Here is a 72,089-nt window from a genome sequence, read left to right as displayed (position 1 = left end):
TCATTGTGATATGATAGTAGTAAGAACATGATAAAGTGCAGATGTGCTCATTTGCAATTGGTCTTGAATTTTTCTGTGATTTAGCTTTTTGTTCCCCAGATCTTCAATTTAGGATTTCAGCAGCTATCTGGTTGCTAGGTGTCAATTTACCCTAGCAATTGGGCAGTGGCTCAAATGAGAGACTGAATTATAATAAGAAGGAGAACTCAATCAGATAAGTAACAAAGAATATAAGTAACAATGCATTTGTAGCCTCAAAGATACAGCAAATAGATGTTTGCCTGCTGTTTGAGAAACTTATTCCAAAACACGCTCCTCACACTCCTCATAAGGTACTGGAACTATCATGGCAATTCTGTGCAGGTTGCAGCAATAGGAACAGCAGACTGTGCCTAAAGAATCACATGCAGATGTCATATAAATGCTGAGCACCAGAAATGATGCAATATCAACTCATTACAAATTAAAAATGCATCAGACGCAACTGAGGTGGACCAAGATCTGCATGGAATTGTGGGTAAAACACTGCATTGTGGGTAAATCTAATGCATGGCAAACTATGTCTGAAATTTCACTTTGTTCACTCCAGTTGTTTGTAAATAAGTCCTACATATGTTTTGTAATTCATCATATGGACTGTACAAAGCTTTAGCGATTAGAAGCATAACCCAGATCTGCATGCAGCATTATACAATAGTATAAACACAAAAGAGGACCAGCGCTAAAAAACAGCTTGAGGGTAGACAAAAAGAACAGATTGACTACGATAGTGTATTATTTTTAGCCCTTGGTTAGATTGCATTAAGGTGACCAGACACTCTATAAGGAGAGTGTTCCTTCTCCTTCACCTTTATGGTTGTTACCATCACCTTTAACCCAAACAGTGCAGGCATGTTCCAAATGGTGTTAAGGGAATTTATAGGTGGGTAATTACAGACGTTTAGTATTTGTATAAACCTTCAAATATAGTGTTGCTTTCCACAGAGGAGTCTGTTTGTTCCCTCCGGAGTTTCAGTAATTCTATAGGAATGCGCTTAAAATAGTGTAAAATCTTCTTTAATAATAAAACTTTTAAAAGAAATGCACTCACATTTTCACAATGTATTAGAGTTTAAAACAAAGTCCCCGTGGTGTCTGGACAATTCACAATGCGGTCTGATGTTTTTTCGCCGGCGTTTTTCCACAGCGTGTAGTCCTTAGGCGCACACGGGTGACATCACAGCCTGGTGCGTTTCATCTTGCGACTTCCTCAAAGGATCACAGTTATGGTCCTTGTGCCTCTAGTAAGATGGCAGCCTCGTCCTGCTGTTTCCTGCTTGTGCCTCACATGTTGTCCCTGAGTCCAGGCAGCGTTGCAACCCTGTGTAGCAGAGCTGGCAACTTTTCATCTTGTTTGTTATATGGCATTAAGTTTTGTTCTTATTGGTTCAGTGAAGTGACTAACAGTATTGTTTCACAGAATGGATATTTTATCTGTTTTGTGAAACTGAGCTTTCATTTTGTTGATAGAATGAATCCTGTACTATAAAATCTTGCTTTCTGTCATTAAAATCTAGCTTGGCATGTACTAGTTAGATACACCATTATATATTTTTTACCTAATTCATTCTGTAAGTAACTTTACACATATGTGTGTCTGTTACATGGATGGTAAACATTTGTGAGACAGACTGCTTGTTAAAATGTACAGAATGGAGTTTGTAATATAATGACATCCTTTTGTGCACTAACCAGATTTTGTTCTCATTATTTAAGTGAAATAAGTCTTTCGTATATTATATTTTGTATATATAAAGCTGAACTTTAACTAAAAAATAGGATATATTGGTTCTTTATGGATCTATGTCACATTTGGGGGACTCCCTAAAGCAGTGGAATTTTACATAAATGTCACCCACTTCACATAACAACCTGATCACTCCACTCTTTTTCTCAGGATTTCTCACAATGACTCATTGCTGGTGAATCACCAATGGTAAAACATATACTTTGATTGAGGCAAAATGAAGATGAGGAGCTACTGGGGCATCTTGGAGGTACAGATCTTTACTGATAAGGGCGTACAATGAGTAGCATAACTAAAGCATGCCACCCCCAGCCAAAAAAAATCTTTGTAGGGGACAAGACCATGTATTTCCTCCAGCCCGTAACCCCACACCTGCACATTTGCACCGATAGAATAATTTCTGCTTCACTTTTTTTAGTTAAGCTTTAGTTCTCTTCTAAGTATAAGCTACACATGTGCAGGACCAGAACTAGGGGTAGGCAGAAGAGGCAGCTGCCTACAGCACAATTATTGGGAGGCACTGGGCAGCTACCTCTAAAATTGCCTTCTGCCTACCCCTAGCCGGGTTCGTACCCCTTACTCCCGTTCCTTCCCTCTGTCAGCCTCCCCTCCATTGCTCTCCCCTCCTTCCTGTTACCCTCCCCTCCATTGTGTTCTCCTCACTCCCACCCCTCCCCTCCGTCTCTTTCATCAATCAAAAACCTGGTGACACCCCCTTGTTGATGCTGGCAGACAGGGTCCATCTCAATGATAAAGGTTTACAGTAATGTAACTAAATATTACTGGGCCCCACAGCAAATTATTTTTCAGGCCCCCAAAATATCTAGTGGTTGACCTGTTTTACCAATATTTATTGAAACTGTATATGACTTAGGGCCTCATGGGGCCCCTATTCCTCCTGGTCCCCCCTGCCACCCCCTTAAGGGTCTGCTTCCTCTGTAGTTATGCCCCTGGGTGGTTCCTTGTCAGCTTACACGGACTCGTTGTGGCGGTTTATTGATCCTTGCCTGTTATTCAGTTATTATATCAAGGAGATCTCACATGCCCACTTGCCCACCGCAGCGGCCGGCATCAGGGGTGAGATAAAAGAGTTTATACATTTGCTATTTTAATTCAAGTATTATTGGATTTGGCAAGGATGAGTTTAACTATGATACCAATATAAAGTAGACACTCGTATCTCAGTGCCATTTATTTACAAACATTCAGGGTTAAAAGGTATTGCAAGCTGTGGTTTCAAAGTGAAAAGGGGCAGCAAAATACTTTAGCCTTCTCAGCAGTCTGTGCAGTGCCGAATCCAGGCCCGGATTTGTGGAAAGGCCACCTAGGCCCGGGCCTAGGGCGGCAGGATTTTAGGGGGGCGGCATGCTGCCCAACCACGCTCACATTGGTTCAAAAACACTGGGGATGCGCTGGAGATACAATAATTTTTTAAATCTCCCGTGCACCAATCCCCATTGCTCCAGTACAGATGATGAAAATTTGCACGAATAAAGGGGAGGGGACACGGGCGACGAACAGCAGTGGGCCTAGGGGTGCCTGGCCGAATCGCTAAGGGAGAGCACAGCTGGACTGTGTAGAGGATCTGGTACAGTGCTGGCTCCTTCCATTCCCCCCTTTCCTACCCGGCGTCTGATATCAGCACACACATGGGGGCCTACTGATTGCTCCAGTAGGACTACACTTACTCCCCCTTGGTTACTCTGCACACCAGAACCACAGCAAGAGGCACAACTTCTCTCCCTCCCACCAGGAGTGCAATAAATAAAGTTTAAATATAAGTTTATTATTTTATTTCTTTTCAATCATAAGTGCAGGTTACTTTATTATTTTAAAGTTATATTGTCACAGCATTGTGGTTAATTGATCCTTGTCTATTATTCAGTTATTAAGGAGATTTCAGGTGACCACTGCACAGGCAGTCAGGGCCGCCATCAGGAGGGGACAGGGGGGAGTGTTGTACTGGGCCCAGAGGGTAAGGCTGTGCTGCACTTACTTAATTAGCTGGGCCCTCCTGCTTTCATAGAGCTGAAGAGCGGAAGAGAGGGAGGGGAGCACATTCCATTCCCTTATTGGTCACAGAAGTCCCGGTTGAGCTGCTCAAGGATTGGATAGCTGTGGTTTGAACTACCCCTCCAGCTCATCCAATCGCCATGCAGCTTTACCGGGATTTAAAATACTGTGACCAATAAGGGAAGAAAATGCTGTCACTGGAAAATGCAGCCGCCTATGCCCCCCTCATTACTTTTATGGGGGCCCTGATCACCAATGTTTTTTTTATTTTTTATTAATGTGTGGTGGGCCTTGACCACCAATTTTTTTAATAAACATGTGGGGAACCTAACCACCAATGTTTTTTTACTGTGGGATGGGGGGGGAGTAGACCTGTGGGTGGGGCTTGCAGTAGGGTGGGCTCAGCCCAGGGGGCCCAGGGAATTTTGTTGTATGGGGCCCATTGATTTCTGATGGTGGCTTGCATGCAGTGGCCAGCACTGGAGATGAGATAAACAAGTTTATACATTTGTTATTGTAACGCAAGTGTTATTGGATTCTTGACAGTCTTGAAAATATTCGGGATTTGTAAGTCACAAAACCCAGCACCCCTCCGGGTATGGCGTATTGGAACAGTCCGACAGATTTTATACAGTGGACCAGCGCCGCCCTAGAAAGGAGTGAAGAGACAGGTAAAATGGAGAGTGAGGTCAGTGCGGAGCTTTACAAGATGTGGTTAGGCACCTATGCAGTCCCACAGGCGGGTCACTGTTGGGAATATACTGATGACTCCTGGAATCCCGATGGGGAAATGTGCTCTGATAGAGCCCCCTGCTGTAGGCTCCTGGACATGAGCGATGAAGTCCTGCTAATGGTGCTGGAGTTGCTGGATCCTTTTTCCCTGCTTAAACTTGGAGGAGCCTGTAGAACATTGTATAGGATCAGCAACACGGACAGCCTGTGGGCCCGACATTGTAGGGTGGGTGTTGATCATTGCTGCTGGTCTCGCGTATAATACTGTTTTTCTTCAAAGTTCTATTGTTTCTCAATGAGAACACAACTTGCTGCCGTGAGAGCCTGGCCTTACAAATGAGGGGTTTCCTATCTGCTTACTGCTCACCTGCCACCTTTTCTGAGAATTGGATTCACACTGATTTTCTTTCAGATCACACATTTTCAGACCTTAATCTGTCATGGCGATTTTTACTATCATCCACTGGAATTTTCTCTGCCAGAGGAGAACATTCTTTGTCTTTATGTCTATTATGCCTAAATGAGCGATCATAAGAATGTGGTAACACTACCAGAACATTAGAGACACTTCTAATATTTATTTCATCTGGTAACTTAGTGTCTGCTACATAGCTAATTACCACTAATTGTATGCAACAAACAAGTAGAGTTGATTAACTTAAAGGGGTTGTTCACCTTTGTGTTAACATTTAGTATAATGTAGAGTGATATTTTGAGACCATTTGCAACTGATTTCTATTTATTACTTGTGGTTGTTTAGCTTTTAATTCGGCAGAAATCCAGTTTGCAGGTTCAGCAATCTGGTTGCTAGGGTTCAATTTACCCTAGCAACCAGGCATTGATTTGAATGAGACTGGAGGGCTTAATAGCATTTGTTTAAGATTGGGCCAGTGACCCCCTACTTGAAAGCTGGGAAAGTCCGAAGACGGCAATGTAGAGCACTATAAAAGATATAAATAATAAAGGCCCATTGAAAAGTTGCTCAGCATTGGCCATTCTATAACATGCTTAACGGCCAGGTCTTTTACATGTGCAGTCATTGTGAAGTCGTGAAGCATGGGGATTTTATGTTCCCATGCTAAGTGATTTGTTAGACCTATTTCAGTCTTCTGACCAGGTTCATTCCATGTTCTTGGTTTATATGCAGCGGCTTTATCATTTGATGGTGCTTGTATCATGGCAGCTGCATGGTAAGTGATTCAGGATCAACATTTGCAACTGCTATGCCAAATGGATTCCAGACTCTAGTTAAAGGAACAGAAACACTAAAAAAAGTACTGTTTTAAAGGAATGACAATATGATGTACTGTTGCCCTGCATTGGTAAAACTGGTGTATTTGCTTCAGAAAGAAATATGATGGTTTATACAAACAAGCTGCTGCGTAGCCATGGGCTCGACCATTCAAACACAGAATACACCGTAAATAACAAGTTCTAAAGAACACCATTGTATACTATACAGCTTATCTGTTATCTACTGCATATGCTGTGCCTTTTTTTAGCTTTTAAAAGTTGCCCCATAGCTACGCAGCAACCTGTTTATATAAACTATAGTTGTGTTTCTGAAGCAAATACACCAGTGTTACCAGTACAGGGCAACAGAACATATTCATTCCTTTAAAATACTTCCATTTTCTTTTACTGTTTGTCATTTTAAAACTTAAAGAGGAACTCCATAAAAATATAACTTCAGCTTTTTGAAAAGTATACACAATTTCAAGCAACTTTGCAATATACATCAATTAAAAAAATATGCAGAGGATTTGGAACAGCTCCCTCTCCTGCTGATGTCTGACTACTTTTGATGAGCTGGCTAACTACTGTTACTTTGTATCAGCAGCCCTCGGTCTACCTCCCAAATGTCACGTTTTCATCGGCTCAACCCGCAGTCCTGTGTTTGTACTGGAAAGTTCAGATTTTCTCTGCACTGAACAGCTAAATAAAAGATACAATGTTTCCAACTTAATTGGCCTTTGGCAGAGAGCCCAGAACAGCCACAAGGAGCAGATAAGATACTTTTGTAACAATTTTGAGAAGTAATTGTACTAATTTAGATAACTGGTCCCTTGGGAGAAGTTGGACTTACAGCTTAATGGAAAACTGTAATAAAACTGAAATAACTGAAATAAAACCACAGAAATCTGTTCAAACGTTCATAACCTGCCAAATGTTGTAAAATGAACATGGTAATTAGGGGGTGTGGCCAAAAAATGGGCACGGTCAAAGTTTGACCCTCTTTATTTACAAAATGTTAGGAGGTATGCATCTGTCCTTACCCTTCATCCTCCAAACCCCACAATTCCCTGCACACGTGATTTCAAGGAACAGAAAATCACAGTGCAATGCATTTTGGGTTATGTAGTTCCTGCATGCTGTCTGTAAGCTGTGGAGAAGTTATAAATTGTAACATCACTGTTTTAGTCCTTCCTTCCTGGTCAGGATTCCAAATGATGGAGAAAGAAAAGAACTGTTAAACAGTTGGATTTCAGCATAGAAAATGGCATTTATTCATACTTTTTGAAGAAACGGATAACTGTGATGGGTATATTAGGAGTTTCTGTGTTATGTGGGCCTCTATCAAATTTTGGTTTGCAAGAGTTCTCCTTTAATCTGTTTGGTTTGTTGCTGGGAATCTGAGCACGATTAGGTTAATGGGGGTTAACATTTAGTATGTAGCGATTCTGTGACTATTTATAGTTCATCTTTTTTAATTATTTAGCTTTCCAGTTTAAGCAGCCACCTGGTTGCTAGGGTCTGAACTATCCTAACTATAGGGCAGTCATATGAATGTGACTAGAAGATGAATAAGAGAGGCCTGAATACAAAGATAAGTAATTGGGGGGGGGGGGGGGAAATAGCAACAACCATAAAATTAAAGCCACACAGTAAAAAAAAGTTTTTTGGCTGCTGGGGTCAGAGACCCCACAACTTGAAAAATTGATGGCTCGAAAGAATCTGAAAAAGAAGCAAATAATTTAAAAACTATAAAAATTAAGACCAAATGAAAAGTTGCTTAGATCTAAAAGTGAAATTAAAGGTGAACTATCCCTTTAACAAAAATACATGAACAACGTTTGTTGTATCTAAAATGCACTAGATTCTTATTCACAGCTCCCACAGGATTGTACACTGGCACCTTCAATTTTCTTTTTTTTTTTTTTAATCCATTTTTTTTCATAAGTGTTTGCTAAATCATGATAGAACGGTAATATGGCCCTTTCATCACTGTCTTAATTTGTTTTGTTTTTAGCTTGTCTTTGGCTCTGGTTTTAGAAATGGTTGCACTGACTACACCCCAAAGGAAGCATTTAAGCTGTTATACATGTGGGGAAAGTTGTACAAGACCCTGCCTTGCAACAGACAATTGCAGGACTTGCTGTTTTCAGGGTTACCCCTAAAAAGATACTGGATACAGTGGCTCACTTTAGAAGAAATGGTTCCTCTTCCTCCTGTCCAGCTAACTGATCAGGCTATTAAAGCTATATGGGGAATTAATAAAGACCAACTGGATGAAAAACATAAAGGTCAGTGCCATGTATTTATATCTTCTAGTTGCATTACTAATACTTTGGTCTGAGTGCATATAGGAGCCTGCTGAAGCATTTTGGGCTGATCTATGCTCTGTGTAGCTGCATTCAGGCTGAATTTGCGCCTGCCTGTGCAGCTACATGGATCAGTTTCTCTCCATCTGCCTACAAAATGCAGGTGTAGAGCATTGGAGCCAACAGTGTGTGAATTGGGCCTAGCTGGTAGATTTTGACTGATAATAAAACATTTTACCACTATGAGCTTGCAGTGTTCCTCAGTAACACAATATCTTTGTAGTTACAGATGAATCCTTAGAAGATGCAGACAACTGCCTGTATAGATATGACTGGAAGGAACTACATAATATGGCAATGAAGTACCATGGGGATTTTACAAAGCTTCAATCTCATGTTCTTCAAAAAATGAGTATGAAATGTAAGTCAGTTGTATGCAATGTAAGAAAGGATAAGTTGGCCTTTAAAAAGATACTGATACCATAAAATTTACTTTGCATGCTTCTTATAATTTTGCCATAAAGTTTATCCAATGCTTTTACATAACCTATCTGACGCCCTGAGGTCGCCTATGTGGGGGCTCAGTTATAAATGCAGTTATAAAATATGTTTCTAGGTGCAGAATGCTTTCTGATATTCCTAATTTCAGTCCCTGGGTGGCTACCTTTGGAAAGGTTTTTGTTTTTATTTTTTTTTTGTTTTTTTCCTGGCACAACTCCTGTCCTTTTCCTGTCTGGAATTCCTGTTTTATAACTTGACTCTCTGTTTGCTTTTATGCAGTAACGTAACTACCCCGTGGGGCCTGGATGCAGCTGGGCTCCTTCCACCCCCTCTAAAAGCATGCAGGCCCCGCTGCAGTCAGTTGCACCCCCGGTAGTTCCACCACTGCTTTTATGGGAACTAAATTAATCCATTACATGCCAGCAAAATAGATATTCAATTTCTTGGTTCCATTGAAAACTGGGTTTTTACAACTATTCACAGGCAGTAAAATTGTAGTTCACCTTTAAAAGCAAACAAACCGTTACTGGCACAGCTCATAGGTATATACTATAGGCCCATGTGCCCCCTGATAGCAGCCCTGTACAAACCCACAAATAATTATACTGAAAAGGAGGGTTATAACTATAGAGGAAACAGCCTGCAATTGCTGAGGGCCTGGGAACTATAAGCTGGTCCATAGCAGACATCAAGCAGTCATAATAAACAAAATGCCTTGTTTGGGATTGGGCCCAATAACCAGTCATACCACTGATAAAATTCATGTATGTGATGGCTCAAATAATCCAGTAAATAGATGCCAATATAAACAGTTTTGCTATATAGTAGTTCATATTAATAGTTGAGTAGTAGTTGACCTGGTTTTCTCTTCTGGCTTTCCAACTTCAAAATTGGGGTCACTGACCCCACCAGTTAATAAACTATTGCTATGTAATGCTACAGTGTTGCTTTTAATTACCTATCTTTTCTATTGATGTCCTCCTATTCATATTCTAGTCTTCTTTAAACTACTGCCTGGTTGCTAGGGTAACCAGACAAATTAATGAACTTCCAATCTGGAGACTGATGGGGGGGGGGGGAAGCTAAATTAAAACACATACAAAAAACTGCATTTAGTACACATCATACTAAAAGTTAATGTAAAGTTTGACCACTTTTGGACCATTATGTTTCGGTGGAATTTGCTTTAATTTTAATCTCTGTACATCTACCTGTACACAATGCATTGTTCTTGCTTCATACAGAAGTTTCAATGTAAGTTTATGTAAATTGTGTGGATTTATGGCCCAATGATCTTGCTGTGGGTCCTATTAACTAGTCATTAGTAGGTGATATGAATAAAAAATTAGTTTGTTGGAGGAGGTCATTGTAATCTACCTTTTTTTTTTTTTTTTTTTTTTTTTTATTAATTTTGGCAGCCAGTGTACCATGACTTGGAAACCTACCCGCCTGCCTCTCCCTGTCGAGCTGCATTTTTTTTTTCATTACATATTAATGGGAATGTTAAGAAATTCAAGCAGCTTCCAAACATGCGACTGGGTCTGCATTTGGATCAAAAGTTCACAGGGCCGAAGACTGACCCCCCCATCTCCTCCTAGATAGTAGCAGCATTGATGCATCTTGCTAGTGTACCTTAATGAAGGGAGAAGGAAAGGTACCATCAATGGGGTTACAAAGTCACCTGTTCACAAACAAACGTGCCAGTCTGAAGTAATGTTCCCTAGGCACTGAGCCACCGTTTTTCTTCCTCACAGGTGTCCCAAGCACAACTTCTAGTTGCCTTTCATTAGAGTATTTTCTATGTAAATTGCTAGCAATAGCACTTGCCAGTGGAGTGAACAGAAAGCATTGTACCCACTAAATATTAAGAATCAACTTTTAATGTGTCACACACATTTGTTTATCTTTAAATTATTTGCTTAAAAATATTCTCTTATCAGGTCATGAGGATCTGGAGTGGTTATATTGCCAGTTTATGCACTATCGTTTTCAGTGGCTCTTTTCTTATTGGCTATTTGGCCTTTCCAAATCCTGTGCCAAGCAGCTGCAGAGAATCTTTTTATGGTGGAAACGGTTTGACAAAAGAAAAGTGTCTTCTTGGGGTTCTTCAGCCTGTGATGTTGAGTACTTGGCTTCTCTTCATGCGATCACAGATGACTACTGGAATGGAAAGCTGGCATGTGGAGATGAGAATATAGGTGATACCCTGCTTCTTACATAAAGCTTTATTTCTGGGAGTTGTAATTGGTTTAATGAAAACCATGCATATTCTGTGTGTTTACCTCACTATGAGTGACCTATAGTCAATGCTGGGCCAAACAGAATGGGCACCTAAACCAAACCTTCACCCCCAAGCATCCCTACCCTCCCAGCATTGACTGCTGCTTTCCCCTTCTGTTTATGCACCACTGCTGTTGCTCCTGACCACCAATATTATATAAGGACTGGAACTAGGGGATGCAAGGCAGAAGAGGGTATGTCCCCCCCCATGTCCCCCCCCCATGATTGCACAGTAGACATTACCAAACCCTATTTCCAGCCCTGCATAGCTTCTTAAAATTACTCATCAGGTTTTCTAGGTATAAGACTCTTTTGCACATAAAGTGAAAATCCTTGTAAAAACGTTCCTGTTTTTTCTTCCCAAGGTATTCAGACAGTAGAAAACTACTTTTCTATGTGCCGATCTCTACTGGCCTGGATCCTAGGCCGAAAGTGGGGGAGATTTAAACAGAAGAAGGTATGTTAAAGGGCCAATATATAAATGTATTTTTTGTGATGGGCGAATTTGTCCAGTTTCACGACAAAATTTGCGAAACGGGCGAAAAAAAATCCCTGGCGAATTTCATTCATTGATGCCGGCGTCAATTATGGCTAAAAAACAATTCGCCGGTGGTGAAACGTGGAAATTCGCTGCGAATTTGCGCCTGGCAGATTCGCCCATCACTATGTATTTTACTTTAAAACTTGTCCAATTGAAAGATTAAAAGTTATATGAAGCTGCACATTGTTTCAGTATAGACACTACATCCTCGCCTACCAATGCTGGATATTGAACAGCTATTGTCTCTTAAAGAAATTGTTCAGTGTAAAAATAAATAAATAAATATATAAATTTAAAAAGAACTGGGTAAATAGGCTGTGCAAAATGTTTCTTATATAGTTAGACATAAATGTAATGTATAAAGGCTGGAGAGACTGGATGTCTAACATAATAGTCAGAACACTACTTCCTGCTTCGCAGCTCTCTTGGTTACCAGTCAGTAACCAATCAGAAACTTGAGGGGGGCCACATGGGTCATAACTCTTTGCTTTTAAATAAGAGCTGCATGCTAAAAATCAATTGCAAACTCACTTAACAGTTATGTCCCATATGCCCCCCCCCTTAAAGTCGCTGGCTAACTCATAGATAGATAGCTGAAAAGCAGGAAGTTGTTAACCCAATGATTGTTATGATGTATTAAGTCTGATTTTTATTTTTCTGGTTGGATTTTTGAAGGTGGAAAAACACCCATTTTTTTTTTTTCATAGAAAAAAAAACTAGAATTTTTCTAGATTTATTAAACTCTGATAGTAAGTCCTAATAAAAAAGTACTCAACTCAGACCTGCTGAAGTTTATGTAGAAGTCAATGGCAGATGTCCTGTTTATATCCTGATCTGCACTGGGTTTTGTTCAATAATCTGAAGCAACAAATAGGAAAAATTCGTACAATTCGGGGGGGTTTTCCCGCACAAAAGAAATTTTCGCAAAATGTTATTGATAAATAGGGGGTAAAAGTCTGTGAGGATTTGGTCAGAGTAGTTTTCAAAAAAACAGTGTGAACTTTTTTACAAGAGGTATATGCATGAGATGATCTTATTTTGCTAGAAACTGGCCAATTAAAAAACAAATTACGGTTTTAAAGGATACCACTTACAGGAAACCACTTAAATGTGTCGATACCTTAAGGCAGGGGTCCCCAACCTTTTTCTCCTGTAAGCAACAGTCAGATGTAAAAAGAGTTGGGGAGCAACACAAGCATGAAACAAGTTCCTGGGTGGTGCCAAATAAGGGCTGTGATTGGCTATTGATAGCCCCTATGTGGACTGGCAGTACACCTGGTTTTTATACAACCAAAACTTGCCTCCAAGCCAGGAATTCAAAAATAAACCCCTGCTTTGAGGCCACTGAGAGCAACATCCAAGGGGTTGGGGAGCAACATGTTGCTCATGAGCTACTATTTGGGGATCACTGCAAAGTGATACTGACACTAAAAATGTTCTTTTCAAAATATTAATCTACATTAAAAGTTACATATAGGTTGCGTTGATCGTTTCTTGCTGATAGCTCTGCTTTTGTAACTAATAAGTACTTAAAGTTCCTAAACCTGACTGTTTTGCCAATCTCAGTCTGTCAGTTAGAGTTTCTAATGCTAACAGACTACTTCTGTACAAATATGGCAGCCCCCTCCCTCGTAGAGGAACATGGGGGAAGAAAGGTAATGTAAAAGCATCAGGCAAATACTTTTATGGCAAAATTATAAATAGCATTCAAAGATAATGTTATGATGGATATAAAAAAAGGTTATTTACTGGTGTCAGTATCTCTTTAAGGGTAGATTTTGAAACAATTTGTTGGTATTGGCAGATTGCACACCAGTTTATTCCAATCAGTATGTGGCATCTCTTTAAGGGCAGTATTTACCATATAGGTACTTAGTCCTGTGCCATGGGCAACTGCTTTGGGGGCGACCATCTGGTTCCTATAGGGTAAATAAAATGTTTCTAAACTGAGGTGAGCCAATACTCTTTAATAATGTCACTTACTGCATGTGCACAGTGAGGTCCAGAGCCCAGGGTGGCACTGGACCAAAATACAGCTCTGTGGTGATATCAAGACAAAATCTAGTTATGTGAATGTCTATTTAAACAGAGCAGTTTCCAGATTATGACTTTGACATAACATTTTACAGAGCTTTTTTTGAATTTCTTTAGCTCTTCTTAAAGCTGTCAGTCGGCTAGCTGGTATCATTTGCATATATATATTTTTTTTCATGTTTATAAATCTATTGTTTAGTTCTGGTAATACAAAAAGCAGGGCTTGTACCCTGACCATTGTCTAATACCCATGAATATGCTAATATGCTAATCCAATACTGCACCTAAAATTGGGGTGAATGGAGATTGAATGAATCAATGCAGAGCTTTACTCGATTTTGAAATGGTTGGTTTTTCTTTTTTTTAAGGTAATTAAAACAACAAAAATAGTATCTGTAAACTGTTCTTTCTTTCACCAAAAATGAATAGTGGTGGCTGATTTGGTATTTTGGCAGACTTCTGTTTGTGAAAATCGTCAAATTTTAATACCGCTTTTACACCAAACAATTTATTCCTCCTCTTTTGTGAATTACCCCCCCCAAAATGTAGATTAATGTAAGGTTATGGACCTATAACTTCAAAGTATGCAAATCACTTAATGGGGCTACATTAAGCAAATCCTTGTTAACGTACCATGAGGAATTTATGGATAATAAACTTGGCTGTAGCAAGCAATGCCAGTCCGCATATACCAATTCAAGACCTTATCCTTGCCTTAAAATGGAAAAGCTTTGTGGTGTATGAAAATTCTCCCCCTTTACAAAGCACTGGTAAACTTTAAAAGGTATCACTACTGAGATTAAGTGGCCCCTGCTTTGTTTACACCTCAAATTCAGTCTGTAATCCCTCTGCATTGTTCACACATCTAAAACCCTGTTCACACCTGTAGGCCTGTACTGTTCACCTCTCAGACCCAGACTAAGTGCCCACATTGTTCACCTGTTCACACCTAATACAAACTGCTGGAGGTGCACCAACACGGTCACTGTATGTAGTAGTGTTAACTGTTAATCTTAGAATGGTCCTGATAGGTTTCCCTGTCACCTGCTATATTCTGCCTGCCCTGTGCTCAGTCTGTGCCATACTCTGCCTGCCCTATGCTCTCTTTGTGTGTGTGTGCACCATATTCAGGCTGCCATTCTGCTTGTGTGAAATGAGCCTGGCAGGGCTTTGTTCTGGTTAGCATTTGGAAATTGTTGTTAGAACATCTTAGGTGCTCCTATGTTCTGGGGGTGCTCTGTTATCCACAGGGGAAGAGGAGACCTATGGATTCAAGGGTGCTTCCTAATAGAACTTTTTTTTTCACATATTTTTTTTCCACATTTGTGTGATGAAGGCACCAGTGGCGTTGTGTGTGTGTGTTACCACCATTAATGGGGGCATAGTCTTGTGGTTACATGGGTGTGGCTTAAAAACAGGTAGTGGTCAACACTGGCCAGAAAAATTCCAGCCCTCGAAGTTGGGACAGCACTGATCTAGAATATGCAGTTTTTCTCCAAATTTCCCTGTGCTGTATGTGACAGGCCATATTTACATCATGCCCTGCTGCTCCCCTACCTTTCCTGTCCTGTCTCAACCCAACAGTTTTTGTTTCACAGGTACAGTTATAAAACCCATATATTTGCTATGCAAAGCATCCATATGTAATGCTGCAAATTAGTAAATGCCACTATTTTTGGGTGGTGTGAAGAGAAATCATAAGTGCTGATGGTGAGCCAGTTAATTAGGAAAGGAGCTAGAAAAGAGAAACATTATCTGTTTGTCTTGGCAATAAAATGATACTAGAAGTAGCATATTGAATAACCTTTTTACTTCAGTTTTTCTTCTAAACATGTCAACTTTGTTGCAGGTCTATCAAGACACGTTAGATGGTGTGTACAGAATGCTAAAAGCAGAAATGCAGGTTTCTGTTGTTAATCATGAGCAGTTCTGGGCAGCAGCTAAAGTCCAGATGATGAGAATATGCACCCTGGAAGAGACAGCTGGCAACTATGTTAACTGGAAATTGATAGACTCCTTGCCATGTTACAGGTACTTTATTAACACATAACTAAAGCATGAATGTTTTCTGCAGCGCTGTATAATAAATGAGAATATACATTGAACATGTAGATTACTTAACAAAAACGTATAGAAGATGTAAAAACTGCCCTTCCCAAATGATTTTATTATTTTCGTATCATATTTATTATGCTGTGTAAAATGAAATTCCCCCGAAAAAAGTTGTGTAAAATAAATGCCGAATTTATCAAGGTGTCATTTTACGCCATGTGAACACCAGATTTAACTCCTTTATCTTACATTGCTTCAAGCAGAAGTCAGTGGGGGTCATTTATCAACACTGAGCAAATTTGCCCATGGGCAGTAACCCATGGCAACCAATCAGATTGCTGCTTATCACTGATTGTTTGCTATAGGTAACTGCCCATGGGCAAATTTTCCCAATGTTGATAAATGAGCCCCACTATCTTAAGAAATATGTAAAAAAAAAAAAAAAATTACACGGAGATGTGTGGTTTATTATTCCACTTCCACTTTTTTTACACAGTATAAAAATATGCCCCTTAGTGTGATAACTAAAGTTTTGATCCATAAGGTTTGTTTGAAGCCCCAAAATTAAGTTGCCCTGTTATATGAAAAAGACTTGTGTACTGCAGATCAAGCAGCAAATGTCTGATATGGACTAATGCCCTTGACAAATTGTCAAGTCACTGGAGGCAGTGCAGTGAGATGGCAAAGGCTGACTAATTGGCAAATTTATGGTTCCATTGCATAGAGCTGTGATGTTTACCAGTTGGTTTGATATTGTAACGGCACTTACTGTATTCAAAAATGGCCATTTGAGGTTTTTCAACCCTTTTAAGTGACACAGATTGAGAATGCATAAGTACATTGATACTTTGTGTTGTAAATGATAATCTATGCATGAAACTTGCTGCACTTTGCACAGCCAGCACAAAAGGTTTAAATGTGAATTTAACTAACGTGGTTACCATTCAGGAACTGTCATAACATTCTGTAGCTTAAAAAAATATGAACTTCCTATCTTAGGCTATACATGACGTTTGGCGATTCCTTCTATCTGGAACATATTAAAGGATTTTTAACTAGAAAGCAACTTATAAGTAACTGGCTTCTTAAAGAAGAGAACTTTTGGGTTAGGAACCTTCTACCAGAAAGCTTGTTTTACCTACTGGAGTACGACACCAAGATCTATGAAGGTAAATTCAGTTCCCCCAAGTTTTCCAGTTTCTAAATAGGCAAATTCAACTTATTTTAGTTAGTAACGGTTTTTGTTTCTTTCCCCCCAGAGAGACTTCATGGTGATACTATGGTTGCACACCTTACCAGGCTTATCTGGCTGTATCTGCATTCCGGCCATCAGCTATACATTGATGCAATGAAAGGATTTGTCTATGAATGTGCTTATGCCAGTTTTGCATCCCAAATCTATGAGAGTGGAACTATAAGCCCTTTTTATACTTTTAACAACACTTTTTTTGTAGACTTTTAAAAAACATTTTTTACTAGAATTCATGCACTTTTCTGCAGTTTTTAGAATTGCTCCCTGGGATGTTTATTTTTATTTTTTTATAGATGCACTACAGTAACTCTTTGGAGCATTCTGGACTGCTAAACATTATCCTAATATTTAGGGAATTTATTGTATCTGAAATAGATTCACAGAGCATGTAACAGATGTTATCCATTAGGATTAGTGTTATTAAATGTTTGATATTTTAGTATCATGTAAAACACTGCCTGTTCTCAACTTAGAGCATCAGTATTTGTACCATCAACCAAATTCCCCTCTCATAAAATCTGCTGGGGACAGTACAGTGCTTGCTTTAATTATAATAATTTGACAGATAATCCGATATGAATATTGACAGATGTTTAAAAGCAACTGACTTATTGGTTCTTAGGGTGGGGTTTTACTAGAACTGAAGCAAACTCTACACCTTACTCCCTTTATCTTGTAGCAGAGTAAAGGTATGTTGTGCCATGCTGCAGACCTATCTGACCAGTGGCTCTTCACCTGTACTATGGTTGCTAGGAGTTGTAGAGCAGTTGGAAGGTTTAGTCTTGAACACTGCCTACCATATTACATTAGTATTGTGTTCATGTAGCAGAAGCACTTCTCCAGGTTTAGAAACATTAAATCTGTTTGAGTAGAAATAACTTTTTTTTTTAATATATATATTTACCTACCTGTCTTCCAAAAATGAATTTGTATTTTAGCAATATTTTATCTAGCAGTTCATGAACTGCTTTACTGCATTAATATTTGAGTGTGCTAGGCATGCTAACTTGTAAATGAGTTTAAGGCAATAAATGCCTGTTTCTGCAATTGATTGTTTTTTTGTTTTTTTTTTTCATTCTTCTACTGCAATAATTAATAATTATCAAACTGAAACAGGTATAAGGGACCTTTTGCTCTGTGTTGAGTATTATGCCTTAAAGTTGCAACAAGTTATAGCAACAGGGCACCTTGACTGCCCTCCAATGGAAAACTGAAGACCTAAATGGTAGTGATGGGCGGATCTGTACAGTTTCGCTTTGCTGAAAAATGTAGCAATTTGTAAAACGCATTGAAGTCAATGGGTGTCAATTTTGATACGAACGTCAATTTTTATTTGCGTGACTATTTGGTCCAAATGCATTAAAGTCAATGGGCATCCGTATAATGTTGACACGCAAAAAATTATATGTGCTCGCAAATTTTGACGCAGTGGATTTTTAACCAGCGAATTGTCGCAATTAATTTGCTTGTGGTGAAACGTGGAAATTCACTGTGAATTTGTGTCTGGCAAATTTATTAGCCCATCACTAAACAGCAGACCTTAAATGTTTTTTTTGCTGTGTCCTGCTAAGTATAGGTGAAAGGGGCTGTTATGGTGGGTGTACACAGGCAATTAAAAGCTGCTGAGTCTCTCCAACTTATTGCTTTCCTTTTAGAGTAAGGTATAGGGGATCTAACATGTTCACCCTCAAACCAGACTGCTCCCCTCTCCCCCCCACCCAAATGATTCTAAACTAAAAGCATTCTGAACCTTCTACAGCCTCATAACAAAGCATGATCTAATTATTGCTGGAGAAGGATGGACAGCAGTAGGATTTCATTTACAGTAATACATGTAACTTTAGCCAGGTTTTTCCATTTGGCTACTTTGTTATTATGAACATTTGCCCTACTCGATTGCCACCCTTTCTCTATGGTGTGGCGGGGGGGGGGTTATTAGTGCAACTGCATTACAGATTGGCTGTAATCCCAATTATCAATCATTTTGTCCCATACCTATTTCAAGAAGATGGGATAGCATGTATCAGGGCCGGAACTAGGGGTAGGCAGGCCAGGCACGCACCTTCTCTGCCTCTGCTATCCCCCTAGTCCGGTCCCTGTTCTGGCCGGTGTATGCGTGTGCGCGAAAAAAACGGAAGTGCGCATGCGCACTCGTATTTTTTCACGCATGCGCTCTCGGGTATTGGGTGCTTTGCCGGGCCAGGCTGCCTGGGGCGCCTGGCCCGGCACTGGCATGTATTAAAGATATTCCAACTGAACAGTTTGTGCTTGAGTCCCAGTGGTAAATACAGTAGTATCAGTGTGTGAAATCAGCCCAAAAATACTGCTACAGGACCCAGTATTTTTAATATTTCTGGCACTCCACTGCATAATGGTCATCCAAATTTTTTGCCCTGCCTGTGATTGAAAATATAGTTTAAAGTAAAGCTTTAAAAGTAGCACACACAGACAGTAGCAGGGATGTTCTTTAATGTCTGACTTGTACCAAATTATTTTGCTGACGTCACAAGAACTCGGCCTAGAATTCTAAAGAAACTTTCCCCAAATCTGTCACAGGCCAGTATATCCATGGAGTCTCTACATCTCAGTCTTTCAGTGGGCTATTTGCTATAGTTAATGCAGACATAGTTTTTTTTTTTTTTTAAACGGCACTTACAAATGTTATATTTTCACCCAGAAATCTACGGACAACAAAAGACGACATACGTTCTCAGGTTCCCAAGCCTGAACAGAGAAAGCATACAAAAGAGGAGAGCGAAGACAACAATAGACCTTCCACTATTAAAGGAGAAGGAAAGGCAAAAATTATTACCTAGCTCCCTTTAATCTACTCCCCAAGACCTACTAAAACGATATGTTTTGAACTCACATTTCCTATTCCTATAGTGTAGAATACATCTTCCGTTTTGGCTTGCATATTCATTCACGGAGGCGCCATCTTGGTGAAGTAGAGTAGGCTTCCGTTTCTTCATTATGCTTACTGCGCATGCGCGAAGAAAAAAACCTGCTGACCTTTGGAGCGCATCACTACTGATAATTCCTCAATCCTGCCGATACTATTTGGCTGCAGCAGTGGTAGTCAGGAAACAACGTTTTGTTAAAAGCAATCACAGTAACAGTCACGCTCCTCAATGGAGCGCTTTGTGTGCTAGATAATAGTAATCACTGCAGCAGGCACGCTCATCAAGTGTATGTGTGGTGAATTACGGGCTGGCTCTTCTTACGCTTGCAGAGGCTTTACTGTCAGTGATTAGAGCCAGGTGATTTACACTCTATTCGCACCAAGAACATGCTTTAAGACTGCGGTCCTAGCATATCAGCATATGTTTTCACGACTACCACTATGTTAACCAAGCACCATTCATCAGAGGAAGTGGGATCATTGACTGAGGTGAAGTCACGTATCCATAAAACGAATCCTCTGCATTCCTTCCCTGAACTGATGACCCTAAGTCCCTCCTGATCTTATTTTTATGTTATCAATTCCTGGGCATATTTTTTACTATATTTCAATAAACGTTAAGTTTTAGTATGCTCACATAGTGGGAACTTCTGGCACACATTGTGGGGTGGTGCAATTACAAGGGTCATTCTCTCTCTATATTTGTCTTTGATTACCATACAATAATTCATCAGTGCTGTACTACAATTCCTGAATCCAGCATCTAACAGTAATCATATATTACTAGCACACCGCAAGCGCTTGATGCTGCCTCTTAGGTGTCCAAAGTATAATAAAAAAAAGTTGGTGTGTGACTCCCAACTCCCAGATGCTTCCATTCTGATTGGTTGGGGGGCGTGGCCATAAGGGTCAATGATGACATGCGCGCATAGTTATTTGAATGCGCATAACTAATGAATTCTACCCAATGCGCCTCAAGGCTGCCTCGGGCAGCAGGCAGGAAGAGCTGGAGAAAATAGTGACGTCACCCAAGTCACACACTGCAGTGCTGAGAGATCGTAGCTGCTTCAACATGAGACCACAGAGAAACCACAAGAAACGGTCAGTGATTTCTATCTACACCAGACTTTCTTTAGCAGGCTATTTCTTTTTTGCCTTTCCTTCTCCGCAGTAAGTGAATATAGTTTCAGATTTGTCAGAAAGGGAACTGAATATATATTTATATAAATACATAGATACTACCCGATTCTTTATACACTGTATTTGTACATAGTTATAATATCCTTCTATAAGAAACTCTTCTCCAATGTAAACACTTCCATCTTGCCAAGACTTATAACTAAGATGATATTTCCTGTATTAGCCTAGTTGCTATGCTATTCTCTGTTTCACTAATGTCTCTTGAGCACTGGAGACTGAAACTGATCTGCATAAAATTCTAGACAAACCCTTGCCAGTGCTTTAGAAAGGGGAATTTGCCCTGTCCTCCCATAAATCTATACCCCTTTAATTCACTACAATACCTTGCTGACCCTTAGGTTAATGAGGTAATGGAATGAGTTAATAAAAAAAAAAACTAGGACACTTAAATGTTTACATTTTCTTGCATTTTTGGTATAAATTATATGCTGTAGTGCTCTTATAGTTTATTGGGTTCCATTTAAGAACAACTTTAATTATATATAATAAAAGAAATGTATTTCATTTCTAATTTGAGAAAAATATAGATTAAGTTTGTTTAAGAATTACTTTTGGGGAATGTACAGTTGTGTTCAGAATAATAGCAGTCTAATATCCCTAACCAATTCAAGCACTGTTTTTGGTAAAAAAAAAAAATTAAATTTCTGCATAGCAAAAAATTAACTAGTATGTTTAGTAGTTATAGAAAACCAACAGTCATTACATGCATGCTTCTGATTGTGTGTAATCATTAATTCAGGCTTGTTCAAAATAATAGCAGTGTAGAGTTCAAATAGTGAGGTCATTAGTTCTGTGGAAAAAAAAACAGTTGTCCCATACAGCCCTTGTTGAAGGAAGGCAGCAAATGTTGTCCATGCTGGTTACAGTGCATTTCTCTCTGAAAATCCGATTAAAATGGGTGGTTCCAGACATTGTTCAGAAGAACAGCATACCTTGATTGGAAAGGGGAAAACAAGAAAATTATAGACTTTTCCGCTAAAATGATCTCCAATGCTTTAAAAATGGGAACCAAAACCTGAAAGCCGTGGAATAAACTGAAAAACTTCCATTCGAATCAATAGAATAGCCAAAATGTCAAATGATCAGCTCCAGGAAGATCAAAGAAGGTTTAAAGTTAGCTGTGAGTACTGTTACAATTAGAAGACATCTATGTGAAGCCAAGCTATCGGCAAAAAGCCCCTGCAGAGTTTTGTTAAAAAAAAACAAAAACTTGCTGAAGAGGTTTGTGAACTGATGAGATTTTTCTTTTTGGGTCTAGGGGCCACAGACAGTTTGTCAGACGACCCCCAAACACTGAATTCAAGCCACAGTACACTGTGAAAGACAGTGAAGCATGGTGGCGCAAGCATTATGATATGTGGATGTTTCTCATACTATGCTGTTGTGCCTATTTATCGCATGCCAGGGATCATGGATCGGTTTGGGTGATGCAAAGGAAAGCAAAATCTTTAAACATTTTTCAGTTTATACAGTGAATGTCTGTCTGAGTTTGTAAAGAAAAATGCAGACACTGCTATTTTTTTGGAAAGCCTAGCATTTCCTTTTCACTTTCTGTAACAGCAATAACACGTGATCACCTTTTCTTCATGTTTTGATTTTGAATAGAATGTGCAGTGTTCTCAATGCATTTGTGTCTATGGAAATAAGCTATTCTAAGGATTTTGAGCGTTATTTACTTTTTTAAACACACTATTATTCTGAACACAACTGATGTTCAGAAGTCAGAGAAACACTCGTCTGTCTTTCTGTCATCTTCAGGCCTGCAAGAACTTTCATGAATGGAGATGTTCTACCAGCTGCTGGGTAAGATACTGTATTTCCCCTGCACTCTCACTTTAGCAGTTAAGTTATTTAACATTAATCTGTAATGTTAAATCTCAGTCATTATTTTTCTTATATAAAAGTGCTGGTTGTGGGAGGGCTAGTGTAACTGGTCAGGGCTGGTCCTATCAAATGTGGGGCCCAATTGGGACCATGTTGGCGGGGCCCCTAGACAAAGTGTTGCTGGCTACCGACACACCAAGTATTTAGGAAAATAAGGGCATACAGGCACAAAATAGAAAGGAAAGGGGCAGACAAGGTAACATAATAGGGGCACACAGGGTAAGAGAGAGAGGGAGGAAGTAGGAGAGTGGACTGGGCCAATTAGTTTGGGGCTGGGCCGATTCAGCTTGGGAGCAGGCTTGGTTGGATTGGGGGCAGGCAGGGCCTATCAAGGTTGGAGGAAAGCTGGGCCTATGAGAGTTGGGGGCAGGCTAGACCTATGGATTTGGGGATGGGCTGGACTCTCAAAGTTGGGGGCAGGCCAGGCAGCATCATGTGCTGAGGGAAATATTATCTGTGCTGCCCTGTGGTGCGGGGCCCCCCAGAGGTGCGGGGCCCAATTGGTCCAATTGGCCTAAGGCCGGCCCTGTAACTGGTCACTGAAAATACTGAATATGTGAGAATTTTGTCCCTATTTTTTTAAAGTTTAAAGGAGCTATCGGCCCCCTATCCCTCAGCTAGTCTTGAGTCTTTTACACTTGCGTGTTTGCAAACTTGCCCTAAGATTGCAGTGTTGAGCAGCCAAGTACCATCTTTGGATTTCAGTAAGTTCCCCTGTGGGAGCATGCCCAGTTAAAGCAGATCCCAGACCTTCAATTGTACATGCTCCTAGGCTCTATGTTGGTAAACTTACAGAAGAGGATCAGAAAAGGCAGAAGATGGATGGAGCTTGTGAGCACCGCTACACAACTCTGCATTTTTAAAACAGGTTCACAAATAAGGAGTATAATAAACTTTGTGGGGAGAAAAAAAGAGTGGGGGCTGTTTAAGGCCAGACAAGGGGAGGAGTGCAAGTGCATCTTTAATTTGGTGCTGTATTAAATTAAATGTTTGCAGATGTGAGACATACATGCTTAAAGGATAAGGAAAGTCGTTTACCACTTGGGGGTGCACAACGGAGCACTTCTATTCCTTTTTTTTTCTTTTTTTCAAATTTCCTAGGGCAAACGCATGCACAGTAGAATGAAAAAGCTGACTTTTAGTTAGTTCAGTTTTTCACTCTAATGTGCGTGCAGTGCCTAACACTTGGCACCCTCAAGACTTTACTTCTCTTTTAATATCCCTGTCTGTCGTCTGTATATAGAATATGGCCTGATTATTAGTGCTCACTCCCTAACTTGTATTTCTTCTAGAGCATAAATTCATGAGAGAAGCCCTGGACATAGACCCCTGTCTGAAGCTTACTGATAAGGTATTTCTTTATTTACACAGTGGCTGGTGCTTGGGTATAGTTTGAGATGAGGGAGGTCTTTTGTTTTACCCATTATCAGATATACCTTATTATGTATATAATAGTGAATGTGCATTTCTTAAAAGCCTTATTTAAGTGTATTGATAGCAACATCACATTAACACAATGCTTTTTATGGGTAAACGGGCAGCTAATAGTTTTTAGGTGAGGTTAAAAATGACCAGTGGGGTTTGACTGTAGGGGAGTGGATCATAGTTAAGAAATGGAATGGTAAAATAGGGGTTAAATGACTATACTGACCACAGGTTATAATCTGACCCTAGGGTTGCCACCCGGACGGTATTTTACCGGCCTAGCCGGTAAAACACCTGCCGGGGGTTCCAAATTTAACGGCAATGTAGCTGCCGGTAATTTATAATACCATTTACAAAATCCCCTGCCCGCCGATAAAAACTTACATTTTCGTCGGCTTTAGGTGGGTGGCCCCGTCCCTTTGGTGGCGCTACTCCCCCATGGCCAGCCCCTTTTGTGCCGCTACTCCCGCATGGCTCCGCCCCCTTTGTGGTGCCCCTCATCGGCTCCGCCCCTTTGTCATGTCCCGCCCCTTTCTTTTCCGCCCCCCACTATAGCCGGTAATTTTTTTTTTTTTTTTTTTTTCAAAAGGTGGCAACCCTATCTGACCCTGATGTAACTAGGAGAGGCCAGATCTGTAATAAAATAGGTTAAAGGGATACTGTCATGAGGAAAAGTGCTGCTCCAGCAGAATTCTGCACTGAAATCCATTTCTCAAAAGAGCAAACAGATTTTTTTTTATATTCAATTTTGAACTCTGACATGGGGCTAGACATATTGTCAATTTCCCTGCTGCCCCAAGTCATGTGACTTGTGCTCTGATAAACCTCAATCACTCTTTACTGCTGTACTGCAAGTTAGAGTATCACCCACCTCCCTTCCCCCCCCCCCAGCAGCCAAACAACAGAACAATGGGAAGGTAACCAGATAGCAGCTCCCTAACACTATTGTGATACTGAGCTCTATAGTTATTATAGGTATGGGTATATAGAATTTAATTAAAAATAGAGAGGGTTGTGTGTATTGATGCTGGGTTTTCATTTGGAGGGGTTGAACTTAATGGACTGTCTTTTTTCAACCCAATTTAACTATGTAACAAGATAACAACTGCCTGGTAGATCTAAGAACACCACTCAATAGTAAAAACCCATGTCCCACTAAGACACATTCAGTTACATTGAGAAGGAAAAACAGCAGCCTGTCAGAAAGCATTTCTCGCTTAAAGTGCAGGCACAAGTCACATGACCAGGGGCAGCTGGGAAATTGACTTCTCTGAACTTGTTGTCTTGCCCCATGTCAGATTTCAAACTTGAATATAAAAAAATCTGTTTGCTCTTTTGAGAAATGGATATCAGTGCAGAAGTCTGTTGGAGTAGCAATATTAACTGATGTGTTTTGAAAAAAACATGTTTTCTGATGACCGGATCCCTTTAAAGGACTAGGCTTAATGCTCAGACATAATAAATATGAATAATTGCAAACAAGGCACTAGAAACCCAGGACCCATGAACTCTGCTGCTATTTACCTGGTGTAAAGTACAGTGTTCCATCTACAGATGCTCACTAAATTTGTTCACCAAATAAATTAAAAATTTGAGCGCCAATGTCCCTCACCATTGAGACACTTATTTTGCTATAGACACAGTGGGGCACATTTATCAACACTGGGCAAATTCGCTCATGGACAGTGACCCATGTCAACCATTCAAAGAACCATTGTTCTTCTTGCAGCTGGCTTTAAAAAGCTAATCACTGTTGTGATGGGTAACTGCCCATGGGCAAATTTGCCCAGTGTTGATAAATGTGTCCCAGTTGGTTTATAAAGTGGTGCAAATATTTTGTGCCCTAATTCAACATGTTGACAAGGAAGAAAGGCAGTCCTTTAGGCTTAAAAATGTTACCTTGTGGAGGAAACCCCAGCGGTTTCTTTGGGACTTCTCCGCCTCTACGCTATTTTCCTTTTCCTACTCAAACTTCCTTGAATGTTGGTCCTGGTTCCTTTTTTGTAAAACTATATTATTAATGAATTACCTTGTGATTTTATAATGCACTTGCATAAATTAATTATTTAGAACCACACTCAGTCGGCAACTGAGTAACGGTTGAGCACTTGCACTTTATAATTTATTGGAATCTTGAATCTATTGCATATAGATTAAGTACATAAATTAATAAATTGGCACTGGCTATTTTTAATACACAGAAAAAGCAACTTTATGCTTCTCTGAACTTGTTGTTTCGTTATCTATTTAAAGCCTATCAAAAGGCTTTAATCAGTCAAGCAAATCTTTCTTATTAGCACAAGCACTTTATAATTATCGACTCATTGGTTTACTATATAATTTAGATAAGTTAGTTAATTCATTTGAGAGTACGGGGGCTCTTACTATCTTTTTCTTTTGACTAATTCAACATGTTGTCGGGATCTTAACTAGGCAGAGTTATGGAGGAAACTGCTGCATTGTGGTACAAAAACATACCAAATTGGGCATTTTTTTCTAAAATGCACTTTGCTGCACTTAGTCACTGATGCCTGCTGCCTTACTAACTTCCTAATGAACCTGTTTGTTTTCCAGCAACTTTTTTTTCCTTTTACAATTCTTAGTTGTAACAGGAAAATTTAGTATAGTGTAGCATGTGTGATACCAGGTGAAAGATGAATTCTGCACAGGTGTTTACTGTTATGTTACCCATATTTATTGCACTTTTTTTTCTCTCCAGTACCTCTTGGCCACGGTCCAGGTGTATTTCCAGCGAGCCAGGCTTAAAGAAGAGGAGTACATCGTAGGGTACTTTTTTGGAGCCGTGTAAGTAGCTTTCTTTATTTCCATGCATGTTCTACAAAATAATAAGAGGATGAATTTATATCTGAATAGCTGTATAAAGAAATAAAAGTCCAATTGGTCTATAAACTTAACTCATTGGCAAATCTTGCATAGTTTTGACACATGACAGTTGTGAATGGGTACATCAAGGAGGAAGGTAAGAGATGTTGAGGGGAGCCAGACAGTGTAGTTAATAGTGGACTGTGACATAGATGGCAGGGATTGGGTGAATCAGAGGCATGAGTTGGGATGATTTGGAGTCAGGATTCAAACTCAGACAGGCCCAGGAAAAAAACAGGCAGGTGTTAAACCTAATCTAACAATATGTCAACCCTATACTTCAACCTTGCAACATTCTGTCGCACACTGCATTTTGGCAGGACTCTGACAATAACACATCTTGTGCAGTCTAGTTTATGAGCTAGCTAGAGCATTGTAAAGCTAGAACAGGGGTCAGCAACCTTTACTATCAAAAGAGCCATTTTGCCCCCTTTTCCACTACAAAAAAATCCGGAGCCACAAAACAAAAGTTTTAACCTTTTTTTAATTTTAACTGTAACAGCAACAGAATACAACAAACAGAAGTGCAATGTGCATGTATAGGCCTACTTTGAAATGAATAAACGCTGAATAGCCCTATTAGATGCTAGTGTTCTCATCTGTTTAAAGGGGACCCGTCACCCAAAAAAATTATTCAAAATGCTATTTTATCACATTAGTCAAGCAAAATGAACTTTAATTACACTGTATAAATTATTTTAATCTTGTTTCCATCCGTCTGGGAACTCATAATTATAACAAGCAGGCAGGAGCCATTCTGTGGACCCTGTTATTAAGGCAAGTCTTGTATCATCTCAGAATCTTCTTTGTGTACCAGAATGGGGGGATCCAATGTCCATCCCCATGCCCTGACTACACAATTAAATGGTGAAGAGAACTGGAGGAATGTGGGGAGAACAGTGACATTTAGGAAGTGCTGAATGGAAAGTGAAAGTAATTGTCTGCCTATATATATGTCTGCCCTTTCTTTTTTGCCTAGGCATAGAGGAGGGGCAGACAATATTTGATTTGACAGCTGAGATTTTTAATTGAGCTTACAACAGCAATTAATGCTTTAATAAAAAATAGAAATTGGATTTCATGTTTAATTTGAAAATTACTTTTATTATACAGATTTTAGTGTCTGGGTGACAGACTCTGTTTTATGTGACTTCTTTCTGAAGCTCCCTTCTGATCTCGAGTGTGTGAAGGACCCTGATGAATAATTTTTCTGCAGCTCGGTCTTGCCTGTCACTCCTGGGGCGTCTATACAGCACTAGCACCTGCTGGCAGCTTCCTGAGTGTACGACCGCAGTAAGCTAACTGTTAGCATGGTCGCACACTCAAGAAGCCACCAGCAGGTGCTAGTGCTGTATAGATGACGTGACAGGCAAAGCCTCAAGACTGAGCTGCAGCAAGCAGGGTGAAGAGCCGCATGAGGCTTCGGAGCCGCGGGTTGCCTACCCCTGAGCTAGAATATTAATAACAAAAACTAGGTTCAGTAATCTCTTTAGGTTGTCAGCTGAGGGTCCTTGGCAGCCAGTTATTTAAAATATTAGGTTGGAAACTGGAAGAATTGATAGGTAAATAGCTCAAGAATAAAAGTTAATTATAAGGTGACCGCCACTATTAATATTTTCTCTTTCATTAAAGGGGACCTTTCACCCTAAAAAATTATCAAATTATTTTCTATCATTGTTAGTTGAGCATATTTATCAAGGGTTGAATTTCGAATAAAAAAAACTTAGAGATTCAAAAAGACCAACCGAAATTAAGACAAAGGTTTTTTTTTTGGTCGAATAGGTCCGCATTTGGTCGACTTCGAATCAAAGTAATAGCACATTCGATTGAATTTTTCCAAAAAAACTTCCAGTTTTCAAAAGTCCACAAATTGACTCCAAATAGGCTCTAGGAGGTCTCCCATACACTAAAACAGCAATTTAGATGCCAAATGGTCAAGACGGTACATGATAAATTTCGATATTCAAATTTTTGATTTTTTTTTTTTTTAATCGAATTTGGACTATTCCCTAGTAAACAAAAATAGCTCGTAATTTCACCTCGGCCTTTGATAAATTTTCCCCTAACTATTTATAATTTACATTTTGTTTCCTTCAGTCTTGGAATTATACAATCGCAGCAAGCAGGCAGGAGCCATTTTGTGGACACTGTTATTAAGATAAATTGTTTATCACCTCAAAATCTTGTGTATGCACCAGAAAGGGAGACCTATGCCCAGTGCCCTACATAGAGTGTAAGGAGGGAAGGGGTAATGTGAGGAGGGCAGTAACATCTAGAAATTGCTGAATGGAAAGTGAAAGTAATTCAAGATTGAGGTTAGTATAATTGCTTACTTTTTCTATTGCACTTTTATGAATTTAAAAAATGATTTTTGGTTGTAGAAGGTGCAAAGTAAAAAAAAAAAATCTGTATTTTGCTTTTACTGATTTGGTACATATAAAATAGTGAGAAAATGCTGATTGTGATTGGTTAGAGAACAATAACTTTGCTACTGTACGTATATACTCGAGTATATGTTGGTTATATGAAAGAATAACAGTGACTGCAATATCACACAGCGCCATCTGTTGGTTATATGAAAGAATATCAGTGACTAAAATATCACACAGCGCCCTCAGTTGGTTATATGAAAGAATAAGTTACTGCAATATCACACAGCGCCCTCTGTTGGTTATATGAAGGATTAATAGTGATGGCAATATCACACAGCACCCTCTGCACATGGTAGTTGGACAATGCACTGCATTTAATAAAATTGCAAGGGCTTGCCCTGCTTAACTAAACTGTGTGCCGGTGATCTTTCTACGTATCCTGGCTGGGCGGTTGCCAATTCCCCCATCACTGAGCACCAGGAAACTCTGCTGGGGTTCGTGAGGTGTGCGGTTTCTCCAAATTGGCTTGGCAGTGGGACAATGCACACAGTAATCCATTTGGCAATTCTCTGTCACCATCAACTTTGCAAAGAAGTCCGGTTGATTGCTGGGGGTCGCTTTGGCGGAATGTGCGCTGCTGGGAGACAGGGCTGTAGTTGTGTCTATGCTTATACTTGAGTCAATAAGTTTTCCCAGCATTCCAAGTATGCCAAGGTCCAAATAGCCCCCCCACCCACAAGCCCACGAAATAGTGACGGTCTATACTACAGCAGCCCCTCTGGTGTAGTGTGCCAGAACTAGGGATGCACCGGGATTCTGCCTTTTTCAGCAGGATTCAGCTGAATCCTTATTTGCATATGCAAATTAGGGGTGGAGGGGGAAATCGTGTAACTTTTTGTCACAAAACAAGGATGTAAAAAATGTTTTCCCCTTCCCACCCCTAATTTGCATATGCAAATTAGGGTTAGGTATTCATCTGAATCCTTCGTGAAGGATTAGAGGGTTCGGCCAAATCCAAAATAGTGTATTCGGTGCATCCCTAGCCAGAACCCACAGATTGCTAGTCCAGGCCTGGATCTGACTGTACCTTGTAGCAGGTCCACACTGGCTTTTACATCTTAAACAGCAGTCCCAAAGACAGAAGGACAGTCCTCCTGCAATTAGAATTTCTCTGCAGTATCTACATGCTTTATTGCTTGCATTTGATGAGAAGGGTGGGCACTTTTAGGCATAGTCTTTGAATATTGCAGGCAGTTTTGTGTACAGAGCACTCCATTCGTAAATGTTTTCTTGTATATTTTCTAGACGTTGGCAGACAAACCAACCCACTGGGCCTGGAGAAGGGAGCGACCGGAACACCACAGCTTGGCCCTGAGGGAACATCGCAGACCTCATGATTAGAATTTCTTCAAGCATTCTGCCAACAGCCCAGTGGCTTGCTCTTTGTGCCAGGAGGGTGCAGGGACCTCCCAATAGACTGAGCCACCAAAGTTAATGTAATGATTATGGTTCCAGCACGTCCTACAGCAGTGCAGGATAATGGATATACTTGTACAACTCAACTGAATTACCTATATCATTTGTTATATATTAGTAAGATTTTAACAAAGGAAGTTACTGCAACTATAGGGTACAGCATTTTTCTGCATTTCTGATATATATATTTCTCTTTATTTTTAGGAGACTCCAAAAATGTAACGCACCAGAAAAAGGAAGAGGAAAAAAACAGAAACAGTACTTTGACTATCGAATAGTCGAATGATTTTTAGTTTGATTCGTAGTCGAAGGTCGAAGTAGCCAAAAAAACACTTCAAAATTCTAAGTTTTTTTTTTCATTCAAATCCTTCACTCGAGCTAAGTAAATGTGCCCCTACATCTATTTTTATCTGTTTGGTTTAATTACATTTAGCGTTCATATATTTCTTGTGCCTAGAACTATTTGAATTTGGGATGTCATGCATGATGATCATTAGATATTTGTATGATAATCATTAGTTATATAGCATTATTATTATTAGGTATATAGCTGTATTAGTAGTGTTTTTAATATATTAGTTATCTACTATTTACTGTCTCTACCGTTCTATTATAGTATTATGTAATTACATGGTGGTAGTAGTAGTTTACTATTTTGAGCCAATATAGTTATAAATTATTAGTTATATCATTTTGATTATTATATATACATATATATTAGTCATTTAGTATTATATATTTTATATATATTTAGTATGTTATAGTATAATACTAATATAGTATATAATACTATATAATAGTACTATAATGATAAGACAAATATAATAATTTAGTAATTATAGTATACGAATAGTACTATAATGTTGATATAATACAATATATCAAATAGTACTATAATAATGTTGATATAATACAATACAAATAATAAATATATAATTATACTGCTGATATAATAAACTATGAATAAAATAGGACTATGAATAAAACTAGGATTATATAATGCACATCACATTTCTTATTATAACAAATAATATAATGGCAATCATATAATGCTACTAAATTAATAGTAATAATTTAAGACATATTAATACATTGATATAATACTAAGACATTGGGGCTTATTTATCAACACTGGGAAAATTTGCCAATGGGCAGTTACCCTTAGCAACCAATCAGTGGATAGCTTTTTAAAGCTAGCTGCAAGTAGAACAATGAATGTAGCAATTTGACTGGTTGCCAAGTGTTACTGCCCATGGGCAAATTTGCCCAATGTTGATAAATGACCCCCATTGATATGTTATTGTTCATAGTAAATGTGTGTTTCATTGTACATGTGTTGTTGTTGATGATGATGATGTTGTTGTTGTTGTTGTTGTTGTTGTTGTTGTTGTTGTTGTTGTTGTAGTAGTAGTAGTAGTATTATTGATCCAGGGACTTGGCCGATCGCCATATTTGGGGTCCGGAAGGAATTTTCTCCCACAGTAAGAAGCAATTGGTCTTTATCTTGCTGGGTTTTTTTTTTTGCCTTCCTCTGGATCAATATTTAGGGCTGTAGCAAAGGTGGAACCATTCTTTCTATATAGGTTATTTTGTGTTTAATTGAATAGACCCCATAATTTTTATTAGAAGTACAGTATCATTTCTGCTTTAGTTTTATACATTATTCTGCAGACATATAACTATAAATCTGTGTTCGTATATTTCATAAAATTAGTATTGTTGTTGGTTAGTTTCAATTAACATATTTATTGTAAGGTCATTATAATTATACAATATAAAATAAAGCCATACATGTTTTGTCTTTTCAGTTTGTGATTTGTTTATTTGCTGTTGACTAAATGGAACACAATACATTTTGTATATGGCCTGTTCACCATAAATCTTGTATCCCTTTCATTAGTTATAGAACATATACAACTGCCATTAAGCCAGGAGAGGTTGGACATTTCTACGTATCTGGTGTTTTATTTATGAGCATATCTTGTGTTCCCATGGTCTGTAATAAGAGATTCTATTACTAGGTCAAAGCACACGAATCCCCCTGGTTTAATTCATCACACTACAGCAGGGAACCAGTAGACCAAAGTACCTTTTAAACAGGAGTTTGATCTGCAATATTCTGGTGCAGAACTCCAGAAATGGCATTCCATCCTCCTAGCACTTGGATTATGCAGGCTTTTCACCTACTAAAAAGCAATTTTTATGAATTACTGCACCTGGGCAAATATTCTGCATTTTTCTATAGATGGGGGATTTCTCTGCATTTCTCTGTGGGAGGAAAAGGTAACTCTAAGAATGCATTTTAGGCTCTTCCACAGTGCCAGGACTAAGCACACTGGTATCCTAGACAATCCTGGCAAATCCTGTCCCCACACATTTGTTTTTGCCCTCTGCTAGAAAAAAACTAATAAAAGATTTATTTTATCCTTCACATAATGCAATCCATATCAACTCTCCATCTTTAGTTATCCATTGTTTTTTCTCCAAATAGGTGTGTGTGTGGCTTCCCCCCCCCCATGACTGCACACAAGATATTGCCTATCCCTAGTTCCGGCCCTGCATACAGCATCTTAAAATTACGCTCGTCACATGGCCCCTTGTTGTTGAGATAACTAGGGGCTTTAATTTCTTTTAAAAATTACACCATTACTTGTTTTCCATAGACCCCCTTCCAGTGCAGTGTTACTAAGGACTAGAATTCGTTCCCAGAAGCACAGTAGGATGTGGTTTTTATTCCATGTTGCACACAATTTTCTGATGGAACAGATTTGGCCAGCTTTTGTCTTTGTGTAGTAACCATGTGTGGATTTCCATCAAGGCTAGGGGAGGCTAAGCCTTTCCAAAACTGGCCGATAATAAAGAGAAGAAAAATATGGAAGAAAAAGCTTTATTTCCTGTTTTTTCCCTTGAAGGGAAAAAATGTAAAGCTTCCAGAAGCCTTGCCAATCCCCTAGTGGTAGGACCAGGACTTACACTTTGAAGGGAGAAAGGCTGAAGTGTCCCTGGGGCAAATTTACTAAAGGGCGAAGTGACTAACGCAGGTGAAAATTCGTCAGCGTGGCGTCATTTCGGTACTTTGCCGATTTACTAACAGTCGCTGGCGTAACTTCACTAGCGAAGGAGACTCTAGCGGTAACTTGCTCCCTAACTCCTAGCAAATTTGCGCTCTGGCGAATGGACATAACTACGCAAATTCACTAAGATGCGGATTTGACTGAACATTACCTCTTGCGCCAGACTTGCCTCTACCAGCTCAGGCCAGGCAAAGTGCAAGTGCAATCGGCAAAAAATAGTTGAAAATTTTTGTCTCAAAAAACTCTGGCGTCTTTTCCTTTTTTCAGGGTGATAGGCTGAAAAAGGGTGTAATTTTTTTTGGGGTAACCGGCTTCCCCCCTACATTTCCTAACATATGGCACATAAACTATACACTGGGCTCATGTGTAGGGCAATATAACAACTTTATTTTATTAAGGTTTCCCGGGCCTTGTGTAACGTATTTGCTGCAACATATACGTCAAGGCAACACTAGCGAAGCTTTGCTTCGTTTGGCATAGTAACGCTAGCGCAACTTCGCCAACATTCTGCGCCCTGGACACAACTTCAGATTATAGTGAATTAGCATTGTCCTGGCTAATCTACGGCTGGCGAAGTGTTTTTCAGAGGTTAGCTCCCCTGTCTGTTGCCGTGATTAACTGTTTCTGGGTTATGTGTGTCAGGGCTAGCACCCACGTACCTTTTTTCTTTACTCTTGGGCTTTGTTTTAATTCCCTTCTGCCCCTTTCCCCACCAGTCTGGAAACAGTGAAAAAATTGTAGAGCAGGCATATCAAGCTAGGGAAACATGAAGTCAGAGCGCAGAAATATGGAGGGAGGGGACAAAATGCAAGTTTACTACTAAAAAATGCAAAGGGACCTGTAAATCACAAATTAAAAGAGAAACACGGTAGTGGTGCCTGCACATGAGCAACTAGTAACTGAGCAAAAGGGTAAAAATAGGAGGGTACATGTGACCACATAATGAAGGGTTGCATTCTGAAAAAAATGGAGTGTCAAGTACCAAATCCTCCTCCCCTATTCATTAAGTGCTTGCATGAATATCCTTATGAGAGATTTGTTTCAGGCTCAACTGATCCCTGCATTTCTTGATTTGTATACCTGGGGAAAAGAGAATAAAAACATTTAAGTGAGGATATTTTTTTGTATGAAAATGCCATCACAGGCAAAACTCACTACTTTTGAACTGCTGACATGATAGAAACACAGATGTAATAACATAGTTGAGCCTGCCAGCACTGAGAGATCCTCCCTGAGGTGTGCTTGAGCTGACAGCCGGCAGGTGGAGCAGCTGCTAAACATGTCCAGCTCCCATGGTCATGAGGAGTCTGTCTTTTTCTGTCATGTAGCTTTTAGCATTATGGGAAGGGCCAGGGAGCAGCCAATCCGGACACACGCTGTTATAGCAACAGAACAGAATGTGGTGTAGTGAAGTAAGATAGGAAAGCAGGGGAGGGGGAGAACTAATATGTGAAATAGAGTGGAGTTGCTCACGATAAAAGTAATCAATGGATTAAATAAAAAAAACAAACAAGCAGCTCTGAAGGAAAGTTTCTCAGGACTGTTGGAAAGGGCTGCAAGGAGCAGTGACAGAAGCTCTGCACAGATAAGCACTGCTGTGTCTTCTCTGCACTCTCACACCATCCCCATTGTTTTAGCATTTTCCAAAATATGGCAAAGGTTCAGGTGAACAATGTGGTGGTGCTGGATAACCCTTCTCCCTTCTACAATCCTTTCCAGTTTGAAATCACCTTTGAGTGCATAGAGGACCTTTCTGAAGGTGAGTTACAATCAGCTGTTTGTGTTGACAGTGTGCGAAAGAGGCATCCTAGTGCACAAGAGGTTAAATTAATTCCCACAGGCCTGCTGCTTGGCTGAGAGGCAGAGGAAGAGCAGGCGGTGGAAGGAATAAAATGCCGGCACCTTAACATAGACAAGCAGGGGAAAACTTGCAGTTGTTCTAGCTGTGAGTGTATGGGAATGCTGCTGCTGCACGGGGAAAGTAAGTTTGAGAGGTGCCCTGGTGGCAGAAGCAGCAGCCATGTTTTGTTTGTGGATAAAGAGGGAGGGGGTCAGGGTAATGAGTGTGAAACCGACACAGACAAAGCAGGACACAGCAATGTGACCTCTGCACTGGGGGTCTTGTCATGCAAACACAGCAAATTCCGAATTAGTTGCATTGCATAATGCTGCCTGGACTGAAAAGCAGGGGCTTGTTTTCTTTTCTTATTCCTTTTGCTTGATGCATTAGATTGGATTAACGTTAAAAATAAAAGCATGCGCATGTATGATTATAATTAGGATGTTTATTGCATTATGTTGAGAAAAGAAGTTTGTTCCTACTTGCATTCATCTTTTTTTATGTCACAGGTGGAATTGTATTTATAGCCCCTCCCTGTGTTCACTGTGCAGTGCTGGGCACAAACTCAGTAGCAACGCAGGAATGGTTAGATGTACTGTATAAATCTATGGTGTGTTACTATTCACTGTCCCAACAACTGCAGAAAATAAAAAAATCCCGTAAACTGAGTAATCAAAAACATTCATCACAGAGATAGATAGATAGATAGATAGATAGATAGATTTGGTCAGACATCACAAGATACCTCCCAACTGTCCCATTTTTAGAGGGACAGTCCCTCTTTTGACAGCTCAACCTCATTTGTACTGGAAAGTCCTGTTTTTCTCTGCACTGAACAGCCAGAAAAAGAAACAAAGCTTCTAATGTAATTGGCTTTTGGCAGAGAGCCCAGAACATCCACAACAGAAGATAAGATACATTTGTAACAATTCAAATATATCTAGATAAGCAATCTAGATAAGCAAATGAGTAATTGTAACAACATAAGATAACAGGTCCCTTGGGAAAAGTTAGACTTACAGCTTAAAGGGCAATTCATCTTCATTAGCAAAACTGTAATAACTGGAAAAAAACAGAAATATGTTCATACTTTTATCACCTGCGAAATTTTGTAAAATGAACATGGTAATTAGGAGGTGTGGCCACAAAAATGGACATGGTCCAAAAAATTCGCCACACTACGCGCACAACTTTTTTGTCCCTCTTTTTATTTCCAAAATTTGGCAGGTATGCATCACGACAAGTTGAGTTTTCTATAAAAATATATCTGCCTAGTTAATGAAGTTAACCTTATTTCTAGTGATGCGCAGGCTAGCCTGAACCCACAGGTCAGGCAGGTTTGGACTGAAAAATGGATCACTTATGAGTTTGGTCCTCCATTTAATTTGTGCTGTGCAGCAGGGCTCCACAAAGCTTACCAGTAATGTTTGTGGAGCCCACTCTACTAAAGTCATCTCTTAAAGGGGCACTTCGGCTTCCAAACCACATAACACAGAAACCCCTAATATAACCATTACGTTTACCTGTTTCTTCAAAAAGTATGAATAAATGTTATTTTCTATGCTGAAAGCCAGCTGGTTAACAGTTCTTCTCTTTCTGCATCATTTGAAATCCTGGCAAGGAAGGAGGGACTAAACACTGATGTTACAAATTGTAACAACTTCTCCATAGCTTACAGATAGCATGCAGAAACTACATAACCCACAATGCATTGCACTATGATGTTTCATTCCTTATTGGAATCACATTTGCAGGGAATTGTGGGGTTTATAGGATGCAGGCTGAGGACAGCTGGCCGTTGATACAAAGTAACAGTAGTCAGTCATCTCAGCAAAGTAGTCAGCAAAAGAGCAGGGGACTAGGCTTAGGGAATTGTCAGAAACCATTAAAAACCATGAAAAGTCTGCATATTTTTGAACTGATGTATATTGCAAAGTTGCTTGAAATTATGTTTACTTTTCAAAAAGTTTATGGTTTTTGTGGAGTTCCCCTTTAAGTGTTTTAAAGGGATGAATAGTATACTGTTGCCCTTCACTCACTTCACAAAACTTCTGTGTTTGCTATAGATACACAACTATGGGTTATATAAACAAGCTGATGGGTAGCCATGGGGGCAGCCATTCAAGCAAAGGATACACAATAGGTTGGAGATTTTTGAAGAATCCCAGGGTTTATCTGTTATCTGCTGGGTATCCTGTGCCTTTTCTCCTTTTCCAGCTTTCAATGGCTGCCCCCATGGCTACACAGCAGTTATTTATATAAACAATATTAGAGTTTCTGAAGCAAACACACCAGTTGTATCAGTGCACCACAACAGTACAGAATGACTATGAAGATTTTCATTCATCCAGGTCATGGTATATCTAGTATAGGTAATTCTAAAAACAACTTGACTTGCTGAGTAATCAATGAAGACGTTTCACTACTCATCCGAGCAGCTTCTTCAGTTCAACTGACTGGTGTGGGAAGTTGTCGGCATATAAACTCTTCCACTAATCCACTCACAATGGCACATTGTAAGTCTGTGTAGGACGTACTAGCCAAGGGGATAAACTATACAGTGACACCACAACACATCCTAGTAGTTGAACTCATCACAGCCACAGAATCTGCTATCAAAAATAATCACTTGAACAAGGAAGAAGCAGAACAACTCCAGCTTAAAGTGTCAGCTGCTTTGGCAAATGCCAGAACACCTCCCTCTAACCTTAGTACACAAGAGAGGAGAGCGCTCAGTTCTCTGAGTAAGGACCCGAACATCACTATCCTGCCAGCAGATAAAGGGAGATGTACAGTTGTGCTCAACACAACTGACTATGACTGCAAAATAACCACCGATAGCAATACATATGAACCCTTAAGGAAAGACCCAACCAGCAGTTACAAGAAAAAGGTAATAGGTTGCCTACAACAACTTGAAAAGGAGAAAGCCATTGATCTAGTTTTATACCACCGCCTGTACTCCAGAGAAGCCACACCATGTTTATACGGACTCCCCAAGATACACAAAGAAGGAGCCCCACTAAGACCTATTGTCAGCAGCATAAATTCAGTGACATACAACATTGCAAAATTCTTGGCTAACATCTTAGCCCCGTTGGTAGGCAATACAGTGCATCATATCCAGAATGTCAAAGAGTTTGTAACTAAGATTCACGGCGGTACACTAGAGGCAGAAGAAACAATGGTATCATATGATGTCACTTCTTTGTTCACATGTATACCTACTACAGAGGCAATTGAGACTGTACGAAATCGACTGCAACAAGATAACACCCTCAGCAGCAGAACGAAGCTCAGTCCCAACCAAGTATGTTTGTTGCTAGATTTGTGCCTTAACACCACATACTTCATGTACAAGAACCTTTTTTATAGACAGAAACATGGCTGTACAATGGGTTCTCCAGTCTCTCCTATTGTAGAAAACCTGTACATGGAGGAAGTGGAAAGGAGGGCCTTACTTACTTTCCAGGGAACTACACCAAGTCACTGGTTCAGGTATGTGGATGATACTTTGGTTAAAATCAGATCCAATGAAGTGGCGGCCTTTACAGAACACATTAACTCAGTGGACAATAACATCAAGTTCACAAGGGACGATGTCCACGAGAACAAACTTGCCTTTTTGGACTGTTTGATATGCATCCAAGAGGGGGATAACTTGAAGATGGAATTATACATAATGTAATAAGGACTGATTATTTAATATCAGCATGCACAGTAGGGTTGCCACCTTTTGCAACGGTGGAGACCTGGCAGAGGGTTGGGGATGTAGGTTGGAGTGTCTGTGATGTCAGGGGTGGGGCTATGACGCAGCTATCGGCGATTGGCCGATCACCGTGTCAATCAAGGGAGTCCTGCCCGGTTTCCTTATTCCAAAATACCGGGCTGTCCGGGTCAAAACCGGACAGATGGCAACCCTAATGCACAGTGAGTTTTATGCACACTGCCCATGCCCAACACAGATGACAAAACCAATATTAATACTGCCAATAATCTTTTTTTCAAGAAACTTATTATAGCAAGGTCTTGTTTTTAATATTAGTTCTGCATTGGGAATTCTTTTTGGCCTAAAAGCCCTGTATCAATTTATAAAATGGTAATCACAAAATGTAATTTTTTTTCCTTTTAAATAGTTTTTTTTTTAAATCATTTTTATTGTAAGTTTAAAAAAATGCATTTGTTTGTCCCTTCTCCATGTTTACTAGTAAAATCTCAAAAGTGAGGTCACTGCATAAACAGTAACCATTCAATATGTTTAGTTAATTCATGGCTCTTAGGTTGAATCCCTACTGAAGTCTGCCACAGAGCAACCTTTATGCATTTAGCTGCTAGAATGTTTCTGCTGCTGCTGCTTCCAACAAATGCATCGTCATTTATCAAAATTTCAAATTTAGAAAGCTGGAGGCTTGGCTGACAAAGTTTATATAAATGGGAGGAAAATTAAGTGAAAATGTGAAAAAGTACTTATTTATTGGACTGGATTTGAAAAAAATGTTGTGAATGTTAACTTTGCCTTTAATAGATAAAGTATGCAGGTGTCCTGTCAATAGATTTAGGCGGACTAACGTTAAGTAACTTTAAATACAGATAGTTTTCTGAAGACATTGAATAGTTACAGTTATGAAAATAAGGTACAGGTATAGGATCCCTTATCCGGAAACCCGATATCCAGAAAGCTCCGAGTTACGGAATGGCTGTCTCCCATAGACTCCATTTTATCCAAATAATCCAAATTTTTAAAAATGATTTCCTTTTTCTCTGTAATAATAAAACAGTAGCTTGTACTTGATCCCAACTAAGATATAATTAATCCTTATTGGAAGCAAAACCAGCCTATTTGGTTTATTTAATGTTTAAATTAGTTTCTAGTAGACTTAAGGCATGAAGACCCAAATTACGGAAAGATCCGTTATCCGGAAAACCCCAGGTCCCGAGCATTCTGGATAACAGGTCCCATACCTGCAATAGTCTATTAAGTTCAACTCTTACAAATGTGGCAGAGAAAATGCCTGTCTTGTTATTTGATCTAAGTAAAAAAATATTCCCCACTATGTCTAAAATGTTCTGTAATGTACTTGAAACAGTAGAAAGTTTTCATTTAAATGTTTTTTACATAATACTTTTATATTTATAGATAGTTGCAGAGCAAATTCCCCCTTACTGCTCAATAAACATTATACTCTCCACCAGATTTAGAATGGAAAATTATTTACGTGGGCTCTGCTGAAAGTGAAGAATATGACCAGGTTTTAGATTCCGTATTGGTGGGACCTGTACCTGCAGGCCGACATATGTTTGTATTTCAGGTACGTTGACATTGATTCTATATAATTTGGTGGATAAAAGGTAACGGGAACAGTCAGTTGAAACATGCACCCAAATTGTAGTAGATGTTTTTCTGAAATTAGATTTTTTTAATAAACATACACTTTAAGATATATGTGGTTTATGATTTCAAGATATATGTTATATCTTATATAAATGATGTTTGCACCTATGACTATTTGTGGGCCTTTTTAGTAAACCCAATGATTCCCTTTTAGGCCATCTGTTTCACTGGTTCTTAAAGGAATTGTTCAGTATAAAAATAAAAACTGTGATAGACTGTGCAAAATAAAATATATTCTCAATATAGTTAGTGATCCAAAACTGTAATGTACAAAGGCTGGAGTGACTAGATGTGTAACATAATAGCCAGAACGCTACTTTACTTTGCAGCACTCTTGGTTTCCACTGATTGGTTACCAGACAGTAACCAATCAGTGACTTCAGGGGAGAGCACATGGGTCATAACTGTTTGCTTTTGAATCTGAGCTGAATGCTAAGGATCAGTTGCAAACTCACTTAACAATTATGTCCCATGTGCCCCCCCCCCTTCAAGTTGCTGACTAACTAAGAGTTAGAGAGCTGCAAAGCAGGAAGTAGTGTTCTGGCTATTGTGCCAGACTGCCTTTATAGATTAAATTTTTGGCTAAATAACTATATCAGAAACATCTTTAATTTTGCACAGCCTATCTATTTACCCAGTTTTTATTTGTATACTGAACTATTCCTTTTATGTAGCTTTGGGTAAATGGGACTGGTAATTTTTTAAAGCTTTATGCAGTTAGTATACTTGCTTGGGGTGGTTTATTCTTGATATACTGCCTATACTCCTTCTTTGTGAAAACAAATTTTTAACTTTTTTTTATGGCTGTAATTTTAGTTGTAGACTCAGGGTCTGTTTTACGGCAGCAGTGTTTCTTCCTCTGAAAAGCTCACTTATAGCACTGGTTGTTGAAGAGTGTAGACATGGTGATAGATTTAAGGGGGGAAGATAAGAAAGTAGCAAAAAAGGTTAAAAACTTTGAACATGGATATGTGATAATCAGACTTTCAAAATGGTAAAAAATGCTAATCACACAGCTGTAATGTAGATACATCATATTTGAAGAACTTTTCCCCATTGGAGATGCTTGCTATCAAATTCAGATCCCCAGTATACAGAAAGCAATGATGTCTTGCAGATTTGGAACAGAGAGAAATTCACTGAAATGATAAAATTGTGGTTAAAAATATCTACTACTTTTGCATAAATGTCTCTGCACAGCAGTGGGAAGTACTGTGTAGTCATGGCTGCACTGTACATTCTGACTTTCTAACTTCTTTGTTTCCATCTCTGCTTAGGCCAGTTCCCCCAACCAAGGCCTTATACCAGACGCAGATGCCATTGGTGTAACTGTGGTGCTTATCACATGCACATACAGAGGGCAAGAGTTTATCAGAGTGGGTTATTATGTTAATAATGAATATACAGAAACAGAACTGCGGGAAAACCCTCCTGTGAAACCAGACTTTTCCAAGGTAAAGAATTTACAAACTTTGCAACTAATAGATTGAAAGACAAAATGCGGGTGTTATGTTTATTCTGCTTTGTTGAGAGTGAGACTTTCCATTGTGGACCATGGTAGTATGGCACAGAAGTGTCACCTAACCATGTAGTAATGTGGAGCACAATGCAAACCCACTACAGTGGTGGTTTACAGATATTCAGCTATGTTTTTTCTATAGCAGAAATCTGCTTTTAGTGAATTCACATTTGTATTTATTGGCAATTAAATGAAATTGTGATACCTAAAAGGCTTTCAACTATTACTACAAATTTTCACTTTCTCTCTGTTGCAGCTTCAGAGAAACATATTGGCATCAAATCCTAGAGTAACCAGGTTTCACATAAACTGGGAAGAAAATACAGAGAAGCTTGATGAACTTGATGAAAGTAACCCTCATCTGCATCCAGTACTTTCCATAGAGACCAGACCTTCAGCTTCAAAAGGATGGCCCATGTCAGAGAACTCTTTAAATGTCATGCTAGAATCTCATATGGACTGCATGTGACTTCCTATATTTACATATTTCTAATCTCAATTTACTAAGCCAATGGAAAAGTGCACTTTGCTACAATATTTTCCAGTAAATAGGATACCAGGAAATATTTCCTTGGTAAAAACATATATTAAAGAGTGAAAACAAATGTAAATTAGAGTGGGAACATTTTTAAAATCTATTTTTAATTATTTTTCTTTCTGCTTAAGAAAGTTATCTATTAGCTATTTTCCAAACTAGTTAGAACATGCAACTGCAAAATATTTTGATATTTATTTATAGGTATAATGTTTTCCTGCTCTTTTGCTGAAATAAATCTATGCTTGATACCATGGACCAAAATGTTTCACTTGATGATATCAAGCAAGCAGTTTTTTTCTATAATTTGGCCATTGGATACCACTGGTTTATTACTCTTTGAATGAGCTTGTAGCTCACATTTATAGTTTCCCTTCATAGATGTGCAGTTGAGCTCCTTTGAAAACTAATTCCTGAGTCATTCCTGAAAAGTCCCCTGAGAAGCCACATAATCAGTTGAATGGAGTCCATCTGTGAGCAGTTCAAATATCATATGATCTTATAAATACTGCACACCCCTTTATGGAAGTACCCAGAGTTTATGAACATATACAGTACACCCCTTTATGGAAGTTACTAGAATTTCCAAATCATGTCTAAACTGATAGCATCATGAAGACCAAGAAGCTATCAAAACCTTGAACAAAGCAAAAATGGGTGAACCGTGACAGAGAAGGCTGTCCTCCAAATCTCAGTGAACAGGTAAGGAGGGCAATAGCCAGTGAAGCAAGCAAGAGGCCAATGGTAACTGATGGAAATGGAAAGATCCACAGCTGAGATAAGATAACAAGTCTATTGATCTATGACCCAGTTGGTCCACAATGCTGAGCGCTATGCAAGAACAGTGCAAAGAAAGCCAAGGTTGAAAAAAACATATCAAACTCCATTTGGAATTTGCCAAAAGGAAAGTGGAAACCAGTTCTCTGGTCTGGCTATGAGTGGGTGGAAATCCAACACTGCTCATGACCTTGACAACACCACCCCCACTGTGAAGCATTGTGATGGTAGCTTCACATTGTGGGAATGGTTTTAACCAGCAGGGACTAGTAAACTGTTTAGGATTGATGGCAAAATGTTTGAAGCCAAATACAGAGTAAGTCTAGAGGGAAACATTCAATCTTCAGGAAACTCGAGACTGGATGGAACTTCACCTTCTAGCAGAAAAATTACCCTAAACACATAACCAAAGGCAAGTTATACTGGAGGGGTTTATAATAAGAGCCTGAATAAGAATTAAAATGGCCCAATCACAGCTCAGACATCTGATTAATTTGGGCAATTTGAAAATTGTTGTTCACTAACAGTCCCATTCAACCTGGCAAAGCTTCAACAATTTCAACAAGAATCCACAACAATTGCAGGATCCAGCTACAGTATGCAAAGTTGGTATGTAGTTACCCCAAAAAACTCACAGCTATACAATGTAATTGCAACCAAAGGTGCTTCTACCAAGTTTTGAATTTAACTGAATACTAATATCTACTTTTCACCTTCTATGCTACAATAAAAAATGTTTTTTACCCAAAACCATGTTGTGTAAATTAAATGGTAAAATCCCAATTACACCTAATTAAATGTACAATAAAACAAAATGTGGAAAAGTCCAAAGGTCTGAATACTTATGAAAAGCACTGCACAATTTATTTTCAATGTGAACATACTAGTTACTATAGCCCAGTGCTTTCACTAGATTCTTTATGGTATGTAGTGTAAATAATGTAATTTAGAAACCTTTAAGACTAGGTTTCAGACCGATTTCAGCCTCTACCGATGGCAGAAGCTTCCTTCTTCCTTCGGGTCTGTGAACCATTGTGTCTGCTCCGGCGTGAACACACTTGGCGGAATTTGCCACAAAATGCAAAGTCTCGCATTTTTTCACTGGAGCCAACACAGTGGTTCCTCACGCAAACAGAAGAGGGAGACTGCTGCCAGTAATAAAAATCAGGCTGCCCCCATGTGGCCCTAGCCTAAAGTCTACTATCACCCTAGACAACACAGACATTTTTCTGGCTTGGCAAGAAAAACTGTCAGCAGCACAATTTTCCTGGAGCTGATGCCAACCATTATACCCTGCTGAAGCCTTACCTTTATATGTGAATGCAAATACAGGGGCTGAATGTGTATATACAGTATTCTACAAGTGTCGCAAAATAATTACAATGCAATTTTATCTTTAAAAAAACCCTTTTGGGAATCCTAATAATATACACCTTCACTTTAAATGTAACATGGGTTCATATTTTATCATCTCCTTTTGTCAAATGTCAGATAACATTTTTCAAAAGAAAACACAAATATTGTTTAGTGCTGTACCATGTGTCTTTGCAGTGACAGAAACAGCATCCACCAGTCACTGCATACAAGGAGTGGATTCTGGACCAAAATCACACAATTTATACAGTGGCAAATATTTGTATATTCTCCTATGTTTTTCAACTAGAAGGGGCTTTCACGTTTACTAGTAAAATACACTACTTCTTTTGTAACATGTTCTTGACAGTTGGTAGGCAGCAGGGGTCAAATCTAGAAAAATAAAGACCTGCAGTGCCAATGCTCATCCAGTTTACACACCATCTTATAATTGTTTTACATTTTTTGTAAAATAATTTTTTTTTTCTTTTTTACAATTTTGTGTCTATTTTCCTCTAAAAACAGCTTATTTTGTGACTTAGTGTGACTTCTGGTATTGTGACCATTAATCCCATTTTATTATTAGCTCTAAATTGTTGCATTTTCTGCTTGTTCAACTACTAGGTATTTAGAATGTTAGTGAGCACTTGTTTTTTATTTTATTGATTGCAGTGATTTTTATAGGCATTATGTCTGCATTGGAAACCAGAATCCAAGAAATAAAATCCAATGACTGCAGTATGACCTTTTGCCTTTTGGTTCATTTTAGAGTACTGTGCCCAGCCCAGACATATAAGATATTGGGGCTGATTCAATTTGATGAACAAAGCATATCTCCTAATTCTGTTCCATATTGTCCCTTAAGGTGGCCATACACGGGCAGATAAAGCTGCCGATATCGGTCGTTTGGACCGATTTGACAGCTTATCTGCCCGTGTATGGGGGCTTCCGACGGGTCTTCCCGATCGATATCTGGCCACGATATCGATCGGGAAGGTTGGATTTCTACCCGACCGACCCGTCAGAGCCGCTTGGCGCATCGTAATTCGATCGTTCGATTTACCCCCGATATAGCCATGCAGTTTAGTGGCATATCGGGGAAAGATCCGCTCGTTTGGCGATGTCGCCAAACGAGCGGATCTTGGAGTCTATGGCCGCCTTTAGACATAAATACAATTAAATGAGAAAACCTTTGATTGGGGCTATGTCAATGCACCCAGTCAACCCATGGCATACTATCTCTAAGGTTCACTTATAACTCCCCCAGGTACCCTAAATAATTTGATACAAAATCCAGGTAAGAAGGCCACAGCTTTATTTAAACAATAAAAGTGTTTAAACAAATTATATAAAATTATATAAAACGTCTAATGACAGCATACAAGATTGCCTGCCACAATAAAAACACTCCACCAGAGTGCCATGTCAGCCACCAGGTGTAGCAGCAGAGGTAGCATGTAAACCTCACTCCAAACCACTGCCCCCTGGGATTAATAACCAAGTAGTTAATGAACCACACTTCACTAGTCAGGGGAATATGAGCCCTTGTCACTTGGCAGGCATCCCCTACCGCCACAGTTTGTCCCCTTGACCACCTCAAACTGGAAAGGCACCCACAACATCCCCTGCATGGGTTAATTCCATCCTGGATGGCCAACATAAATGGACAATGGAACAAAGCTACCGGCACACAAGGCTTAGTTTGCAGGGAAACCCTTGCTTTAATTCAAAGTGCGGAAGTGCAATGTTTGGGGGCCACACCCCTTTATCAAGCTTGATCTTTGTTCCATTGCCCAATCTGGAGGTTGCCGTATCCTCCATTACTGAGCACCAGAACAAGACAAGGGGTTGTCGTGGGTGTGTGTCTGCCCTATCATCTTCCAGCAATATAAATGGACCCCATCTGACCTAAAACCCCAGCACACAGCAGCACCACAAAGCCTTCCAATTGCCTAACCCAACTCACCACTAGTTTGTTAATAACTTTCCTACTCTGCTCCACCACATCCCAGCTGTTCAAGAATATTCAGAGGGTTAGTCACTTGTATAAGCCTAGCAATGTTAAGCAACACATACATAATTTTCCCAGCGACCTCAACAAATTAGTTGTGGCAAAAACGCTGCAATTCCCACCTGCCAGCCTTCTGCACAAACTTCTCGCCCAGCCCTTACCCAACTCTCAGCTTTATTCTTGGAATAAAGATTCAAAATTGTATGCAGTGAGCAAGCTCCTATCTACATTGAGATAGCAGACTAAATTGCGAAGAGAAAGTGGATGTGGATACTGGTTTGGCAAAAGTTCAGCGTTGGAGATCTTGAAAGCTGACCTATAGAGAAAGGGTTATTCTGATCAAGACCTTTTTGATCCCATTGTTTCTGTTTGTTGCTTATGTGTTTCGCTTGTCAGAATCTCTCTATGCTCGGGTCTACAGTCTGTTCTTCCAGATGCTTTAGGGGAACAGACTGAACCCAGTAAAAAGAGGGGTAACATTCCTGCAGAGGAAAGAGGGAGTTTTAGGAATGGTTTGTCCTATCGCCTTCTTTGGCACCATTTTCCTTAAATTGAACTTTGGGAACCTGGGTCAAAGGACGTGCTCTCTGTAAGAAAACTATGTCAGGTCCTGGGTTTCGCCTTTTTTTAGAGATTGGATGGAGGGCGGTAGAGTGAAGAGGGTTCCGGATAAGGCGGGGTGGGTTTCTGCAGCACATTCTTCTGGGGTTAAAACTTCTTAAGAAGTGGAACTTGAGTTTTAGGGACATGGAAAATCTCCCTAGAAATGAATTATATAGATTGGTGCTTGATTCTTTTTTTTACTTCTGCACTGATTTTGCCCTACGATACGTATGGGGGATTCCATTACATTTTTGAATGGCCATAGGCTTCCTGCAAAACTTTGACAATGCATGGCTGGCATTACAGTGAAAACTTTTCTTAAGGAGAAATGTGAGCTAAATATTGTAGAAAGATTCTGTCCTTGAGGATGCGGAGAAGAAGAAACTATGGGCCATTTTTTGATAAACTGCTCGGTTTCCCACAATCTTTATGATCGTGTCCTGACAATACTGGGTATTAAGGGCCATTGTAGGGGAATTTATGAGGAAAGGGACTATGTATCATTAGCAGGAAACATTCATTGGAGAAGAGAACCCTTTTTATAATTTTTCTGTAATTAGGTATCACTTATGGATGAGTAGGTGTGGCAAAAACTTTGGGAGGGAAAAAGGAACCATTCATCTGACTGTTAAGACAATATTTTATCAGATTTAAAGAAATTAGTAAAAATAAAGAAAATATAAATTGGTGGAGGGGAATTAAGTTTACATGCAAAATTTCTTTTGACGATATTTAATTTGCTTTAAGTAAAAATGTATCATTCATAATATGCCTATGATTTGAAAATTTGAATGTTGGTGTATTCTGTTTTTGTTAATGTTTTTATTTAATTATTTAATAAAAATCTCTATCTACATTGAGAAAATACATGAGATTTTCCCCTCTGCTACGGTTTGGAGCTTTTTGTACCCTGATTGCTGCAAGACTTCAGCTTCTATATAGATTGTATTTCCACCCCTGCTACTGGTTTGGAGCATTTTGCACCCAGACCACTGGTGAGTAAAAACTTCATTTAAATCCTCTGACGCTATAACTTGCCCATGTTCTCCTCAGCTTGTGCAGGACTTTCAGGGCTTTAGAACCCTGGTCATTAGCTGTGTAGGATGAGTCTATTTGAGCTGTTTGTACTTATTTAAAATGCTGGGCTTGAGCTAAAGCACCCGGGCCAACTTATACATTAAGTGAGTGTGAATTGGTGCCTCATCATTGCCCCAATCGAGCCGCATGCTAATTGTATATTTAGCGCCTCAACCTGTGCCATAAAATTGTCATTCAATAAGCTAATAAACTTGCTCCATGTCCATGCTCCATGCTTGTCCATGTAGTATGGTTGATCCAGTCAGTATCTGGGTAATTAAAATCCCCAATTATCATTACTTGCCCCAAGCTAGCAGCCTTTTCTATTTGCATCAGGGGCTTAGCCTCTTCCTCTTTATTTACAATAGGGGGTCTATAGCATACTCCTATAATTAATTTGCTGGACTCTTTACAATAAGTGATATAGTACACATGGGAAAATCCATTATGTTTAGCAAAGGATAGATAGAGTGATCTTAATCTTGCATATGTTTTTCCCCCCTTTGTTTTGGATATTTTTAAATGAACAGTCATACTTCTGCAAGTTTAAATCATCTCAGTAAATAATTTAGAAAGTTTGCCTGACACTTTTAAAAATCATTTGTAAACCTAGGACAAACCTGAATTAGGGCTAAACTACATGAGAGATTTTCTATGAAGATTGACAGAACAGATCCTACAAGTCAGATGAAGTTGCATGGGTTAAATTACTGTACAATTTAACTGATAACAAAAATCTGATACCTAAACTACATGAGAGCTTTCAACATGACACACCTGTGATGTAGAGATGTTAAACTGGCCATAGACGCAAAGATCCGATCATATGAATCATCATACGATCGGACTTTCCCATCTCCCGACCTGCCACTAATCATTCCGATCAAATAAAGTACAAAAGAACAGATCAGCCGATGTTCTGCCGCTGACAGCAATCGTACGAAAGTTATGTCCGACCAAAGCTAGTGACAGTCTCCCTCTGAAAATCGTACGATCGGCAATACATGCAGAGATATTACCCGCAGCCAACAGAAATCTTTTAATCTGTCCGATCGACCAAACGACCGATCTCAGCTGTACGAAAAATGACGGGACTCTCCACACACGGTCCGAAAATCAGATCTTTGCGTCTATGGCCAGCTTTACAAGTTGCGCCTGTTTCTGAAAAGATAAAATGTAATGGTGTCTGACAGTATTTTTCTTCCCCTGGAATACACTGACTGTCAGATGTAGATGCATGAATAAAACACACTACCCTTTATCAAATCCAACTTATATTACAGGTGTGGGGATTAGATGTGTAGGATCCTACAATACCTTTGCATGAAATTTGCATGAATGAATTTGCAGCCCAATTATATCCATCTAGTATGCAGCATCCTTGCAGCAGGATTTTTAAAAGCTGTCACTTTGGGCAGCTAAATGGTAGATGAGATTCAGTATTGATAAATGTCATACACCTCGATGTAAAAATATGCAAACTACTTACACCTTAAAAATTGGACAGTATTGGGCAAATTCATCATGCAGAAGGACCTTTCAGCCGTTATAGATAATAAACTTGACTGTAGCAAGCAATGGCAGTCAGCTGCTGCAAGGACAAACAATATTTTGAGCTGTATTAAAAGGGGCATAGATTTGGGGGAGGTAAATGGCATTGTTCCAATCTAGAGAGCACTGGTAAGGTCCCATCAATATGCTTTGCACTTTTGGCCCCCCGTGCTTAAATGGGATTTACACAGCGGGCGCCCCTAGGCCCGCTGTCATTCATAGCCCCCGTTGCCTCCCTTTTATTTGTTCAAAGTTTCATCAGGACTATAGCAATGTGGATTGCCGCACAGGAAATTAAAAAAAGTATTGTATCTCCTGCATCTCCCCAGTGTTTCTGAACCAATGTGAGCCTGGTTGGGCAGCATGCCGTCCCCTTAAAATCCTGCTGCCCTAGGCAGGGCCTTGGTGGCCTCTCCAGAATTCCGGATCTGGATACAGGCCCGGATTTGTGGAAAGGCCCGGGCCTAGGGCGGCAGGATTTTGGGGGGGGCGGCATGCTGCCCAACCACGCTCACATTGGTTCAAAAAAACTGGGGATGCGCTGGAGATACAATAATTTTTTAAATCTCCAGTGCACCAATCCCCATTGCTCCAGTCCAGATGATGAAAATTTGCACGAATAAAGGGGAGGGGACACGGGCGACGAACAGCAGTGGGCCTAGGGATGCCCACTATGTAAATCCGGCCCTGTCTGGATACTGTTGAATTTGAGATGGTCCAGAGATGCTCTGCTTTGAGGTCACTGTGTCGTGCTGGGCTGGTTACTGTGGCAGAGGTTATACTGGGCAGGTCAATATCCATGAAGTGCAGGGAGTGGGGTGGTCAGTGTGCCATTTTGTGGGTTCTGTGTCATGACGTGATAGGGTGAGAGGATACTGTGTCATGAATTGCTGGAGGGTGAGGTTTACGGGGCTGTGGCTTGTAGATGGGTGTTGGGCACTTTGGAACTCGAGACTTCTATATCATATATTAGGGGCACTGGTTGGCGAACTGAGCCATGACATGCTTAGGAGGGTGTGATTCTATGACATTCCGGTGGTTGTTTACTGTGCCATGAGATGCTAGGAGGGGAGTGTCTGTGACATGACAGTCTGGGTGTGGGACACTTTTATTGGCCTGTGTGTGCCCATCTTCAGTCTGATTTGATATGGGGTTGGGGCAAGTAGGGAATTTGGGAATCACAGACCGTGCTTTGTGCAATAATTGTGATCATTTAATTGAGGAGCCACAATTTGTAGAATCTACAATCTGTGATCAATGAAACCTACATGCTGCCCTTTTGTGAAGAAGTGGGCTAGTGGTTTTTACAGTCATGTCTGTTTGAATGAATGGCTCCTGGGAAACCAGTTCCTGCATCACCCCCACCATCTAAGCCCACAAGATTGCTCTCCAATGTTTCCTGCCTGCATGCACCCAGGTAAAAAGCTCATGGGGGCAGCCATTCAAGCACAGGATACACAGTAGGTAACACATACATTCTGAAGAATCCCATTGTGTACAATAGAGTATATGTTATTTGCTGTATAACCTGTGCCTTTTTTCCTTTTTCAGCTTTGAATGACTGCCCCCATGGCTACACAGCAGCTTATTTATATAAACTATTGTAGTGTTTCTGAAGCAAACACACCAGTTGTACCAGGGCAAAGCAACAGTTCATTATATTTTCCCTACTTTAAAGCACTTTAATTTTTTCGTGTTACTGTTCCTTTAATGGATTTGGGTTGAGGTCTACTCGATCTAAGATTTTTTTTTAACCTTTGCAGTCCCGTGGGCACCTGTTGTTTCCAACTCTCACACATACATGGTGTATAATTGAAGCACTAAATACTACATTACTTCTTCTGTTTCTCTTTTGCAACTAAAAGCCATGGAATTGGTGTATACTTTGAGGATATTGGGAGACCCACATATTCCTTGCAAAGAGACAGAAGTCATGTTTATCATGTGTGGGACCTGTAATTCATGCTCGGCACCTGGGGTTTCCCAAATAATGGATCTTTTCATAATTTGGATCTTCATACTCTAAGGAGCAGATTTACTAGGTGAAGTGACTAACATTAGCGAAAATTCTCCAGCGTGACATCATTTCGTTACTTTGCCAATTTACTAACGGGCGCAGGCGTACCTTTGCTAGCGAAGGAGATAGACTCTGGCGGTAATTCACTCCCTTATGGAGAAGTTGCACTCTGGTGAAGGGACGTAACTACGCAAATTCACTAAGATGCGGATTTTACTGAACGTTACCACTTGCCTTTCGCCACGTCAGACCTACAATAGAGTAGACAGAAAAATTTTCAACTATTTTTTGTCCTAAGTCCCAAAAAATGCTGGCGACTTTTCATTTTTCAGGGTGATAGATTGCAAAAGAGCGTATATTTTTTCTGGGGTACCTGGCTTCCCCCCCCTACATTCCCTAAAATATGGCACATAAACTATACACTGTGATCATGTGTAAGGCAATATATCAACTCTATTTTATTTTATTAAGGTTTCCCAGGCGGGTGTACTGTAATGTATTTGCTGCAACATATACGTCCATTCAACTTTAACTTCCTGCCGTATACAAATTAGCCAAAACTATCGCAACTTTGCTTCGCTTGCCGCAATAACGCCAGCTCTACCTCGCCAGTGTTCGGCACCCTGGAAGCAACTTCAGTTTTAGTGAATTAGCGTTGTCCTGGCGAATTTCCGCCTGGCAAAGTGTTTTGATGTGAGCGAAGCGGACGCTAGCGCAAATTCAGCACTTAGTGAATCTGCCCCTTAGTCTACTAGAAACTCTACCCTCCTTCCCCCCTACATTTGATAACATATGGCACGTAAACTATACTGTGGGCACATGTGTAGGGCATTATAACAACTCTTTATAATTTTATTAAGGTTCCCTGGCCTTGTGTAGTGTAATGTATTTGCTGCAGGATATACGGCCATTGTACTTTAACGGCACGTCATATGCAAATTAGGTAACGCTAGTGTAACTTCGAACAGCTGATCGTTTTTTTGCTGGCGCAACTTCGCAAGTGTTCGGTACCCTGTGTGCAACTTTGGATCTTCTTGAATTGTTCTGATGTGAATAAAGAGTGAAGCTAGAGATCGCCACAGTCCACTAGCGTGGGATTTTTAAAGGTGTATTTATCAAATGGTGAACTTTCACCCTTTGATAAATATGTCTTTAAAAATCCCATAGAAATGAATGGAGAGGGGCGATATTTCATGCTAGCAGACTGTCGCGATCTCTAACCTCACTCTTTAATAAATATACCCTTATGTAGTTCTGGGCATGATCAGGGAAGGCTGTGTACTGGAACAAAAATTAAAATTTGCCAGGGTGGCTTTGTTTCACCTTAAATAAAGTTCTATAAAATATATATTTACTCAAAATGCTAACATTGGCTCATTTATTTAGCAAAAGATATCAGAATAATGCAAATGTGAGGTAAAAACATGTTTTTGTCACCTATTTTATGTTGGCAATAAACTACTTTTATATACAAAAATAATATATATTGTTTTTCTTGTTTATAAACATATTGTTATTCATTTTCTGATTACACAGAAAATTAGTCCCCCATACTGAACCTAAAAGTAGGGTGAATGGAAACTGAAGGAAACAATGCAGAGTGGAGGACAAATGGAAGAGTTAAGGCCCCCATACACGGGCCGAGATGGCATCTTATTGGCCCATGTGTGGGGCCATACAACGGGCTTCCTCAATCGATATCTGGCTGAAAGTCGGCCAGGTCCTGATCGGGCAGGTTAAAAAATCCCTTCAGATCGCGGCCTTATCTATGTGGCCCTAGGGCCCACGGTGGATTAGCCCAATATCACTTCAATATGGGCATATCAGGGGAGAGATCCGCTCATTTGGCAACATCACCAAATTAGCGGATCTCTATGTCTATGGCCACCTTTTCACTCAGCTTTACTCCATTTGAAAAATTTTCTGAAAAAATGTCATTAAAAATGTTGTTTTCTTCTCTATTTTTGTTATTTAAAGACATATTCACAAAAGTGTCTGTAAACTGTTCTTCATTTACCAGAATATGAAAAGTGGCAGTTGAACCTGTATTTTGGCAGATTTCTGTTTGAGAATATGGACATTGTGTTTACACTAGTTTTAACACCACTTTTATAGCAAATAAAAGGTGGGCCCCTTCCTAAGGAATAACGATGGGCTCTCCAAGCTGATCACCCTTACGACGCAGCACCTACAACTGTTCCACATCGAGGTGCAGCCGCTTCATGTGCTGTCAGTACAACATGAGAGAGAGCCAAGGAGGAGAAATCCAGCGCCGCACAATGAATGGTTGTCCTGTTGCCTTTTCTGAACAGGAGCGGAAGTGGATTTCCAGTAAGTTATTTATTAATAAAGGCTTAGCAATTTTAAAGTTTTATTTGTCTTTTTGTTTATTTTTTGATGTGTACAAACAAATTTTTAAAAAAATTTTTTTGATATTACTGGTCCTTTAAAGTAAAGTTCTTTAGTGGTCATTTTTCAGCACATGCCCTCATTCAACCAAGTCCCAAGATACAAAGTCACATCCCTGTTGGCCTTTGGTTACACTACACAGGGGCTATGAGAAGAAATAAAGAATATGGACAAGGGCTGTCAGTAACCAGTAAAGTCTGTAACACCTTCATAGAATATTGAAGAGAATAAAGCTAGAGAAAATATAAAATACATACACCTTCTAATGTTTCCATTTGACAAATTCAAATAGAAATTAAATAGAGAATATTGTATTGATGGCACTTTAACTATATAACAATCAGGGCCGAATTTACATACCGGGCACCCCTATCACCTGCTCATCCCTGGTGTTTCTGAACAAATCTGGGTGCCGCCCTAGGCCCTGGCCTCTCCACAAATCCGGGTCTGATAACAATTCAGAACAGTCTCCCACAACTGGTCAATAAAAAGGCGAACACATATTTAAGTTTGAGGAAAAGTTTTATTTATATTAAATATATATACAGTATATTTTAAAACCTGTGTTTTGAAGCCTTTGTGTCAGGTACTTACCGCGATTCTGGGAGACACGGATCCTCAGCGCGATGCGTTCCAGCGATGCGTTCCAGTGACGTCACGGCGCAGGCGCCTTGACGCCGGCGCAGGGGAATTGCTGGGCGCAGCGTGATGACGCAGGCAAGGGTATTTCTGCCGGCGCAGAGTTTCTCCCAGTGCTCGGACATCGCTTTCTAGCTGTTGTGAGTAAAAGTTATCTGAATATTTTTGTACTTTGGTTTGACCCTGCTTTGCTCTTGACTACGCTCCTGCTTAACCCCTTGGAACCCTGCTTGACCTTTTGAATTCCTGTTGCCGAACCTGCTTGTTTAAGACTACGCTTCTGTGTTAACCCTCTGTACTCTGCTTGATGTATTGATCTCCTGTTGCCGAATCCCTGCCTGCTTTCTGACTTCGCTGCTGAATTAACCCTTGGACCTTTGCTTGTATCTGATCACCTGTTGCCGAACTTTGCCTGTCTCTCGATTACGTTCTACCTCGACCCTTGCCTATCGACGGAAGTGATCCTTGCTGCCGATCCAGTTACCCAACTTCGTCTCCAATCCTGTCTCGTCTTGGGAGCCTATTTCCTGTGATCCTACCAACGTGCGCTCTTACCATATTCGCAAGTTCTGTGTAGCAGCCCAAGTGTCATCGGTGCCAGCCTGCTGTTCATCAACGACTCCTTCATCCCGAGCCAGCAGTAACACTTAGGTGATTGTTCGTCCAGCTCCTGCACGTCCTTCTTGTTTCAACTACTCAGCAAACTTAACCCGTGCCTTCCTGTATCCTCACAGGCACCCGACCTGCTTCTTCACAGACCAGCGCACTTCGCCAGGAATCCAGACTCCCCTACTACGCCTTCACTGCTCTCCCTCTGTTCCCATTTGGAGGGTGTACTAGTTGAGGAGCTGTAAGGGCTGTCTTCCTCTCGTCAGTGGTTCCACCCGGTTGGGTAAGTCTGACAGTATGTCCGAGCCCTATCAACAGGAACCAGTAGAGGAAGTCAATATCCTAGAGACTTTGTCCCAGCAAATGGCGGCTTTGACACGTGCTGTCCAGGATTTGCAAGGTGGCTACCAAAGCATTCAAGCTCGTTTAACGGAACTCCCCGCTGATGATGTTGATTCCTCGCCAGCATCTGCGTCTGGACATCTTGAACCAAAGATTCAGTTACCTGAGAGGTTTGCCGGAGATCGCAAGCAGTTTCGGTCTTTCTGGAACAGTTGTAGGTTACTGTTCTCTATGAAGCCCAGGACCTATGCCGGCGAAAAAGTTAAAGTGGGAACCGTTATTTCTTTTCTTCAAGGCGAACCTCAAACTTGGGCTCACCGCCTCTTAGAACTTGATAGCCCTCTTCTAAAAGATGTAGAGACTTTCTTTGCTGCCATGGCTTCCTTATATGATGATCCACAGCGCCCCGAAACCGCAGAAGCTGCTTTACATTCTCTCACGCAAGGGAAGCGCCCTGTGGAGGATTATGCTGCGGAATTTCGCAGGTGGGCTGTGGACACAAGCTGGAATGAGTCCACTCTCAGACATCATTACAGAGTAGGACTGTCAACGCAGCTAAAAGATGAATTAGCCAGAGTTGGAGTGCCTATTCCTTTGGACGAGCTCATTCATCTTACCATCCAGCTTGACAGACGCCTGAGAGAAAGACGTACGGAAAAGTCTTCTGTTCCCGTTTCCTGGATGGTTCCCAGGGCTCCTTTCCCAGGCACTTCTTCCACTCCTACCGCTGAACCCGAACCAATGCAACTTGGCTTAACCCGCCCTGGCCTGAGTCCTGAGGAAAGATTGAAGAGAAGACGTTTGAATCTTTGCCTTTATTGCGGTGCTGCTGGTCACCTCCTGCGGACATGTCCTCTCCGCCCTGATGGTAATATTAATTCCGGTAGGGTTGGGTTGGGACTTCGTTTGCAGTTAAAGAATTCGCATATTTCTCTTGTGCTCTCATTACAGTGGGGAAGAATACAGGTGCAAGTGACAGCAATCATTGACTCTGGGGCCAGTAGCTGTTTCATTGACTCTACCTTTGCCCGTATCCATGGTTTCCCTCTACGCCCGAAGTCTCAACCAGTATTGATCAGGATGGCGGACGGTTCACCTTTGAATTCTGGGCCTATTTCCTTTGAGACTGAACTTTTAAATGTTACAATAAACAAGTCTCATTATGAAACTATCCGTTTTGATGTGGTTCCTTCACCCCTATTTCCAATTATTATTGGGCTACCATGGTTGAGGGTCCATAACCCAGTTATTGATTGGGTTTCAGGAAAGTTATTCTTGTCTTCTTCCTTTTGTCTCAAGAATTGTGTTCAAGGAGAATCACCTGGCCTTCAACAAGCCTTGGTCTGTGCTTCTGAGAAGAATCAAGATTTGTTATCCACAGTCCCGATTGTTTACCATGAATTTCTTGATGTTTTCAATGAAAGATTAGCGGACATTCTTCCTCCACACAGGACGTATGATTGTCCTATTGACTTACTCCCTGGTGCACCTATTCCTTTTGGTCGGATTTTTCCCCTTTCCGAACCCGAACTGAAGGTTCTACAGGACTATATTGATGAGAATCTTCGAAAAGGCTTCATTAGATCCTCCACGTCTCCGGCAGGGGCGGGCATCTTTTTTGTAGAAAAGAAGGACCATTCACTGCGACCTTGTATCGACTATCGTGAATTGAATAAAGTAACGATCAAGAACAGATACCCTCTTCCTTTAATTCACGAACTTTTTCAAAGACTGCGTTCAGCAACCGTTTTCTCTAAGCTCGATTTGAAGGGTGCTTATAATCTAATTCGAGTGAGAGAGGGTGACGAATGGAAGACGGCCTTTCGCACACGGTACGGGCATTTTGAGTACCTTGTCATGCCGTTCGGTTTATGTAACGCACCAGCAACTTTCCAGCACTTTATTAATGACATTTTTCGGGACATTTTGGATACTTTTGTTGTGGCATATTTAGACGACATTTTGGTTTATTCAACTTCCTTAGAAGAGCACCGTAGACACATGCGAGAGGTATTTTCTCGGCTACGCCTTCATCACTTAGTCGTTAATGCGGAGAAATGTGAATTTGAGAAGCATCGCATTGAATTCTTAGGATTTGTGATATCCACCAATGGAATTGTCATGGATGTTAGGAAAGTCTCGGCAATCCTGGATTGGCCAACCCCCAATGATCGTAAGGCAGTCCAGAGGTTCATCGGATTTTCTAACTTTTACCGCAAATTCATACGTAATTTTTCTGGCATCATTAAACCACTCACGGATCTCACTAAACAAAAGGTGAAATTTCAGTGGTCTTTTTCTGCTCAGTCAGCTTTTGAGCAATTGAAGAAAGCCTTTACCACAGCCCCTGTTCTTACACATCCGGATCCTTCTCTGCCCTTTATCCTTGAGGTTGACGCCTCTGAAGTTGCTATTGGAGCCGTACTTTCTCAGCGTTCTGTTCCTCAAGGTCTTATGCATCCAGTGGCGTTCTTTTCCAGGAAGTTATCTGGTTCAGAACAAAATTATGATGTTGCAGACAGAGAATTATTGTCCATTAAGTGGGCCTTAGAAGAGTGGAGACATCTTTTGGAAGGTGCGGCACATCCAATTCTGGTTCTTACTGACCATAAGAATTTAGAATATCTGCGTTCTGCCAAAAGACTTCGACCAAGACAAGCTCGTTGGGCACTTTTTTTTTCAAGGTTTCAACTCCACATAACTTACCGGCCTGGTTCTAAAAATGTTAAAGCCGATGCTTTGTCGCGGATGTTTTCTGTGGATCCTTTTCGGTCGTCTGGAGCAGATCCTGTTCTTCAGCCAAATTTTTTTTTGCTTCTTCAACCCTCCTTTCTTCAAAAAGTGAAAGAGTTCTGCACACCGGAATCCATTCCTTGTACTCCTGTATTAGAAGCTCACGAGGGTCTTTACTATTTCAGGAATAGACTTTTTGTTCCCTAAAGGTGGCCATACACGGGCCGATAAAAGCTGCCGACAGACCGTGTCGGCAGTTTATTGGCCCGTGTATGGGGGCCCCCGACGGGCTTCCCCGATCGAGATCTGGCCGAAAGTCGGCCAGATCTCAATCGGATGGGATTAAAAATCCCGTCGGATCGCGGCCGCATCTGTTCATTGATGCGGTCCCGCGATCCGACCGCCCGTTTGGCGAACGCTAGGATCCGATCGTTGGGCCCTAGGGCCCACGATCGGATCAGCCCGATATTGCTCACCTCAAGGTGGGCATATCGGAGGGAGATCCGCTCGTTTGGCGACATCGCCAAACGAGCGGATCTATCCGTGTATGGCCACCTTTAGTCCTCAGATTGGAGGCTTTGGGCTATGCTCATGATGTTCCACTGGCTGGACATTCAGGTTTTCGTAAGACCCTTGATTTGGCTCGTCGTCATTTTTGGTGGCCTACTTTGGGAGGGGATTGTGCGAAGTTCGTTCGCTCCTGTGAGATTTGTGCCAGATGCAAGGGAGCTACTTCCAAACCTTCAGGTCTCCTTTATCCACTGCCAGTACCTGATCGCCCTTGGGGTTCCATTTCAATGGATTTTATTACGGACCTTCCTTGTTCTGAAGGTTTTTCTACTATTTTTGTTGTAGTAGATAGACTCACGAAGATGTCTCATTTTATCCCTCTGTGTGGCATTCCTTCAGCACCTGGACTGGCTAAAATATTCATTCAGGAGATTGTTCGACTTCATGGCCTTCCGGAAGACATTGTCTCAGATAGAGGAGTACAATTCACTTCTAAGTTTTGGCGTGCGTTATGCGAAGGGTTACAGATCAAGTTATCCTTTTCTTCAGGTTATCATCCCCAAACCAACGGACAGACGGAGAGGACGAATCAAACATTAGAACAATACCTGAGATGTTTTTCGTCCTTTCTTCAAGACAATTGGGCTTCTCTTCTTCCAATGGCAGAATTTGCCTACAATAACTCGATTCATTCTTCCACAAAACAGACTCCTTTTTTTTCCAATCTCGGGTTTCATCCAACAATGATTCCAGGTATTCCTCAGGTGGTGTCGGTTCCTGTAGCTCAAGAGAGACTTGAGTTTTTGTCATCGAATCTCGAAACTTTGCGTCAGAATTTACGCAAGGCCCAATTAAACTTCAAGTACTTTGCTGACAAGAAGAGAGCCCCTGATCCAGAGTTTAAAGTTGGGGACAAGGTTTGGCTTTCAACTATTAATTTAAGACTTAATTGTCCTACGAAGAAGTTGGCACAGCGTTTTATTGGACCCTTCAAGATCCTACGGAAAATTAATTCTGTTGCTTTCAAACTTCTTCTTCCGAGGTCCTTGCGGGTTCATCCAGTTTTTCATACGGCACTTCTGAAACCGGTGGTCCAGAATCAGTTTGAGGGTCGTAGGTCCTTAGCTCCAGATCCCATTATCGTCTCCGATCATGAGGAATACGAGGTGGAATCGATTTTGGATTCTAGGATCAGGAACAAGAAGCTTCAATACCTTATCAAATGGAAGGGGTATGGTCCTGAAGAGAACTCTTGGGAACCTACTGATAACATTCATGCTACTGATCTTTTGAAAAAGTTTCACCAGAAGTATCCAAACAAGCCTTCTCAGGTAAACGTCCAGAGGCCGTTCCTAAGGGGGGGGCAATGTCAGGTACTTACCGCGATTCTGGGAGACACGGATCCTCAGCGCGATGCGTTCCAGCGATGCGTTCCAGCGATGCGTTCCAGTGACGTCACGGCGCAGGCGCCTTGACGCCGGCGCAGGGGAATTGCTGGGCGCAGCGTGATGACGCAGGCAAGGGTATTTCTGCCGGCGCAGAGTTTCTCCCAGTGCTCGGACATCGCTTTCTAGCTGTTGTGAGTAAAAGTTATCTGAATATTTTTGTACTTTGGTTTGACCCTGCTTTGCTCTTGACTACGCTCCTGCTTAACCCCTTGGAACCCTGCTTGACCTTTTGAATTCCTGTTGCCGAACCTGCTTGTTTAAGACTACGCTTCTGTGTTAACCCTCTGTACTCTGCTTGATGTATTGATCTCCTGTTGCCGAATCCCTGCCTGCTTTCTGACTTCGCTGCTGAATTAACCCTTGGACCTTTGCTTGTATCTGATCACCTGTTGCCGAACTTTGCCTGTCTCTCGATTACGTTCTACCTCGACCCTTGCCTATCGACGGAAGTGATCCTTGCTGCCGATCCAGTTACCCAACTTCGTCTCCAATCCTGTCTCGTCTTGGGAGCCTATTTCCTGTGATCCTACCAACGTGCGCTCTTACCATATTCGCAAGTTCTGTGTAGCAGCCCAAGTGTCATCGGTGCCAGCCTGCTGTTCATCAACGACTCCTTCATCCCGAGCCAGCAGTAACACTTAGGTGATTGTTCGTCCAGCTCCTGCACATCCTTCTTGTTTCAACTACTCAGCAAACTTAACCCGTGCCTTCCTGTATCCTCACAGGCACCCGACCTGCTTCTTCACAGACCAGCGCACTTCGCCAGGAATCCAGACTCCCCTAATACGCCTTCACTGCTCTCCCTCTGTTCCCATTTGGAGGGTGTACTAGTTGAGGAGCTGTAAGGGCTGTCTTCCTCTCGTCAGTGGTTCCAACCGGTTGGGTAAGTCTGACACTTTGTTTGGTACTTTATACAAAGAGTAGTGGATTTGTTGGACTTTAATGTGTTACCCCTGTTTGGTCACTAGGGGTCTCTATCATGCTTAATAGTTATAGTTTATGTTTATTTTGGATTCTGTAGCCACTATAACCATTTTGATTATGAACTATATATGAATAAACTGATATGGTGATAATGAAGCAAATATTAATTTTCCATTTCTGTCTATAATACATGCCTTTAAAATAATAATACATATTTTTTAAGACTAGTAAAAAAGGTTTTTTGCAGAATGAAAGAATAAATATCTATTCATCAGTATAAGAAATAATACATTTGGAATTAGTAAATTGAATTTAAAGCAGATTTATATGTTTTTCCATTCTTGAAGTGGGACTGAGCTGTGGCACCATGTCTATAAAATTAAATATAAAAAGTGTGATGTCACCCACCTAATCAGAGGGTTAAGCCCTTGACTCTACCCACACCTAGCACCCAGTTGGGTTTGTTCTTCCCTATGCATAATTGACACAGGGTTGTGGGAGGAAGATCAAGTGTATGATAGGAGGGCTTCCAACAGACCCCACACTCCTTTTTAAATAGGGTTCCTATGGTACCTAACTTTTTTTATATACACTTGCAATTGTACTTCTTGTGTGTTTTCTATATTTCAGTTGCATTGGTGCCACAGTCTGATTATACTCTACTGTAGATGTTTTGTCAAAATATTGAAGAGTGTTTTAGCCTTTACTATAGCCCTTTCTGTTGATCCAATGAAGTTGAAAACCCTCCGGATCAACAGAAAGGCCAATTGCATCTTACTGTGGGGAAAAAGTCCTTCCTGACCCCAAATATGGCGATTGGACAAGTCCCTGGATCAATCACTATAATACTATTATAACAACACCTATATAATTAAACACACATTTACTATGCTTAACCCTTTAAGTGCCAGCAGAATTTCACATTTTGGTTACGCGAAATGCCAGCCGTTTTTGAAACATTTTGTGCTCTCTCACTTTAGGGGCATTTTCTGAGGGGAAACCTATAGTTTACCTAGGAAAACTATACATTGTTTTTTTCGGTAGAAACTGAGCTTTCTAAATCTGCCTGAGTTTTCATGTATTTACACCTGTGCAAAAAAATTTATAGTGCTAAATACCAAAAAAAAATGAAAAATTACCATTTTTCATCGTATATCAATTTATACCAGAAAAATATTTCATTTTACGGATGAAAATCCAACTGATTTGGAAAGCCTTATGTCTCTCGAATGTGCCAATACCAGATATGTATAGTTTTAGGGAGATTTAGGATTTCTGTACAGCAAAAACTCCCGGCAGTATATTACCAAATTTTGAAAGCACTAAGGCAGAAAACGGCATGCTTTAGATTCCAAGGCAAAAAATCCTGAAACCGTAGGTTTACCCCAGAAAACCATACATTTTTGAAAAGTACACATTCTGCCGATTACAAAATGGGTAACTATGTCTCTCTACTCCCAACTACCAAACATAAAAGCTTGTCTGAACATAGCGGTTTTTCAACAAAAAATTAAAAATTCTGAAAAATCATTTCAAAGGTTTTATTTTGCTGCTCCGCATATCCCAAACTATATTAGGTACCAAGAAAAAGCACCTGAAATATGATTGCCAGGGGTCCACTGAACAATTTGATACCCATTATGCATAGGTTTACCAAAGTATCTGGCATTTAGAGAAACCAATATGTAGTTAGCACATCCAATTTGTTCAGGACTTTACTTCAGCTACTGAGAAATCAACACATTGACTGCATTTTTTGTGGGGTAAAAACACAGAAATATATGTTTACCCCCCAAACCCATATATTTTTGGAAAGTACACATTCTACTGAATCTAAAATGGGTACCCATGCCTTTCTGCTCCAAACTACTGAGTCGCAAGGCTTTCCCACAATTGTCGGTTTTGGTGAAATATCTGAAAATTGCCTCAAAGCTTCAACTTCTCAGCACCATATCACCCATGTATCGTTATGCACCAAGAAAAAGCACCCTAAATATGATTGCCAGGGTTCCTCCGAACAGTTTGGTGGCCATTGTTCATAGGTTTACCAAAGTATCTGGCATTTAGAGGCCCCAAAATGAAGTTAGCGCATACAAACAGTCCCGTGGGTAACTTCAGCTAATGAAAAATCAACACATTGACTGCATTTTTGTGGGGTAAAAACACAGAAATATATGTTTACCCCCCAAACCCATACATTTTTGGAAAGTACACATTCTACAGAATCTAAAATGGGTACCCATGCCTTATTGCTCCAAACTACTGAGTCGCAAGGCTTTCCCAAAGTTGTCGGTTTTGGTGAAATATCTGAAAATTGCCTCAAAGCTTCAACTTCCCAGCACCATATCACCCATGTGTCATTACGTACTAAGAAAAAGCACCCTAAATATGATTGCCAGGGTTCCTCCGAACAGTTTGGTGGCCATTGTTCATAGGTTTACCAAAGTATCTGGCATTTAGAGGCCCCAAAATGAAGTTAGCGCATACAAACAGTCCCGTGGGTAACTTCAGCTAATGAAAAATCAACACATTGACTGCATTTTTGTGGGGTAAAAACACAGAAATATATGTTTACCCCCCAAACCCATACATTTTTGGAAAGTACACATTCTACAGAATCTAAAATGGGTACCCATGCCTTATTGCTCCAAACTACTGAGTCGCAAGGCTTTCCCAAAGTTGTCGGTTTTGGTGAAATATCTGAAAATTGCCTCAAAGCTTCAACTTCCCAGCATCGTATTGTCCATGTATCATTACCAGCATAAAGCATCCTAAATATAAACATATGGGTCTACTAAACAGTTTGATGCCCAATGTGCATAGATATACCAAACTATGTGGCGCACAGAGACCCCCAAATGACAATAGTGTATATACAATTTCACAGCTGACGCGCTGGCTGCTGCAATATAAGCACCCGGTGCGTGTATTTTGCGACATTAGACCCCCCTAACAGTACAGAGACCCCAGAAAACCATATATTTTCAGAAAGTACACATTCTGACGAATTCAATATGGGTAAATAAGTGTTTCTACTGCAAACTGCCAAACTGCAAAGCAATGCTGAACATAACGGTTTTTATCAAATTTCGGAAAATCGTCACAAAGCTTGAATTTTACCCCATTATATGCCACACATTTCGTAACGTATCAGCATAAAACATCCTAAATATGAACGCCAGGGGTCTACTGAACACTTTGATGCCCAATATGCATAGATATACCAAACTATGTGGCGCACAGAGACCCCCAAATGACAATAGTGTATATACATTTTCACGGCTGACGCGCTGCCTGCTGCAATATGAGCACCTGGTGTGTGTATTATGCGACATTAGACCCCCCTAACAGTACAGAGACCCCAGAAAACCATATATTTTCAGAAAGTACACATTCTGACGAATCCAATATGGGTAAATAAGTGTTTCTACTGCAAACTGCCAAACTGCAAAGCAATGCTGAACATAATGGTTTTTATCAAATTTCTGAAAATCGTCACAAAGCTTGAATTCTACCCCATTATATGCCACACATTTCGTAACGTATCAGCATAAAACATCCTAAATATGAATGCCAGGGGTCTACTGAACACTTTGATGCCCAATATGCATAGATATACCAAACTATGTGGCGTACAGAGACCCCCAAATGACAATAGTGTATATACATTTTCACGGCTGACGCGCTGGCTGCTGCAATATGAGCACCTGGTGTGTGTATTATGCGACATTAGACCCCCCTAACAGTACAGAGACCCCAGAAAACCATATATTTTCAGAAAGTACACATTCTGACGAATCCAATATGGGTAAATAAGTGTTTCTACTGCAAACTGCCAAACTGCAAAGCAATGCTGAACATAATGGTTTTTATCAAATTTCTGAAAATCGTCACAAAGCTTGAATTCTACCCCATTATATGCCACACATTTCGTAACGTATCAGCATAAAACATCCTAAATATGAACGCCAGGGGTCTACTGAACACTTCGATGCCCAGTATGCATAGATATACCAAACTATGTGGCGTACAGAGACCCCCAAATGACAATAGTGTATATACATTTTCACGGCTGACGCGCTGGCTGCTGCAATATGAGCACCTGGTGTGTGTATTATGCGACATTAGACCCCCATAACAGTACAGAGACCCCAGAAAACCATATATTTTCAGAAAGTACACATTCTGACGAATCCAATATGGGTAAATAAGTGTTTCTACTGCAAACTGCCAAACTGCAAAGCAATGCTGAACATAACGGTTTTTATCAAATTTCGGAAAATCGTCACAAAGCTTGAATTTTACCCCATTATATGCCCCACATTTCGTAACGTATCAGCATAAAACATCCTAAATATGAACGCCAGGGGTCTACTGAACACTTTGATGCCCAATATGCATAGATATACCAAACTATGTGGCGCACAGAGACCCCCAAATGACAATAGTGTATATACATTTTCACGGCTGACGCGCTGGCTGCTGCAATATGAGCACCTGGTGTGTGTATTATGCGACATTAGACCCCCCCTAACAGTACAGAGACCCCAGAAAACCATATATTTTCAGAAAGTACACATTCTGACGAATCCAATATGGGTAAATAAGTGTTTCTACTGCAAACTGCCAAACTGCAAAGCAATGCTGAAACATAACGGTTTTTATCAAATTTCTGAAAATCGTCACAAAGCTTGAATTTTACCCCATTATATGCCCCACATTTCGTAACGTATCAGCATAAAACATCCTAAATATGAACGCCAGGGGTCTACTGAACACTTTGATGCCCAATATGCATAGATATACCAAACTATGTGGCGCACAGAGACCCCCAAATGACAATAGTGTATATACATTTTCACGGCTGACGCGTTGGCTGCTGCAATATGAGCACCTGGTGTGTGTATTATGCGACATTAGACCCCCCTAACAGTACAGAGACCCCAGAAAACCATATATTTTCAGAAAGTACACATTCTGAAGAATCCAATATGGGTAAATAAGTGTTTCTACTGCAAACTGCCAAACTGCAAAGCAATGCTGAACATAACGGTTTTTATCAAATTTCTGAAAATCGTCACAAAGCTTGAATTTTACCCCATTATATGCCCCACATTTCGTAACGTATCAGCATAAAACATCCTAAATATGAATGCCAGGGGTCTACTGAACACTTTGATGCCCAATATGCATAGATATACCAAACTATGTGGCGCACAGAGACCCCCAAATGGATATATAGTAGATAAAATTTACAAGGTAAAACAAAATAAGGCAGTAAAGAGTGAAATGCAAAAAAATCCAATAAAACCACAAAAATCAATGTTTTTTTTCCAGACTAGTGTTATCGGCCATCAGAATCACAGTTTGAATATTTTAGCTGGGCCAAACAGGTTATACGGCTAGAAACAAGTGAACACAACATACGCAGAGCTGAAAATGCAATAAAATGGCTAAAAATTCAATAAAATGGCTAAAAATGCACCAAAATACCCAAAATTGCAATATAATCACCGAAATAACATAAAAAAGATATTGCACAGTACGGTTAGCGAATACGCTATTCGTAATGGCAATAAAACATTTTTTTCAGCCAAAAAAAGAGACGATGCGATAAGAAAAAAAAAAAAAAAGCCACAATGCCATGTATGTGCGTGTGCGTGTGTACAAATGGTAAATTACATGTTATGTGCGCGTGTGTGCGTGTGCACATGTGTGTAAGTGCAGTGAGTGTAAGTGACCCCCCCAATCCCCAAAAATGTATGTGTAAGTGTGTGTAAGTGTGAATCTAAGTGTGTATTACTGTAATAAGTGTGTGTTGGTGTGTTTGTGTGTGTAATTGTTGCACTAACCTGAAAAAGTCGCTGGAGACTGTTGCACACGATCAGGAAGAGGCCCTGGAAGAAATCTGCGACGTCTTCTGTGTCCCTGTGCTGTGGGGGCGGAGATCTCCGGCGCGGTGTAGGCTGCAGCAGCAGGACACGTAAGTAGCACGTGCCTGCTGCTGTTTTTGGGCCCCTGGGCGATCGCGCCCCAGGGGCCACTCGATCCCCTGCTCTGCTCGTTGTCTAGGGGCAGAGGATCGAGCAGGAACGGAGCGAGCGGCTCTAACAGCCGCTCCTCCGCTTCTGAACCCGGAAGTGCTGCAGAACGTAGAATCTACGTTCTGTGGCATTTCAAGTTACTTTTCCACAGAACGTAGATTCTACGTTCTGTGGCACTTAAAGGGTTAATAATAAAATTAAGTGTATAATTTTAATAACTATAGTAATAATAATAATAATAAGCATAATACTACTATTACTAATGATAATACATAATAATATATAACCATATAAGAACTATAATTCATGACTCAAAATATTAAATGATCTAATATATTATATATTAATAATATATTAATATTTTATTCATAATTATAATAAAAATATACAATAGTAAGTTATATAATGATTATATAATGTACAACTAGCATTAATGGTTTAAAATATTAAACTAATAATAATATATAACTATAGAGTAGAGCAGGCATGTCCAAAGTCAGGCCCGGGGGCCAATTGTTTACAAATTTACACTGGCCCTCAGCCTCCATCATGAAATTAATAATATTGCGGCCCGCCAGCACAGTGCGATCAGGAATCGCGTAGCCATAGCAGTAATATTTGGGCACATTAGTGAAATGATCTGCCACTTGGTCTATACTGCTGCCTGTGTGCTGAACTTACTGGCACGTAGTGACGCACTGCTCCTGCATACTTCTAGGCAGATCATTTCACTAACGTGCCCAAATATTACTGCTACGGCTAAGCGATTCCTTGTTTAAATAAGCTAAATGATTTTAATAGTTCAAAGAATGTCAGGCTGAATGGTCGGCTCCCACACATTTTCACCTCACCAAATCTGGCCCTCGTTGCGAAAAGTTTGGACACCCTTAGAGTAGAGTAACTATAGAGTAATAATAACTAACTATGTAATAATAATATATAACCATCTAATAATACCAACAGTAATTGGGGAGGGTATAGGAGGTGCTGCAAAAAAGAAGACACTTTGGACATACTTCCTCTTCTAGACATACTTACTCTTTTTTTCCAGGCCTTCTTCATTCTGATCTTTAGAGGCATCTAGAAAAAATGAGAGCATCATTACTTTATGCAAATACCTAAAATGCTGTAGCCTATAGTAGAAAAAAGCTGAAAAAAGAGATGTTCATTAAGTTCAAATCTTTATTCAAATGAAAGCTGCATACAGGTAAAGAGAAAGGTGAAACACCCAATTTGAAGCCATGTTCATTTGCCTGTTGAGGGTTAAAAATCCTTTCACACTTCAAGACGGCAGTGGAAGCAGTCCCTGGATCAACTTTATCCTAACTCTGTATTTTCTCCTTTTTAAACTAACTGCCAGTACAACTGTGTCTGGGAGAAATTCTCCTTACCAATTTTTGACTACAGGAACCTAAGATGTGCAGATTACATATACAAAAGGATACAGATGTGCAAGTAAACTGCACCATAGACAGAGGTCTTGATCTGCAGAGTAAGGAGCAGTTTTATTGTAGGGGAGAAGAGAAATCCTTCCCCTGCTTTTCTGTCTGTGACATCATTCAGCCCAGTAACAGGCTGGAGAGCGACCTGATTGGCTGGACACCGCAGTGCATCCTGGGAGGAGAGGGTGTGCCAGTCTGTGAAGCTGTGTGTGTAGGCCCTGCTGGATCTGTGAGTCTCCAGGAGTGCAGAAGAGAGGCTGTCTGACCCTGCCACGCTGGTAAAGCTTCAGAGGAGGAAAGTGCCATTTGAGAAGAGTTTCCACTGTGATCTGCCTCTGAGAGAGATTGCTGAATAAATCCCTTGAAGAGAGGATTTGCCACAGTACTGAGCCTAACAGGAAGACAGGCCTTGTGTGATTTTGCCTGCTACGTGGGAAGCTGCTATTTTCCAAGGGAAAAGGTACTCTGGGGAAAGGTAGCGCTACCGGGGGAATAAGAGCTCTGGGGAAAGGGACATTGCAATTTGAACTGTGTGCTTTTAACCCTTCCAGACAAGTGGGACTGTGATACTATAAGAACTGTGTTTGAACAGATAGTTAAAACCTAATAGGGATTTAGGTGGTGTCCCTTATATTCCCATACAGGCGTGACTTGTGTATTAGTTACTACTTTACAGTTTATATAAAGTTAAATATTGTTATCCGCAAAGTGTGTGTTTATTATTTCCTAGGGGATTCCTCTGAGGTAATTTCCTCAGTGCTCCCTAGGTGGAGGCACTGCGCTGTGATTCCTAGTTCCCAGTACTTTTCGACTTGCAAAAGGGACTCAGGGCCCCTGAATTGCCAAGGAAGCTATTATTTAAAGGGACAGTAACCAAAATAGCGTTACATTGGAGGCACTGCTGAGATGTCGACTGGGAAGCTGGGGATGTTTGATGAAAATATGTCTGCCTTTGAAACTCCACAAAGTGTTCGCCAATGGTGTACTGCATTGGGACTTAACCCCCGAAAGGTTGCCGCTGTTGGGCCCATGGTGCCCAGAGTGAAGGAAGAATTTATTTATCAAGTTCTGGATGGGGAACAGATTTTTTACCGCCCAAGGGTGGCTGCGTCACGGCGGGATTCTGCCGGGGTCCTGTTGAATGTTCTTATAGACAGCCCCAGAGAGATAGATCGTGACCGTGTTCCCCCTGATATTGATGCTGAAAGTGAAGGGCCCTGGAAGATTGTTCTGCCTGATATGTCTGATGACGCAGATGAGTTAATTTCCCAGGGTGATGCCCTTACTACCCAGTATGCAGTGAAGGCACCAGAGAGTGTGCAGCTGAACAAGACGTTGTTTGATTCGCCAGCTGAAAAGAGTCACATAAAGAGATGTCCATCCTGTGAGAGCGTGGTCTCCAAGGGGAGTCGCCATAGTTCTGGTGGCCGGCTGGATACCCCAGAGATTGTGAGCGCGCTGGGACAACTTACTGACCAACTGACACAGCTAGCCTGGAATGGTAATTTTAAGAGACTTAAAGTGTTTTCAGGTACCAATCCTGTACCCTCAGGTGAAGAGTCCTTTGAGTGTTGGAGAGACTCCACTGTTGTGTCCGTGAGAGATTGGACTGGGCCCGAGACTACTATGAGAAGGAAGATCCTTGAAAGTCTTCGCAGCCCTGCCGTGGATGTTGTTAAGTCCTATATGGTCGGTCACCCCGATGCTACTTCAGGTGATCTGATTGAAGTCCTGGAGGTGACGTTTGGCCCTGTAGAGAGTGCTACAGAGATGCTCTATCGCTTCCACTCTACCGTCCAGAAAGAGAAGGAAGATTTGTCTGCTTATCTTGTGCGGCTAGAAACAAGGCCTGAGACTGCTATTTAGCCGCGGTGCAATTACAGACGATGAAATGGATTCTATGAGAATTTGCCAATTGAAAAGAGGGACCCTGAATAGTGACCCTGTTGCCATAACTATTAGAGCACACTACCAGGATAAGCTACCCCCTGGGTATGTTGCTCTGATGGAGAGAGTTCGGCGAGAGGAGGCTGATGCCTATGTGAGGGTCAAACGGAGTTCCACTGCAGGGCATACAGAGAAATCCCCTGCTGAAGCAAAATTTGCAGAAGAGAACAAGAAACTTCGCAAAGAGTTGGAGGACTTAAAAGCTCAATTGTCTGAGAGAGCCAAACCCCCAGCTGAAACTAAGAGAGTTCCTACGTGTTACCGGTGTGGAAAGCTTGGCCACATCCAGTCAAACTGCCCAGTTCCTGATGAAGGTGAAACCCAATCTGCACTGTGTAAAGTACGCCGTAGGCGTAGAAGATTCCATGGGAGATGTTACAAGTGCCAAGTGATGGGTCATCAGGCCCGAAGTTGTAAG

At 40.5% G+C, this 72,089-nt stretch overlaps 2 protein-coding genes and 1 long non-coding RNA gene across 5 annotated transcripts; all 3 read left to right on the top strand.

Moving 5' to 3' along the window:
• Positions 1 to 4,288: 4,288 nt before the first annotated feature.
• On the top strand, positions 4,289 to 17,597 carry LOC108705579. Of its 2 annotated transcripts, none has more exons than XM_018242470.2 (8): positions 4,289 to 4,757; positions 7,782 to 8,055; positions 8,363 to 8,494; positions 10,515 to 10,772; positions 11,220 to 11,311; positions 15,279 to 15,460; positions 16,481 to 16,650; positions 16,741 to 17,597. In XM_018242470.2, the coding sequence occupies exons 1-8, from the start codon at positions 4,398 to 4,400 to the stop codon at positions 16,941 to 16,943; spliced, it is 1,671 nt and encodes a 556-aa protein (XP_018097959.1). In that variant the 5' UTR covers positions 4,289 to 4,397; the 3' UTR covers positions 16,944 to 17,597. The 2 variants fall into 2 exon arrangements, with proteins under 2 accessions (XP_018097959.1, XP_018097958.1); XM_018242469.2 differs by having other exon boundaries at positions 4,293 to 4,757; positions 8,357 to 8,494.
• Positions 17,598 to 20,283: 2,686 nt separating this feature from the next.
• LOC121394231 lies at positions 20,284 to 27,480 on the top strand. Its single transcript, XR_005961569.1, has 4 exons — positions 20,284 to 20,736; positions 22,594 to 22,638; positions 24,012 to 24,070; positions 26,864 to 27,480. It is a non-coding gene; the product is annotated as an uncharacterized LOC121394231 (long non-coding RNA).
• Positions 27,481 to 35,315: 7,835 nt separating this feature from the next.
• On the top strand, positions 35,316 to 46,109 carry LOC108705580 (histone chaperone asf1a-A-like). 2 transcript variants are annotated; one of them, XM_018242472.2, is made up of 4 exons: positions 35,316 to 35,708; positions 40,983 to 41,098; positions 42,459 to 42,635; positions 42,957 to 46,109. In XM_018242472.2, the coding sequence occupies exons 1-4, from the start codon at positions 35,600 to 35,602 to the stop codon at positions 43,167 to 43,169; spliced, it is 615 nt and encodes a 204-aa protein (XP_018097961.1). In that variant the 5' UTR covers positions 35,316 to 35,599; the 3' UTR covers positions 43,170 to 46,109. The 2 variants fall into 2 exon arrangements, with proteins under 2 accessions (XP_018097961.1, XP_018097962.1); XM_018242473.2 differs by lacking the exon at positions 35,316 to 35,708 and adding an exon at positions 35,755 to 35,930.
• Positions 46,110 to 72,089: the final 25,980 nt, after the last annotated feature.

The sequence above is a fragment of the Xenopus laevis genome, chromosome 5S, assembly GCF_017654675.1.
Source record: "Xenopus laevis strain J_2021 chromosome 5S, Xenopus_laevis_v10.1, whole genome shotgun sequence".
Taxonomy (NCBI): Eukaryota; Metazoa; Chordata; class Amphibia; order Anura; family Pipidae; genus Xenopus; species Xenopus laevis.
Note: the sequence above shows the minus strand (reverse complement) of the source record. Positions and strands in the feature narration are given on the sequence as shown.

Bases quoted from the DNA above. Each gene is read 5' to 3' on its own strand.
- LOC108705579 (XM_018242469.2), top strand. From the start codon at position 4,398: ATGGCGTATTGGAACAGTCCGACAGATTTTATACAGTGGACCAGCGCC. The intron at 11,312-15,278 runs GTATGTTAAAGG...ACTTTGTTGCAG, and splicing joins GGAGATTTAAACAGAAGAAG to GTCTATCAAGACACGTTAGA. The intron at 16,651-16,740 runs GTAAATTCAGTT...CTTTCCCCCCAG, and splicing joins CGACACCAAGATCTATGAAG to AGAGACTTCATGGTGATACT.
- LOC108705580 (XM_018242472.2), top strand. From the start codon at position 35,600: ATGGCAAAGGTTCAGGTGAACAATGTGGTGGTGCTGGATAACCCTTCT. The intron at 41,099-42,458 runs GTACGTTGACAT...ATCTCTGCTTAG, and splicing joins GACATATGTTTGTATTTCAG to GCCAGTTCCCCCAACCAAGG. The intron at 42,636-42,956 runs GTAAAGAATTTA...TCTCTGTTGCAG, and splicing joins TGAAACCAGACTTTTCCAAG to CTTCAGAGAAACATATTGGC.